Genomic DNA, 60,948 nt, shown 5'->3' with positions numbered 1-60,948 from the left:
GTCAGTCATAGTGCTTTAATGTAAACACAGCACATGTAACCTTGCATACTATCCTGGGTCTGTGGTAGTTTGTGGTAGTATTGGTTACATTCACTACATCTGTGCAAGTGTTCTTAAAGCTAAAGGTCACTTCATCATTAGTTGATTTGAATCTTTCATTTGTTTATGCAGTTTGGTTATACTTACCATTGTGTGTTCCTTTGTGCAGGTCCTATTTGTGAAACCGGTATTTGTGAAGGGCTGCCCCAGTACTTCCTGTTTTTATAGGATATGATGTCATTGATCATGTCAATTGGGTGTAACCAAATGAAGGAAGTTTCTTTTGTGTAAAATTGTTTATTTTCTTTAAAATAACCTCATGAGTCAGATTTTGTGAAGAGATTGACTTTTCAAACCATTCAGCTGGGTGAATGAGTTTGTTAAGTGGAAGATTGAGTTTACTTTTTCTTTGTCTATACTGTGTTATTTAGTCTACCCTGTTTTCTCAATGGAAGAGGTTAATGAGGTTCAGATGTGAGTGGAATTCTATATAAAGCAGGTGAGATATGAAACTGCCAGGTTCTGATGTTTTGTGAAATAATTGTTGAAAGGCGACGGCAGAAAACAAAGGACAATTAAAAGAAACTTGAACAGTCTGCAGATGCTTTTTTCCTATCACTTTCCATGCTGCTTATGTTATGCTACCTCACAGGCTTTATTTTGAAATCAGTTTTCAACATCTCTTCCCGTAGTACATGGAATACACAGGGAACACAAAACAAAGTTGAGGCTGGCTTGACACAAGTGTGAAGAACCCACTGGATTTTTGGTAGCCTGTCTTTGGGGCTTCTGGCATAGGTAGCATTGCTGTTTCCTTCACAAGTTTTTTTTTTTTTTTTTTTTTTTTAATTAAATTATTTATATATATATTTTTAAATACAAAACTAGGCAAGTTTAAAAATGTAATTATAGCTGACTGATACGAGAAATTGTCAAATACAATTTCTCTTTTGTTCCAGACAGACTATTTACTAACTCCAAATTTCAACATGGTCAAATGTCACCTGAAACTGACATAAATTGTTGGTTTTACTTGTCCAGATTATGTTTGTTTTCCTTGGTATCAGCTTTATGCAGCTAGTTAAAAGATGTGCCAGGCTAGGTTAATGCTGCAAAAACTACAGAGCAATTTTCCTGCTCACTTTAATTGCCAAAATTTTGATTTTGTAGCCAAATGCATATTTTAAAAAATGGAATGGGGTTTTAGTGTAGAGATTGAAACAAAACAATGTTACTGTCATGATGCACTATGTGGCAGGCAGGATTGGACTCTAAAGCAGGACTCTCAGAGACGGGAGGTTAACCTTAAAGCACAGCTTTTATTGCTGGATAAAAAGAAAAAATCCAAACACAAAACAAAATCATAGAACTACAAACTCAAATCCAAACACTACGACAATAGAAAGCTACGCAACAGAGGGCAAGGAAAACACAAGAAAATACACACTGGAGTAATCAGGGAATGGGAGACAAGAGGGAAACACAGCTGGGAGAAATCATCTTGTCCCTCCTTACAGATCACTAAAAGGAATGTCAGCTAAATCAAGGAGATTGTCCAACCCATTCACTTGCTAGGATTGGGCCACATTTATTAGATATTCTTCTAATGTTTTTGTTTTAGTGTGTGTTTTTGGAATAAGGTGACTTGAGTTAAATGTGTGTAAATTTCCAAAAAATTCTTTATAAAATTTTTTCTTGATTGTCTGAGCATGGTTGTGTTATAGTGTTATAGTGAAAATATTATGTTGTAATGGAAACACATCAAATTTTCAAAATATGGATGAAATAACTAAATGTCATGTAGCCACACGATAATTCTTGTTTATGGTTATGTAAGTAAATGTGAAATAACTTCACAAATTTGGTAAGCATCAGAATTTCTTGTTTGACAAAATTTGAATTTTTGCAGTCCCTGATTTGTTTGATAACGTGCACTTATAGTATGAATTTGCAAATCCCAAGTTAACTCATTTTCAGAAAGATTTTCAGAAAACTTGACCTCTAACCTCAAGGTCAAGGTCACCAGGATTTATTTGTCCAAGACTTAGTAGATGCAGCTATGGTATCATTTAGAAAATCCTTTGGGACATATTTCTCAATTCATTGCATTCACAAAATTTTCAGAAAACCTCATCTCTGACTCACCAAGATTTGAACTTGTTCAATATGATTAGTAGATGCATCTATGATATTAAACTTCATATTATAGATGTACTACTGAAACAGTTTTTGCCATTGCTGCTGATTGACAATGTGTGATTTACCAACAAATCAAGAGATCAAGATTATTGTTGCTGGCGACTTCAACCACAGCAACTTAAAGACAGTCCTCCCCAGATTCCACCAACATGTCTCCTGCCACACCAGAGGAGACAAGACTTTAGACCATGTTTGTTCCAACTGGCACTGCTCTGCCTCGGACCGGAAGGCGTTGCAGAGGATCGTGAAAACTGCCCAGCGCATTGCCGGAGCACCACTTCCTGCCACAAAGGACATCTACAGGAAGCGGTGTCTGAAAAGGGCTGGGAAAATCATCAAAGACCCCAGTCACCCATCACATGGACTCTTCACCCTCCTGCCCTCTGGGAGGCGCTACAGGAGCCTCCGGACAAAGACCACCAGGTACCGGAACAGCTTCTTCCCCACAGCTATCAGACTCCTGAACTCTGCCTCCTGACATCTGACCCACATTAACACATGGACTGGACATACACACACCCACAATGGACAACTGTACCCTCAAACACACAATAATAACATGGACTGAACCACCACTCACAACCACTAGCACTTTATATAGCCTCTTAACTGCACTACTGTATAGCTCTGTGTAAATAATCATTCTGTACAATACGATAATTTTTAACCCTTAACTTGCATAGTTCCCATTTCTGTATAGCTGTATATCTCATATTTCTGTAAAGTTATTTATTTCATATTCTGTATAGTTTTTCATATTTATATCCTGTTCATAGCCTGTACATAGCTTGTACTCACTACAGCCTGTACATACTTATAGTTATAGCATATTCATAACATACCGTGTACATATTACATACCACAATAGACCCATTTCTGTAATATACTTACATATCTATATTATTGCTAATATATATTGTAATATATCTATATCATGGCTTAAGCACTTCTGGATGGATGCAAACTGCATTTCGTTGCTCTGTACCTGTGACATGTGCAATGACAATAAAATTGAATTCTATTCTATTCTAAAAGTTAGAGCAGCAGAAAAATGAGAGAAAAACTATGAAAAAATCATGTAAGAATGATGAAGAAAGTGGAAGAAAAAAATGCAAAAGATTAGATGCAAAATACAAGAAAAAAAGAGCAGTGATTACAGACATCACTCAAAGCTGCAGAGAAATGTAACAGAGAAGTCAGACAAGAAATAAAGTAAGAAATAATACATAGTTTATGACTTTTACTTGTTGAAAGTCACATCCATCAGAGTAGAGGAGCCCCTCACTTATAACTATTCCTGCCACTACCACAGTGGTGGCTCATATTGAAATCTTTATAAATTAAAACCTGGAGCTGTTTTACTTTATAAGTTTCTCTTAATAATATTACATTATTAAAAGTATAAGAAAAGAGTCACACATGAAATGCATCATGGTTATATAATAAAATGCATATTACATCATCTAAAATTACTACTTAAATTTAATACATTTGCACTGAAATACATTAAATGAGTAAAAGAAAGAATTCCTGCAAAATTACCTTTTACAACCTATTTATCACTTGATGGAGGCCTGAGTGTGCTACTGATCAAAAACTTTTTATTAAAGTTCTGCTGTGTTGACAGTTAACTGGTTGTAGAATATTAATAACCAAGTCTGAAGGTACATGTAGACATTTAGAGACATGTATTGAGTTTTTACAGCATGTCTTCAAAGTTTTATTTAGTAGCTGCAGCATATCAAAAGCAAACCACACATGAAGACAACAAACAGAAGAAACACCCTACTAGACACAGAAATAAATGGTCATACGGTTTAAAAATGAAAGTTGTATCTTAGTTCATGAATATTAGCGTAAACACACAAACAACCAAAAAAAACAGCAAAGGAAGTGCAAGACCTCAAATACTTTGAGCTTTATTGTTGTCTCATTGTCACAGCCAAGACAACATCAAGACAGCATGATGGTCACAGCTTTCTGGAGCACAATCTGTGAGTAGTGTATTATTCTGTAGTCCTCATAAATTTTCTTTCACATAAGTAAGGCATGACAGGTTGCAAACTATGTTGCTGTTTTTCATTCACTGGCTAGTTTTAAGATTTTGAAATTATTCTACTTCCACCATTCTTCTTTCGGCATAATGCAAAGTTAATGTCTTTTTTATTTATTTATTGGACATTTCTGCAAGTTATTATATGATCAATGAGATGATGTCAAACATTTAAACGCAAGACTTGCAATGCAATATGTGCAATGTGTGTCCCAATAAGTTATCAATAAGTAATCAGCTGGTGTAATTTTTAACCTGTAAGTTACTATTGGTTCATCCTATCAAATTTATTTGGGCCTTCTTCTTGTTTGTCTTTGATTTGCATACAATTATATGGTCTATAATGAGGACACAGAGAATGATTGCTGTAAATTTTAACTTATATATTTGTTTAGACACTTTTTTGGGAAAAATCATCACTTTTTTGAAAAATGAGGCAAAAACTATTGAAGAAAGGAGCCTGAAATGTTCCTGTGATTTTTTTTTTATCATTGTAATTTACCAGGATTGGGATTTTAGAGCTAGCAAGTAAAAAATGTGGAAAGAAGGCCAGCACTCCTGCAGACGCCCAGATTTGACTAACTAAAATGTCACAAATGTCAAATGTTAGTGGCAATTTCTGATGGTTTATAGTTGAATTTCACAAAAAGGCAAACAAAACATTTCAAATGCTTTTTTTTTAAGATGAACACAAAATGACAAAAATGCTATTTTTTTTATTAACCATAAAAACAAAAACATACAGATTTTATTTTAAATGTTTTATCATTTTCAGATGATACTCTAATTATAACTGAGAAAATTGATTTGTTAGACATTTTTTAAAATCTTACTCTACCTGCTGTTTTAAGACCTACTCCCCTCGAGCAGTCATATAATTCAAGTAAAATTTATAATATTGTAAGAGGCATTAAAATCAACAATATATGTTTTTACTTTTTATTAGCCTATGCTCAAATATGGGACACCATAGTAGTAGCATCTAAATGCAAGACTTTTCTTTTAGTTTTAGTTTTACTTTAGGTTCTTAACATTTGTTCATGTAATCTCTACAACACGGAATTGTGAAGTGTAAAATAATAGACATCCAAAAGTCTCATAGTAAAAACTATCAGCTAAAATAATATTTCAAGAAAATAAAATAAGATATGCTAAACCGTTATTGTTTATATATTTTTTTACATTTATTTTTTGTGAATTCATGACCCAAAAGTACTAGACAACACCCCTCTTGTTCATTTATAAGAGCAAGAACCGTGTTAGCCTGAGATTAGGATTGAATAAAAAGGGAGCTCCTTCCACACAGCACAATACTAATAAGAAAATTACAAAATTGTTTCAGAACTTGAAGTAAAAACATACTGAGTATAGCCAGACTATGACAGCATCACCAGGTACCCATGGTTTAATGTGCAGTGCATGTACAGTATATGTATGGTGCTCTGTCACTCTCCAAAGTAGATTATAAAAATTAGTGTATATTTATATATATCGTTATACAATCAACATTATACAAAACTGTCCTTGCTGTTTTTTTAAGGGTCGATGCTGCTGGTTGCATATGTTGTATCTGGTAAGTAGTAGTCAACTTAACGTTAATCTTAACAAAAAAAATCACGCACACACATTTCTTTCACACTCTTTTGATGGGCTTTGCTTAACCTTGTTCTTTTTTCCCCTAATTTCTGCATTAAACTGAATTTTACATTTATGACATGCTTTCTTCTCAGATTCAGCATTTCAAATCCTTCCATCGAGGCTGCAGCTCTTTGAATATGAGTCAGTCTATTTCACTTGTAATGGGTTTAATATTTCAGCGGAATGGAAAGTAAGGAACATTGAGCAAATTGTTTCGAAATGTTCCACTAACACTACGATGAAGACCTGCACGATCGACTATGCTTTTGTATCAGACAGTGGAGAATACTGGTGTGAGAGTGGAGCGGAGCGAAGCGACACCATCAATATCACTGTGTCAAGTATGTTTTCTCAAAGTTAAAATCTGAAATGTGAAAATTATACAATCCAGCTTTTATAAAGTCAGAAGAAGAAAAAAAAACGTTCTACACATTTTTCAGCTGGTTCTGTGATACTGGAGAGTCCCGTCCATCCTGTGTTGGAGGGAGAAGTTGTGAATCTGTACTGTAGAAACAAGACGACTTCCTCCAATTTTACGGCTTATTTTTACAAAGACAACTTACTCATTGGCATCAGCTTTGAAGGAGAGGTGACAGTCCAAAATGTTTCCAAGTCTCACAAAGGATTTTACAAATGCAAAATACATGGAGTTGGAGAATCACCAGAGAGCTGGCTAGCGATCAAAAGTAAGCACAGCACAAAGGATATGTCGTCATTTTGTTTTATTGTATATTTTGTTTATGGTGTATGCATACCATTCGTAATGTAACACTGCTGGAAATATTCTTGGTTCCAAATTGGATACCAACCTATGCACATCAGGATTTGTGTGCTAATCAGGATGCATGATACATTTTTGATGTACTGTAGGGGTAAAAAAAAAAAAAAAAAGTGATTTTGAAAGGCTGAAAATTCTGTGATTAACTTTAATATGTGCAAACATATTTTCGGTCACATACAGGTAGTGCTTTGACTCTAGGAGCTTCTAATGTTGCCACTGAAGGTAAACCCTCAACTCTTGTTGATCTCGATTCTTATTAATATACGAATTATTGTCTTATATGTCAAAATATACAGTTAGGTTGATACATTTGACAAAGCTTCTGTAATCTTTCATCTGTTAAATGAAACCATCAAGATGTGATTATCATGCAGATTTTCAGTGGGGCAGAAGGTATTTTTGATAACATGTGGATGTCAATGATCTATTTCAGCTGTTCCTGTTATGCTAGAGAGTCCTACACATCCTGTGATGGAGGGAGAGACTGTAACTTTGTGCTGCAGAAAAAGAATGTCCGCCAGTCTCCCAGCTGTCTTCTATAAAGATGGCATCTTCATTGGGACCAGTTCTACAGGGAACATGACCATCAACAGAGTTTACAAGTCTCACGAAGGGCTCTACAAGTGCAGGATATCTGGAGTTGGAGAATCCCCTGAAAACTGGCTGTCAGTCAGAGGTGAGACATAAACATATTTCAAAATAAAAGCCTCAAGTTTGTTACATATAAAAGTGTATAAGAATAGATTAATTAGTTGTTCTAGGATTTAAAATGTATCTTAATAAATATGTGTCAAATTTTAACAAGATCAAACAAGAAATTTGCAGCACTTATACAGCAGTTTAAAAAAATGTTCAATGTTGTTTATTTTTATGTCACTTTAACAAAAGTAATCAAACTTTAGGATGCAAGGATTAAATTTAGGGTATTTTTGACTCTATCAAGGAGAATTTAAGGATTAAGGGGCACATTTTGGCAACCAGGAATGTTTTCAGTAACTATGTTGCCTCAACTTTGAGGAGCTGCCACAGGTTTACACTGTTTGATTTATTTACCGTATTTTCCACACTCTAAGGTGCATTTAAAATCCTTAAATCTTCACAAAAATTGCCAATAATCCGGTGTGCCTTATGTATGAATTCTGGTTGTGCTCACTGACCTCGAACGGATTTTATGTGGACACGGCACTCAAAAATCTCTCAAAAAATAGATTGTCGGAGCATTACGGCTACCATAGTCAGGACCCTTGCAGAGTAATCTGGGTGCAATACTCCGTCTCATTCAGGTCCCAAAGTCAAACAAACACTGTCGCAATGCTGAAAGTTAAAGACGGTCTAAATTCTTAATAATAAAATGATCAGAGTTGCTGCTTTACTTGGTGTAATAATTAAGTTTAACATCCAGGCATCCATGAAAACAGAATGTATTAAATTTAACAGAGTTAGAAGTTAGCTCGCTAGTATCCACCCAAACATGATATACCATGTTCTGACTGAGAGATTTTTGAAAAAATTTAAACGTACAGCTCTGCTATCACTTCCAACATAAATGAAGACAGAAAACTAAACAGCAGTGACGTTTGTAGGGTTACTGAAGTTGGGCTAGCTGGTATTTAATAATGTGCTACGCAGTGTTTGGAAGGTTACTTATAAAATGTATTCCACTACAGATTACAGAACACATGCCCCAAAATCCATTTTGTAACGTTTTCCGTTACATTACTCAAAGAGAGTAACGTAACGGAATACTTTGGATTACTTAATATATTATCATGCTTTTTACAACTACATGAATGTACTATTACTGTGTGATTTATTACTATTACTGAAGGCTATTCGCCATACCGATACCAACTAGAATTTTAAATCTTAATATAAAATGAGTAACAGTAGGTTGGACCTAACGCTGCAATTTTTGCAGCGGTCTCGTATAGAAAACTATTCCGCGCGTATATGAAACAGGTCCGCGGCTCTGAACCGTAGTAAAAGGACCTCTGGCTAATGCGTTGGGTTCCGTGTTGGGTTCGTAACCAAAAACTAGCTTTACTTTGTTGTCTGGGTCAACTTTGCTGCTCCAACGGAACTTATTGTTTTGGAGGAAAACACGAACATAGTATACAGTCGAGTCTTAATAGCTTACTTACAACTGGGCTACACTCCCCATGAGACTATATTCTTTAGGGCTATGCCTGTAAAACTCTGTCTATTGCCTTCATATTAAATAATTTTTTGAACAATAATAAATATTTCGTCACATCATTATGCAGGCCACAAGGAGAGATTGAGACACGGGCATTATTTCAACAAAGTAACTGTATTCTGAATACCACCTTTTTAAACGGTAACTGTAACGGAATACAGTTACTCATATTTTGTATTTTAAATACATGACGCCGGTACATGTATTCCGTTACTCCCCAACACTGGTGCTACGTGATCGCTAGAGGCACATCGAGTGGTTATGGTCAAACGCAATCGCATGGCAGGATGCTGTAAATAGATCAAACTTCAGACAGGAGAGCAACTGAGATAATCCATCCACAATACAAGGTTAGTCATTAATATACTGCAACAACATCGGAATAGGGCAGCTGCGAGAGAATTCATGAATCAATTGTATGGAAGTGGAGGAAGCAAGAAGAATGAGTTGAATAAAGTTTGACTTATTAGACTGTTTTGTTTCGCGTAATGTGCTTTACAATCTGGTGTGCCTTATGTATGAACACAGACAGTGCACCTTATAATTCAGTGCGCCTTATGGTCCGAAAAATACGGTACTAAATTATATGGTTACAGAATATTTTCTGTTATGTACAGGTGAAACTGTGTCACAGGAGCATCTTTCTCATCCTATGACTGAAGGTGAGAATTTAAGTCTGGTTGACCTTATAGCTTAATTACATGAAGATGATCACATAATACATATGCCATTATATCTAAAATATTCTCTTTTGGGAAGTCTGTCATTCAATATCTCTGATACAGTTAAATGTCTTATAAGTGCTTAAATACATTCATTATCCAAGAAATTCGAGTTAAGTATGACTCAGGTTCTGATACAAGTAATTTAAAACAATTACAGTAACAACTCTATCGTGGCCACAAAAACTAATTCTAACATCAAGGGTAATGCAGTTTTTCCTAACTAAACAGTTACAGATATAACTTTGTTTATTACACTATGTGGAGCTATAGTAGCTGTTAAATTTGCAAGTTTGTGTAGTTTTCATGTAGTATTGTGGCAAGAGCCTTGGAATGTATCTTTTGATTACAGTAGTATTATTAATATTTTTAGACCATTTGGAAGCCAACCCAGCATATTGTTGGATTGTACAGTTACAAAACTGTATAACCTGCACTGCAGGTATAATAACTGAACAAGTAGCCCCAGTATTAGATATTTGTGATGATGAATTATCTTTTGCCACTTTCTTGTCTAATATGGCCACAGTGATGTCTGGGAATGTTTTTCCTGTGCGTGTGTTTTTTTAAGTAGTTTGTCACATGCTTTTTGAATCTCCCCCTTGTTTCTCACCATATGTATGAAATATTTTTAATCCCCCACATGGCATATCATTATCTAATATTTTATGTATAATTCACATTAAATGCAATTTTGTATAATCTGAATTCAGGACTGAACTTTTATTCTACATTTATTAAATGTTTCAGTTGGTTCTGTGATCCTGGAGAGTCCACCTTTCCCTGTCATGGAGGGCGAAACTATCAGCCTGCGTTGTAAAAAGAAAGGAGCTCTTCTAAACCACATAGCTGATTTCTATAAAGATGACCTGAAAATTGTTACTGGCTATTCTGGGAAGATGGTCCTTCACAATGTTTCCAAGTCTGATGAAGGACTCTACAAGTGTATAATCTCTGGAGCTGGAGAATCACCAGAGACCTCCCTGGTGGTGATAAACAGCAGTTTGGAAAATCAAAATGGAGAAGGTATTTGCTTTCAAGTTCATGTATCCTTTAAATTATACATGAAACTCTGTTAGAGCTAACCATTTAGCAGTGGAACATTGTGGGGGGTTTTTTTTTTTAGGTTATTTAATTAATTTGTGGCATAGCCACAACACAAATAGAAATACCCTAAAGTTAAATACAAAAAAATAAATAAAAAATGCAACTCTGCCCATGTATTTTTGACCACTCATGAGGGTTTTGAGGCCTGCAGTATGAGCAGATATGCCCAGACTTCCCTCTCTCCCTACCTCCCAAGGCAGCCGAGATGTATAATGTCTTTAATGTGTCCTGGGTCCAGCCCAAGGCTTCCTTCCACTTGGACATAAAAGAAACTGTTGAGTATAAATGGCATTGCAAAATCATTTTTTCAGTGTTTATAATAATTACCCTCAAGTTTGATGGATCACCAACAAATTGATAAAGAGATTAAGTAAACATTTACACTTTAAAAATGTGGTAAAATGTTTTCTAGTTGTTTCAGTAATCCTGGAGGGCCCTGCTCATGTGCTGGAGGGTGAAGCTGTAACTCTGCATTGTAGAAACAAGACACTGTCTGCCAGCCTTCCAGCTCTCTTCTATAAGGATGGCATTTTCATTGGGACAAGCTCAACAGGAAACATGACCATCCACCAAGTCTACAAGTCCCATGAGGGACTTTACAAGTGCAGAATATCTGGAGGTGGAGAATCACCAGGAAGCTGGCTGGCTGTCAGAGGTGAGAAATAAACATGGAGTCGAAATAAAAGCTTGTTAACTGAAAAGCGTCACTTTAAAATTTAAAATGTCAAAATGTACAATGTTTTTGAAAAGCATTTTACTGATTTGAGTATAAATTTAAAATTAAAGCTTAAAAAGAGGGATGGGCTGCAAAACAGACTGGTAATATTGCCGAGGGCGACGCCAATAAGCTGAATTCAGTTGTGCTCGATATTAATTTTATGTCTTTATATGCTTATTGGTACAGTCCTCCACAGCATTACCAGGTGCTCATGTGGTCTCTTAAGAAAAGTAATTTACCCACCATTCCTTTAAAACTCTGCAACACCATAGAGTAATTCTTTTTCAAATCAAACCTTCTGCTTTGACGCCTCCAATTTACATTATAGTATTTTATGGTAGAAAATCTGAACATTTATAATTATTGCTGTGAAATTTTAACTTCATATATGAAATACTTTAAGATATTTATAAATATATATTTTAATGGTTCAACTACCCACTTTCAGGCCCTTTTTTGACATTGAATTCTACAGCAATGTTTGAACATGAGTATCTTCAAGAAATACCTGACTTTTTTTAGCATAAAAAAAAAATTAGAATTTGTAATTTGGGACAAATATTTTTAAAAATGTGTACTAATGGGCAAATTAAAATGTAAAAAAAATAAAAAATTTCCAAACAGTCCTGTCAAGTCCCATATTTGAGCACAGACTAATTGCAAATGATGATTTGTATAAAGATGAATTACACAACACTGTAAAAATACTTTTTAACATGAAATTCTTAGTCACAAAAATTAAGAAAATGCCATTTTCATTCAACTTCAATGCTGGGATGAGCAAATATTACAAGCTGTACCAAGAAAAACATATATTAAGCACAATATAAGATCTACAGTGGCTTGCAAAAGTATTCGGCCTTCTTGAACTTTCCACATTTTGTCACATTACAGCCACAAATATGAATAAATTTTATTGGAATTCCACATGAAAGACCAATACAAAAGTGGTGTACACGTGAGAAGTGGAACGAAAATCACACATGATTCCAAACATTTTTTTACAAATAAATAACTGCAAAGTGGGGTGTGTGTAATTATTCATCCCCCTAAGTCAATACTTTGTAGAACCACCTTTTGCTGCAATTGCAGCTGCCAGTCTTTTAGGGTCTGTCTCTACCAGCTTTGCACACCTAGAGACTGAAATCCTTGCCCATTCTTCTCTGCAAAACAGCTCCATCTCAGTCAGATTCGATGGACAGCGTTTGTGAACAGTAGTGTTTGCATGTTTGCTGTGTCCCCCACATGGGCTGCGGCAAACTGCAAACGGGACTTCTTATGGTTTTCTGTTAACAATGGCTTTCTTCTTGCCACTCTTCCATAAAGGCCAACTTTGCGCAGTGCACGACTAATAGTTGTCCTATGGACAGATTCCCACACCTGAGCTGTAGATCTCTGCAGCTCATCCAGAGTCACCATGGGCCTCTTGGCTGCATTTTTCTGATCAGCGCTCTCCTTGTTCGGCCTGTGAGTTTAGGTGGACGGCCTTGTCTTGGTAGGTTTACAGTTGTGCCATACTCCTTCCATTTCTGAATGATCGCTTGAACAGTGCTCCGTGGGATATTCAAGGCTTGGGAAATCTTTTTGTAGCCTAAGCCTGCTTTAAATTTCTCAATAACTTTATCCCTGACCTGTCTGGTGTGTTCTTTGGACTTCATGGTGTTGTTGTTCCCAATATTCTCTTAGACAACTTCTAAGGCCGTCACAGAGCAGCTGTATTTGTACTGACATTAGATTACACACAGGTGCACTCTATTTAGTCATTAGCACTCATCAGGCAATGTCTATGGGCAACTGGCTGTACTCAGACCAAAGGGGGCTGAATAATTACGCACACCCCACTTTGCAGTTATTTATTTGTAAAAAATGTTTGGAAAAAAAATTATATTCTATTACAAGTATATTCTAAAAACTAAAGTATTTAAAAAAAACAAAAAAAAAAACAAGCCACTGTAATATCATATATAGTTTTTAGAATATTTTCTGTATGGCCATCTCAAATTTCCATAAATATTGTGTCAATATGTGTCACAATATTTGTGTCAATATGCAATGTGAAGATATGCTCATTGCCTACTAGAATATTTACACGTTTACATTGCTGTGGCAGAATTTTGGCCCACTCAGACCTGAGCCAGTAAAATGTACTGTTGTGTACTTGAGAAACTTGAAATTCTAGAAAGGTTTGATCCAACCCATCCCAACTATCGTGCAAATGTGGGGGTTTTTTTGCTTACAAGTGCACCTCTATATTTAAAACTAAGAAAAAACAAGATAATGACATGTATAGATTTGGCAGCACAATGTTTTAGATGTTTTTTTTGTATCAATAGATATTATACTTTTCATGAATGTTTTGACAACCATAATTCTTTAGTTAAAACCAGGTGTCCTGAAAGCCTAAACACCCCATAGTTAAACAACAAAAATAATTTCTAATGAATGAATATTAGGCCTTAACATACTGTATAAATGTTTCAGTTAATTCTGTTAATTTCAGTTAATTCTGTGATACTGGAGAGTCCAACTTTCCCTGTCATGGAGGGTAAAACTGTCACCCTGTGCTGTAAAAAGAAAGGAGCTCTTCTAAACCACATAGCTGATTTCTATAAAGATGATCTGAAAATTGGAACTGGCTATTCTGGGAAGATGGTCCTTCACAATGTATCCAGGTCTGATGAAGGACTCTACAAGTGTATAATCTCTGGGGCTGGAGAATCACCAGAGAGTTTGTTGATTGTGAAAGAACAAAAAAGAGAAGGTAATAAGTCTTGAATTTAATATGTTCTGTATATTGTATTGTGAAGTGTAATTATAGGCTTCATCATTTAATAATTGAACAAAATTGTGTACTGTAATTTGTTTTTGGTTTATCTTTTGTCATTTTAATTATTTGATTCTGCCTGTAGTAAAAGATTAGCGCATCTTAAAACTGAATGAACTGAAAATTGCATTCAGTTTAGATGGGTTGCCAGTGACCTTATGAATGTTGGAAGGTTAAATTATATAAATATTGACAAGCCCTATCTTGTTTAGTTGTTGCTTTAATCCTGGAGACTTCTGCTCATCCTGTGATGGAGGGCGAATCTGTGACTCTGTTCTGCAAAACCAAAATGGCTTTTGCTAGCCTTGCTACTTCCTTCTATAAGGATGACATCTTCATTGGTACCAACTCTATGGGAAACATGACCATTAGCACAGTCTACAAGTCTCACGAAGGATTCTACAAGTGCAGAATATCACGAGTTGGAGAATCATCAGAAAGTTGGCTGTCTGTCCAAGGTGAGGTGTAAATGTTTCAAAATAAAACCCTTACATTTCATACTTATATCTGTTCACTTTGTAGTAAACTTATATAATAAACTTTATTGATCACATTTAAACTTGACAAACCTATATCATTTTAGTCATACTGGGAGCATTGTCAGTTTTGTCAACTGTGTCACTGTTCTGTCCAGCCATCCAAGCATTGCTCAAAATAACACGTAGGCTGGTTGTATTTTAAATTAAAGGATTAGCAAAACCTACATTCGGAGATAAATGCTCATGAATTCTGAAAAGCACGCTTTATCATTCAATATTATTATGTACCATTATTTAACCAACATAACTAGATTCTTTTAAAAAGTGCATTTTGCATGGCAAGGTTTTATTTATATATTTTTTAAGTAATCTTACAATGGGATAGAAATATTTTTTTAAATTTAGGGTATCATGATGTTAGAAGAGACACCATGGTGTGAAAGACGATGCAAAAAGAAAAATTGCAAATGTTTCTTCTTAATATGCAAATTTCTGGTCTCTTTGCAGGGCTTCACAGAGATACTAATCTCTTTTCTGACAACTTTCATGATCTCCTCCTCCTCTTAAGGGTTGTTTTCACTATTGTGATGGTGGCTCTGCTGCTGCTTTTGGTGGGACTCCTTCACTGTGGGAAACTCAGCTCTAGACCAGAAATTACACTCATAGATAAAAAATCAGCCATATAAATGTTTTTAAAGCCCTTGCAGCCGTATGCTGTATACATCCTGAAAAAAGACCAGTTGTTATGATTAAAAGCCTTAAACCCACATTACCAATACATTCATGCCCATGATCATGTATATAAGCTTTTAACTGTAACTATATCGATAAATAGATAGATAGTCAAACCCATACTTGAATCCTCAGCAAGTCATCTGTATCCAGTAGTGATGGTAAATTTGTTTTTTTACTGAATCAGGTTTTAATGAGTCACTCACCAAAGTGAATCGGACTTTTTGAGTCACTGAGTCAGTTGACCAGAGAATCCAAAAAATGTACATTTTCACTCAAACTTAATTTGTTTCTCTTTTCATGTATATCCTACTGCTAAGATGAGTGATTCTAAAAGAAAACAACTATTTTATAGAACAAAAAAGAGCAAAAAAAATTCTATAGGGAACATTTATTTTGTTTATTTTTATTTTATTAATATTTTCCTTAAATGTGTCAAATATATATTTTCTCATCTAAATGTCCACTGAGCTGTGAGCCAGGGGGCGGTAATGCGTCTTAACATTGGTGCCAACCAAGAAGAAGAAGAAGAAGCTGTGAGCCAGGAGGGAGGGGGTGAGTGAGTGAGTGATTCCTTCACACTATGATTCAGCACGGGAAAGGAAGGAGTTAGTGAGTCCTGAGTGATTCGCGTACCCTACAAATCAGCACAGGAAGGGAGGGGGTGAGTAGCTCAAATGTGTTGTTAGCATGTTAGCAGAGCGATGCTACTGTGAACCGAGGAGCTATTGTCTTGATGTGAGATTCTACTCAGGGTTTTTTCTTCCATTTCAGAGCAGAAATGTTTTTGTTAAGATACTGGATGTTGTGTTTTTCTCCACAATTTTAATTATAAGCTAGATATATTTCTAATAATGAAACTAACCGCAAGAGGGATGAGTCAGTGAGTCAGTTGGAGTTGAGTTACTGGCTCATGAATGATTCATGAGTCAGTAAAGTGATTCTCGAGTATTGAACGATTCGTTCATGATTCTTCGCATCATTAGTATCCACTAAGCGTCACTAGGCTAGGCCACCATGCTAACCAACCCTACGTTATATATAAGTGAGTGTGGCTCCGGCAGATCCCAGGAACATCATATCTATCTATCTATCTATCTATCTATCTATCTATCTATATATATATATATATATATATATATATATCGATATATAGATATATATATTAGGGGTGCAACAATACATGTATCGGTACTGAGCTGTTCAATACAGTGCTTTCGGTTCGGTACGCATATGTATCGAACAATACAAAATTTTTTAATTTATTTTATCAACTTTTATTCTGACGATGCTGTCTGTGTTGAGAGCTCAGTGGATCTGCGTTCGACTACTCCGCCTAGCCTGCACTGTCGAGCGCAGATCCACTGAGCGCAGCGCAAGCTAGCAAGACAGAAGTTAAGCTCGTTGCAACATGGCAACTGCCTCAACGCTACCTGAAATTGAACCTCCCCCACCCTCATTCAGATCTGGCATTTGGAACTATTTTGGTTTTCATGTGACGTATGACCCTGAAGGTAAGCGCGTCATGGAAAAAAGTAAAACAGTATATCAGATGTGCCACGCGATGCTCAATTACATTGGTGGGAACTAGTGCGTTAGCACAGTTTGCTCGTTAACGTGTTGACGCTGTCCAGCCCCACGCACGGGGCGATCTGCGGTAGCTCGTTAACGGAGATTTGCCGCGTTATGGAGTGCATGCGCGAGGTCAAAGAATGGCTCCTAGCAAACTCTCTTATCCTAAATGATAAGAAAACTAAAATCGTGGTATTTGGCAGCAACATTCCTCGTGGCTAACTTCGTGATGCCTTTGGTTCCCTTACCAGCTCCCTTTCTGACACTGTTAGCAATCTGGGCGTGTTGCTTGACAGCTCGTTCAAACTCGATAAACAAGTGTCTGCTGTAGTTAGATCTAGTTTCTACCAACTCCGTCTCATCTCTAAGGCTAGGCAGTATGTTCTGCATAAGGACCTGGAAAAGCTCATCCACGCCTTTGTGACCTCAAGGCTGGATTACTGCAACTCACTTTATTTTGGTCTTCATTCTGCCCTCCTTCATAGACTGCAGACAGTCCAAAATGCTGCGGCACCCATTCTGACCAGAACTGGGAAGTTTGCCTGTATCACTCCTGTTCTAGCTGACCTGCATTGGCTACCCATAAAATACCGCATCCAATTTAAAATACTGCTGCTTACGTTTAAAATTACCAACAACACAGCACCGAGCCACCTTAAGGAACTCCTTAAATCGTATGTTCCTGCCAGAGCATTAAGATCATCTACTCAGTTACTCTTGGTGCAGCTTAGATCTCAGCTGAAGTCTAGAGGTGACCGGGTGTTTGCCCTGGCTAACCAGAGTTGTGGAATAACCTTCCTATTGTGATCCGGATGTCCGATTCCATTCAATCTTTTAAATCACGGTTAAAAACCTATTTGTTTAATCTCGCCTGTCCTGCTTGTTAATGCTCGCACCTGACTCTTAGACTTACTCTATTTTTCCTTATACATATTTTTTATGGCTTGTGCTTTTATTATGTTTTTATTTTAATATGCATTTTATATTATCCCTGTGTATTAGTGGTATTGACCTGTGAGCATATTTGATACTTTGCTAAGGCCTTATAATACTCATGTTACTGCTCTGTCTCTAATGTTAAGCACTTTGGTATACCGCTGGTTTTTAAATGTGCTCTATAAATAAAGATTGCTGTTGTTGTTGTATGTCTTGTGTGAAGTAACAGTGGCTCTTCCTTCTGACAGTTAAAGAGATAGGTTGACAAAAAACAAAATCCCCCACACGTAGTTGTGGCTTCTATGCTGCACAGAAAAAGGGAAGTACTACCCTGTCACGTTTTACTTGTATTCAGTTAAATAGTGAGGCCCATGTGAGGTACAATATGGAGCTCTGCATCAAACTGAGTGAGTACTGATCCTCATTTGCATCTGAATCAACATTCAAATAAAATCCATGGATGTGTGTGTCTATTAAGCGGTTTGTTAATGCTTTTTTCAGAAGTCACATTTATTTATAAAGCACAGTGCATGTGAATTTAAACTGAGTGATTAATACGATTTTTATATGATGCAAGTGTTAATTCTGTTGCCTTAAAGAAACCAGATCATTTGGTAACTTTAAATTGCTTCTGCTGATCGCTGTCAGCTGGACACTGAACTAAAAGTATATAAAAGCCAGACTAGTATTATTACTATTATTATTAGCAGCAGTAGTATTAGTATTTTTTGCTGTTGAGATTCCATGTCTTACATATAAAGACATCTGTAATGTGTAATTTTTTTGTCTCTACAGTGGTGAAAATGCTGTTGCTGCTTATAGCTCAAGACCAGAAATACTGTATGTATGCTAAAGAATGTAAGACAAACTTTTGTTAACAGCGACAAATGTCTGTAAGACAGACTTTTGTTAACTGAATACACTTACTGGTCACTTTATTAGGTACACTTTGCTTGTGCCTGGTTGAATGTAATGACAAACCTGTTGTTGAATCAGTGATGCCTCGGTGTGAGTGCCATCATGACACTGCACATTAAACCCGATTTTCATTCCAACCTTTACTCCCTTCAAGCTGGGAAAATGTAACGGTCAGAAAAACAATACCAACATAAATTGCTATTATACGATTTGTATTGTTACTTTAAGGGTGTTATCATGAAATCAAGGGGTGCTTGAAAAAAATGTCTATCTATGATAAATCTGTGACTCACAACAACCCATTTGGCACCATGCCACATTCAAAGTCTCTCAGATCATTTTTGTTTTCTATTCTAATTGTTGATTTGACTGATTAGCCATTTTGCTAAAGAGCAGTTGAACATATGTCCCTAATAAAGTGACCGGTTAGTGTATATAACAATTACAAATACTAGACATGGCTTATCTTTCTATTTCCTAAGAAAATGATTTGGGGAAAAAAGTATATTGTACTTTTATTGTACTGTACTTGAAAGTGGGTGGTCCCTATTAAATTCACTTTTTTTTAAGAGTAGATATCAATCTCTTCATCTAGTCATTTTTTTATTTCATTTTATCCATTTACTTATTTTTGTGTGTGTGCAGCAGAAGGAGCTTATCTTCATGTTCATCCAAATAGACTGCAGTTCTTTGAATATGACTCCATCTCATTAAACTGCTCGGGGTTTCATGGCCCAGCAGAATGGAGAGTGATCAAAAAGCTTGGCTTAAATTCTACTCAGTGGGAAACATCAAAAAAATTCTTGTACATTAAACCTGCCTTTAAGTCACACAGTGGAGAATACTGGTGTGAAAATGAAGATGGAGAGAAAAGCATGACTGTCACCATCACCATCAAGGGTATGTTTACTAACCACTAACTTCACATTTTTCCAAAATTTCAATATGCTACTAAGACTCAAAAATCAAGATGGACTTGAGTTAAATGTGTTTTTACAGCCATCTTAACTTTAGTCAGGGGGGATGTCAATGTATTCATTTTTATTATAAATCTTCTTGTTTTTTGAGGAGGAGATGTGATCCTGGAGATTCCCGCTTTTCCTTTAATGGAGGGAGATAATGTCACTTTGGGCTGTAGAAAAAAAGGAATGCCTTCAAATCTTCCAGCTGATTTTTACAAGGATGGTCACTACTTGGAAACTGGATATGCAGGAAAAATAACCATTCCCCATGTTTCCAAGTCTAATGAAGGACTGTACGAGTGCAGCTTTTCTGAATCTCAAGGGAAATCACCAGAGAGCTGGATGGCTGTGACAGGTGAGCTATGACATTTTTTTTAGCACAATGGATGCATAATATTTTCAAATAAACTATACAGTTCTGCATTTGAGCAAATGCAATGCACAAATATACACGCAATAGTCTCTTTGCTATATTCTAAACTTTGTGTAGTGGTGCTAGAAGAAAATTAAAGTTTTAAAACAGGTCTCTGCAGTCTCTGCTTGCATGTAAGAATATAAAATATCAGGCATACTAAGGAAATGCTTGAACTGAATTTTATTCAAGAATAAAGCCACACTTTGGGGTTTGTAAAGCTCTAGTTTTGTAAGGCACAGTGTTGCTTTGCGCAATATCGGCATCAGCCTTCAAACATAATTATAATTTTCACTCTTTCATGTCCTACTATATAATGTTCAGATTTAGCATAGATTATGATTGAGTAAGTGGAGATAATATTTCATCATTATTATTATTTTTTTAACATAAGTTAGATAACTAATGTAACCAGGACAATGTTAACTCGAAGAAAGGTGTATTTAGCACATAGAGGGTGGAAAAGGTGAGTAAAGAAGAAATACTCAATGCATCATGGGAATCCCCCAGTAGTGTAGACCTATTGTAGTGTAAATAAAGGTGGATTCAGGAGCAACTGATCCAGCCCAAATCTTAAGTCTAATCTTAAAAGTAGAGAGGCTGTCTCCCGAATCCAAACTGGAAGATGGTTCCACAAAATAGGGGACTGAAAACTGAAGGCTCTCCCTCCCCTTCTACTTTTTAAATACTCTAGGAACAACAAGTAAGCCTTTAGTCCGAGAGGGAAACGCTCTAATGAGGATTTTTTAAGGACATCTTGATAATAATGAATTACTCCAGCATAGAAGTAATAAATGCATGAACAAGTTTTTCAGCGTCACAATCCTATCTCCAGAATTATTAGAATGAATCGTCTGCTGACCATGACTGTGCAAAAGGTCATTGCAGTTTCTTTTGAGTTATTGATTTAGTTGATCTAGTGAGAAACTAACACTGTCTTCACTCACGTGAAGGGAATATAGATTAGATTGTTATCCATTTCATCATCTTGAAATACTTAACAAAAATTAACAAAATACAATATTGTATATTTATTGTGTTAGCAGCACATGTTGCTCCCACACCTCAGGAGATAATACCTCAAGATGATCAAGAGACTGAACAGAAGAGCTCTCCATCCAGGTCCACTGGACTCTCCATCATATTGCCTGCTATGTTGATCATTTTGGCTGTGGATGTGATAATAGTGGCTGGACTACATTACTGCCAGAAACACACAGGTTTCTTTCTTTCTATATTTGTGCATTTACTTATTTATTGTGCCAATAATTTAAGGTGAACAGAAAATTAAATAATACAATTTAATTCATATGATGTTCATTGAGGTAGATATCAGAAGAAGTCTTTTGCTCAGTTTGGATGTGCAGTAAAGCACTTATAATAACAATAGATTAATGTGTTCAGTGGCAAAACAAGGCAGAAAGAGAAATAATTTTTGGAATTATTAAATGGATGTTTATTAATGTAAGATTATCTGTTTGTTCTTTAACTTTTTATTTATTGTTCTTCTTTTTATTTTATTTTGTTCCACCTAGTAGCAAGCTCTTACGCTGTCATGTCAGTAACAGGTGAGTAGTTTATAAATTCAAGATTCAAGGTCTTTATTGTCAATACAACAACATACACAGTATACAGCGTACCAAAATGCCGTTTCACCACAAACCCCCCATTTTGCATTTATGAGAATATAAAAAATAGACAGTGTTGGGGAATACATTACGTCACGTATTTAAAATACAAAATATGAGTAAATCTATTCAGTTTAAAAAGGTGGTATTCAGAATACAGTTACTTTGTTGAAATAAAGGGATTACATGGCGGTATTTCTTGTTTCATATATTAGGCTATGCCCTCTCTATTTTTGGTAATTCCACGCCAGTGGAAACCCAAACAATACAACGTGGTCATGTGCAATTGCAGTAAAGTGAGATGATTGCGCAGTAGGTATTGAATACCAGGTTCAGGTTATGGTCAGGTTTTAGTAGAGAAGACAAGCCAAAGACATGTGCAAGGTGTAAAATTTGCAAATATAGCATAATGTAGATGTGTTCAGTGACCATGTGACTGAGGTGTGCGAATAAGCATATTGTTCCAAGGTCCAGTTTGTAGTAGATTTGTGGAAGTTTGTGTTGTTTTTGAGTCTTTTTGGTGAGTATTGTAAAAGTGTTTGTAAGAGTGTTTATGTTTATTTTATTAATCTTACACTCATCTCTCCTGCGAAGTTTTGAGTCTCAGTGAACTAATTGTAAAATTAGGAAGCTGGAACACAGTATCACCAAGAGTGAGTGTTTTTATGTGAGAATGTCTTTCAAATAGACTAATGAGTAAGTTATCTTTCTGTCACCACATACTACTTATTTCAAAACTTTTTTTATCTGTTTCAGTGTATAAAAATGTTCAGGCAACTCATCTACAAATGGATACCTACAACAATGAGACAAAACAGAAAAAGAAATGAGGTACTCATTTTACATTTTATTATTATTATTATTATTATTGTTACTTTATTTAGGAAAACCATATAGGAAAACTATATATTTTTCTATAAATTATAGAAAAATATATATCTTAAAATATGATGATAATCATGATATCATAATTTATAGTGTTCTGTATTTGACATATATTTATATTTTTGATTTGCTTGATTGTTCACTGACAATGGGACACAAAGAGCATTATATTAGTGTTGAAATAGACACGAACCTATTCAGGGTGTGCCCCACTTGCTGGGGAAGTGGAATTAGTAAGAAAGCTCCTCCAGATGATGATTGTTATGAATTGACAATGAATAAAACAAATTACATTAAATTCAAATATCCAGTGCCAAGTCAAGTCAGTTCATTTATAAGCACAAAAAAAACAATACTGACCAAAATACTGTTCAACTATATCATGAAAGCAATAATAAAAACACAATACACATAACCACAAGAAAAAACTAAATAGAAATGTGAAGGCTCAGTCTAGATTGAATGCCAAGGCATGAAAATTAGTGTTGAAACAGGTTTTGAAAAGTGTTACTGAGTGTTGGTGAGGTCCTAATAGGAGGCCAGGCTGTTCCAAAGTTTACGGGAAGCTAGAACAAAGATACAAATTCCTCTCTTCTTTAACTTCTTGGTACAACCAGAAGCAATTTAATGACTGAAACAAATAAAATATTACAATCAAATCCAAACGCACAGGCATTTGGATTTGGATTTTATGTTTTATCCTAAGAGCCTCAGTGGGTAAAAACTAGCTCTGACATCAGCATTTTCTTTCTTAAATGTAAAGATATTGTCAAAAACCACGCTTAATACCAAATGTGTTTTTCAGAGGGTCAAGATCACCTTTGAAGTTGGAATCTACAATTAATAAAAGATCACTGAACATGATTAAAAGTGCTGATTCTGCACTATGATGCGCTTCTAAACCACTCTGAAATGATCCATCCAAGTGATGGTTGAATAGATTTCTGATTTTCATGCTTTTCATGTTGCTTTAGCATTTACTTTCATCTATTCAAGATTGGTTGCTCTTAAGCCACCAGCTTAGAAGTAAGAGCTACGTGTATCTTACAACACTTACAACTCAGCTCTCAATACAGATGAGTTTGAGTTGAACATGTTTACTGGCAGATGTCTGACATGGAGAAAAAAAAAGAAATAGGAAAGAAGTGATTAAAGATTAAGTTTATCTAAAATTCCACCGTATCAAAACATGTGTGTTTTAGTTAAAAGGTATTCGATAATTATTTAGCATTTGTTTTTAATTTTAAAATCTTTCTGACTCTTGCATACAAAAGGCAGGGCATGCACTTAACAGAGTCCAATAAATAATAAGTGAATATTATAGTAAACCCAATTTGCAAAGGTCAACTTTTAGTGCTATTTAACTACAGCAAAGAGCCATTTTTATTATGTTAATTGCTATAGGTGTTATTAGGTGTTATCTTCATATATTATACTGGCAGCTGCATTTATGTTTGACTCGTTGACTTCAGTTACAATACATGTGACTTCTGGAAGAGCAGTTGCATAACTTTTTGTAACTTCTATGGCCAGTTTTCTTATATTGGGCATGTAATACACTGTCCTGTATAAACTTATTTTTTAGCCCATGTGTCTCTTTATTTGTACCTGTATTATGTGGATCTATTAATTATACATTTAGAAGACATGTACATGTATTAATTAGAAACATAATAAAAATACATTTTCAGATTCAGTTTATACAATGGAATATAGAAAACAGCATATTTGTCAGATATATTCATGAATTTATGACATATCAAGACTAAAACAAACAAAAAAGAAACCTTGAAAAGCAACAAACATTTAGAATTACTATTCTTAAAATGTTTCAACATTTCAAACTTATATTTGCCTTCCTATTAGAGCTTCAATTTTTGTTTTTTAAGGTAGTGGTTTATTATAGTTTAGCAGTTATACCACAATACAGTTTTACTTTATATGCTGGTAGATACTGTGGTTATTGTGAATATAACCGTTGGATGTTCGCTTAACCTGAAGTAGACATGCAATGTGACAGATATAACTGTGGCTTAAGACATTAGAATATATATAGAATGCAATTTAGAGTTCCAATTTAGAGGACCTTTAGAGGTCACCTGCCCTCTAAATGCAATAAATAAAAATAAAACTTCTTTTTATAATAAAAGTAAAAGAGAAATATATCTATAAGATAACATCATGCAGCAGTGGATTTCTCAGTCTGTCTTGACTCTGGACACTTGCAGTTTTTACACATGGAAATCACATGTGTGCTAAGATGCAGGATTAGAACACAGGTTTAATCCGAATAAACTACTATTTTTCTGCTTGTTTCTCCTTATAAAAAACGTCCTTTTAGCACCACCGATATAACCAGATTAGGCAGCAAAATAACTGAACTAACATTATCATTAGTGTAAATGATCCTGATGTTTGTGGAGGACCGTAAAAGTGATATTCAGCTGAGCATCATGGCCCTCCTGTCCTCCACAGCTTTCTGCCAGTGTTTAGACAGCATGAACGGTGTGCATCCTAAAGTAGAGGCTTTTAAAGCAAGTAGAACGTGAGTTCTATTTGACGGACTGACTGACGATGAGAACACAGCTGAACATAATCTGACACATAGGAAGTAGAACATGTGGAAAATAAACAGTGAACATGAATGAACTGAAAACACTGGGTCACAACCCAGGAACCCTGACATTACTCTTCGTCATGCTGTTTGAGCATTCAGCCATTTTTGCAACAAAATTATCCACTACCACACTTCCGCATCAGCTTTGTCAAGTTAGTGACTGATTTGTTTATTCTTTTAGCTTTTGCTGCATTTTTCTATTTGTTTTCTTTCTTTGTAATCTTTTTTCGATTTCTGTTGTGTTTTGTGGTGTTTTTAATTTGATGGTGTTTTCTTAAGTTGCACTCCTTTTGGCCTCTCAGGACCACTGTAACTTTTGCTATTTTTTGTTAAGTGCCATGGTTGGTTTACTTTGCCTTAGGATTGTGTGTCCAGAGTCAAGAGAGACTGAGAAATCCATCAAGGCGAGAGGTGCCCAGACACAAGGTTTTTCTACTCTTGATGATACACCAGGACAAATTCAACAGTGTGAGGAAGAGGAGGAGGAAGAAGTGCCAGCTCAGAGATATATAGAAGAGCGGAGGTGAAGACACAGACTGCTCTTTCTTGATGAAGGCTGTTAGAAAAGTTTAAAATAATTAGCAATGGTTAAATAAATAAATTAGCACTGGGCAGTGAAAAGGTATACATTTAAAAAGTTAAAGTGTGTAAGCACTCGCACCAAAATATCCCTGAAAATAAACGTCAAGCATATTAACTTCAGTTTTATGTTTCTTCAGTTAAACATGAAATATTTTTGAGTAATATTACTGCTTTATCTATGTGTTTGTTTCATATTGCTGTTTATATGTTTTATATATTTTGTGATAAGTTCATCTGCTGCATTACATCGTATTTTATAAGCATGTTATACATCTGTATCATGCTCTGTTAGGCCCATTAAGCCATTTAAGGATCAGATATCTTTTCCATCTGACCTAAGAAAATTATATGTCATGATTTTCTCACCCAATAAAGGGATACAGGCTATTCTCATTTTATCAGCAGCTTACTCGTTTATTAAGAAGAAGGCCCAGAGGTAGCACTGACGGTTGCCAGAATACTTTATAGTATGTAACTTTATTTGTTTTGTTTATGAAATGTATGGTTTTATTTTTTGAAGAACCTTTTGATGTAATGTGATGTGCATTATGTGTCGAGTCATGTCTGAATGGCTGAACTGCAGCACAGAAATAAATGAGATCTAATCTGGACAAGATGATAACTTTGATTTCTTCTCTATTACAGCACAGTTTTTAAATAAATAAATAAATAACTGCCTTCAGAAAATGTCATCAGAAAAATGCAAAAACATATTAATTTTTTTATTCAGTTAAGCCTTTTCACCAAAAGAGCAAATGGCTCTTGCTAGAGATTTAAGCAAACAAGCTGAAAAAAAAGAAAGCTCAAACTTTACCTTCATGTATTTCAAAAACCCCACATCTAAAGTTGATCTTATTTAACTCTACTCAAATAAAAAATATTGTTAGGTTAATATACAGTACATCTAAAATATATGTGTGTGTGTTTGTTTTAGCACCTGAGTTGTTTTTTTAAGTAGTTGTTGTATTTAAATATTTAAGGTTTCCTGGTTTGACTCTAAATTTGATTTCTTATGAATAGTTTCTTTCTGTTTCTTTATCTCTGACAGTTGCAAAATTATGTTTTCCTTCTGTTTCTCTGCTATTGTTTTTATGTTTCTCATTTTATTGCATGCTTGCCGCGTGCTAATCAGATGTCTTTCAATGTTTGTTTCCATCTCTCCATATGCTGGTCTTTGCTGTGGTAATCTGTTTTTGCTTTTAATTATAATGCTTCTCAGATCCATGTATCCCTTTGCTCTGTCCTTTTCTGTGTTCTCATCCACTTCCAGAAACTGCGTGTCCAGGTTCTCCACCTCAGATGCAAATGTATTGCTTTGATCACCGAGTTTATCTTTCACTTCTTTCAGGTCAATCTGTTGTTTCATCAGTATATTAATCAGCTCCCCCAAGTCTTTCAGTTCTTCATCTTTCTTCTGTAATTCTTCAGACTTCTTGCTTTCTGCCACGAGCAGCTCTTCTACTTTCTGTCTCTTTCTTTCTGTGTAAACGCATAAATAGTTATTTTGTTGAAATTGGCAGAAAAAAATGTGTCACATAATTTAATTAAAACATTTCTAATACGGTTTGAAGGATGATAATGGACATTAAATAAAGAATATTAGAAATTACCCTTCAACAAAACAGATTTTTTTGACATTTCATTGCTATAGATTCTGGGCCATGCGTCTAGGATCAGGGGCTTTTTAAATGAATCTATCATGATACAGTAGGTACACTGGAAAGGTCACTAATGCTTATTCACATTAAATTGTTAAGAGTTACCAGAGTTAGATACCTTTAGATCTGTTTTGTTTCCATTTCCACACAGAAATAGCTGCTGCAGTTAATATGAAACAAATTGCTAAGATAATGCTGACACGGTCAGCAGGAAAATGTGGAACTGCAACACAATCACCTGAAATGAAAAAGACAAGGGAATTACATTTATACAAAGATCTTTTTCCCCAAAATTCTGGGACTCTATAAATAATGTCTAAAAAATCAAATAAGAGAAAAAAACATTTCTTTCATATCTGAGTTAATAAAAATGATGCCAGAAGCAATTGTATAAGTGTATGGAATCAGAGGAGGTTGTTTCCTGTAGATTTGAAATTAAAATATATATTTTTCATATTCTTAACGAACATACGAATTGGGGCAACTGAGACTTAGGAGGGTCGTCTACCAATCACAATGTTGGTTGCTCAATCCCTGGCTACTCCAGTCTACATGTCAAAGTGTCCTTTTTGCCTCCACCCATTAGGAGTGTGTGCGTGTGTGCAAGTGTGAAACAAAGTGCTTTGTTGCATTTTAAAAAATTGTTTGCATGAAAGTGTGTTTGGGTGAATGAGCCTAGTAGTAAAAGGAGCTCTGAGTGCTCAAATAGACTAGAAAAGTGTTTTTTTCTTGATCCTTTTCACTACAGATTAACAACAATTTTTAATGCAGTGATGGTTTTCCTAGTTTCCTACGTGTAATGCATGTCTTGTTTATTGCCTGATGCATTATATAATTATAATTTCTGTATGGTTTTGTTATTTCATGTTAAGTTAAATTTTGGAGAACCTTGGGCTTATTTAGTAAATTCTTTTTTGTGTTCCCATTCTGTCCAGTCTTGTCTTTGTATGTTTGTCTGCACATTTAGCTATATTTAGTTTTATTTTGGTAACTGCTGTATTCTGTGTGTTGTGTTCTTTTCACATCCCTCTACCTCCGTATGTCTGTAGTGTTCAGTCTGTCTCCATCTGTTCAATGTTGTGTCGTGCTAGCTGTGTGTTCCCAGGCTTTGTATTCCCAGTGCTTCCAGGCCTACCCAGAGCTCTCTTGTTCTGTATTCCTTAACCCACTCTCTGGTTTTGGACTTTATATATTCTTCAGATTTCCCTGCATCTGTTCGAGTTTGATTTCTGCCTTCAGCATTCTGGATTGGGGTCATCCTTGAACTGGTACACATAACATAGGGTCTTCAGATCACAGAGTGGAAAAAACAAAACAAAACAAAAAGACACCCCTTCCATAGAGAGGTATTTTGGTATTTAAAAAAAACAAACAATTATGTCCAAACATCCACTGTCAGATGTTCCACTGGGTTCTTTTTAAATTATAGAGATTTTTAAATATTGTTCCTTGTGTCCATTTGGAAAAATCTTTTTTCAGTTTTAAGATTTGATAATGATCTTTTTAGTGCAATCAATTAACTATAGCATTTTAAAAAAATCAAATTTTGCTTTTATTTATATTTCTAAAGATTAAAAGAAATACAATTTACCTGAAACATGTATGTGTGTCTCTCTGCTCTGTTTCATATCCCTTTGCTGAACTCTGCACGTGAAGCTGTTTTTGTGTCTCTTCTCCACAGTCACTCTGCTGCTGACAGTATAGAGGTCATCAGGACCTCTGAGGGTCTCTGTAGGTCCAGCAGAGAGGAGGTTTCCCTCACCGTCCAACCACAGCAGCTCAGGCTCTGGATACCAGCCTGCAGACTCACACTGTAACACCACCCTGCTGGTGTTTATGTTGATTCCTGATATTGTTGGTAATGAAAGAGAGCCTGAGGATGCCAAAGAGAAGAATGTGTTCTTACAGAGCACAGTGTTTCTGGTCAATTATATCAGCAATAAAAATGGTTTAATCAGTTTGGATAAAGGTTCCCTCCAAGCGTACTGTGCAGAGTTATATGTTCTAACAATAATTTACTTCTGCAAATTGTTTATTTCCAGCTGGAAAATAAAGGTTGAACTGTTGCTAGAAAATGTCACAGTTCAAGAAACTGCTATTGCCAGTTTCACACAAGGTCATAGTGTACAAAGCTCTATTAGGATGAAGATGGAAAACTAAGATAAATTATTTTCAAAAATATTCAAAACCTGCATAGGATCAACCTTCTTATTTCCTGCCATATAATGCAAAAATCAAACAATATATGCACCATTGTAGTTGGTAAAGGACAAAGTGACTGGTGTGTGATAAAATAATGGAAAAAACCAGCAAAGACTGGACTGGATAAAGTTGATTACTTAAAACAGCTTTATATTAACTGCAACAGTTTCATGTAACTATACAGCCAAATGCTCCGCATATAAAGAGACATCTTTGTAAGGATCACTTTACTGTGTGTTAAAGTTTTTCCTTTAATTTGTATCTCACAGTGTAATGAAAAATGTCCACTTACCAACAAGAAGTTCAATGATAGATTCTTTGTGCTCTGAGGGAAAAAAGCATCTATATCTGCCATTATCAGAGTGTTTGACTCTAGTGAGTTTCAGTGAAAGGTCTCCCTGCTTCAGTTTGTCAGTGGACAGTGATGTCCTTCCTTTGTAAGATGGGTTTTGATTAACCAGATGGTTTTGGCCCTCGTACCACACATGGACAAATCTGGGATCCAAGTCAGGTCTCCCCCACTCCACAATCTCAGAAACAGCGTCTGATGGAGGTTCTAGGTGGCATGGTAAGATGACATCCTCACCAACTAATGTGATTATTGTTTGTGATGGTGTTACTGTCTCAGACTGACCTGAAAAGCACAGGACAAAGTTTATATCTTACAGTCACATTAATGTTTGTGGATTCTTTGCAGCTGACTCTTGATTGTTTAATTTTATTTCTATTGTGCTGATGTATATGTGCAAAATCGTGAAATATCGTCAAACCTCGTTTAACTTTATATTGAGTTTAAAGTATTCAAATTAGTTGAGGTTTGTGTAGAAGTTACCTGTCTTAATATCTATCAGAAGGAGCAGGATCACAGCATGGTGAAAAAACAAACAACATAACTGAGGTTTCAAGATGAGCTGGCCATACTGGGGAAACATCCTGGTGCTCTGGAAATAGAAAGAAAAGAACCATGGAAGAAGAACATACTTCAAACCTGATTGCACAGAGTGAGTTGACCTTAAATATTAAATTACTGTGATATCAAGTTTGTATATTCAGTAGTAAGCATTCTGTCAAAGATCAGTTAAAAATTCAGTGAATTATCATAATTTAAATTGTGCATACACTTCCTAGATCCATATACCATATTATATCAGTAGAGACAGCTCCCCTAAAATACAATCAACAGTCAAATTAGTCAAATGTATTTGTGCTATTCTGGTTACTACTGTAAGTGCGTAAATATAAATAAGTACCGCATTGAAATGAGTAGTAAAACAATAAAACGTAAAATAAGGTCTGTGAGATCACTTGTTTAAAAAAATGTGAATTTGCTAATTACTTCTCTTAAGTCAGCAACAATTTACAACATAAAACAGATCATTCCACATAACTTAGTGATAGGATCGAACGGGAGCAGGTCTCGAAAAAAACCCCAAAACTGCTCAATGTGTGATATTCCGTGCAATATCCTCAGTTGGCAGCAAATGTTGTATCATAAGACCCTTAGTATCCAGTATCTAGCTAATATGTTATCATGGTATTGTAGCTATACAATGGCACATAGATGCACAGGTTTTTCTTGTCTTACGGCTCCACTTTTAATTGCTTTTTTGGGGTTACAGCTCTAGGCCTTTTATTCTGTTGTTAGTGCCAAATGCAATTTAAAATCAGCAGGGAAACACTAATTATCTTAATTGCAACATTTCCCAACAGTGTTTTTTCCTATTTGAGGTTTGTGGGAAAATATGTTGCAACCACAGATCTTCCCCTTGGTGCAATCTTTTTTCCCCCTTTTCATTTGGTCTTTTTTTCTTGCTGTGTGTGAGTGTGGTGTCTTGTGATAATTATACACTTGATCACAAAGTCCAGCACTGGTGATACATTAACAGCAAAAAGTAAAGGCAAATTAAGACAAGCAAGTAAAAAGAGATCCGAACTGCTGCCCAATTAAGAAAAAAACTGGTTGAGAGTGTTGTTTTTACAATGGCTAAAAGAAGAAACACAATTTAATGAAAGCTCAGTGAACAAATACTCGAACAACAGTATAAATCAAGAGAACTAGTTTTAAATTTACGTTTATCAAATTAGAACTACAACAAAAGAAGTACAGTTAAGATTAAAATATAATTATATTTATGTAACTTTATACACTTACCAGTTGTTTCTCTGAGTGAATTTGCACCTACGTTCAAAATGCTACACAGGATCTTCGGCTGTGCTGAGCTTGAAAAGTGGAAGTGTGAACTTTGACCGTCTGTGTGATCTTTGGTACAAGGAACTGCTCCAACTATCATAAAATCACAGCCTTTGATATACAATAGTATTTTACAGCTCTCTGATTACAGATGATACAGTCGGGGTTATTGCTGCACGTTGCTAGGTCAACCAGTCAGACAATGGGTGGGGGTAATGATGTTGCGTCTGACACTGAAGCCCTGAGGCATGTGTAAATGGGGCGTGTCCAAATGTAGCCTGTGTCGAGGTCTGTATCATTCTTTAGAATATCAAGTAACCAAAGATAAACAAGACCCGTTATCTGACTCAAGCAGTTCAGAAGATGTAACCAATATATTAGTTTAACAAAGAATAACTGCCCATGTCATGATGTTGTGTGTTGTTTGTGCTCCTCACACCTGAGGGTGGCGTTATTCATTCTCTTTGTTTGTACCTACGTAAGTTCCAGGTGGAGCCGTACCATTGGCTGAGGATGTAATGAGGCTTTGAACTGGCTGAAGGAGGTTTGGGCCTTGCTGCTGCAGTTTAGGCTTGTGTGTAAAGCTCAGGAGGTGTGTGCTAGCCTCTCGGTGGACCAAAGCTTGGATTATGACGTGGTTAGGGCTACAGTATTGCTTGCTTTTGAATTGGTGCCTGAAGCGTACCGACAGAAATTCTGACATTGTGGGAAAAGGGACAACCAGATATATATGAAGTTTGCACGTAAAAAAAGGTTGCTTTTTGATAAATGGTGTCAGGCTAGCAAGTCAAAGATTTCGCACAGCTGAGGTTTCTAGTGCTTTTGGGGGGTTTTAAGAAATGCTTGCTAGAGCATGTGGTATTTTATTTAAATGAAAAAAAAGTTGAGTCTCTTGCAAACGCTGCTGTCTTGGCAGATGAATTTGGCCTAACTCACAGGAGTGTTTTTTTTTTTAAATCTCCGATGCATCAGGACCGTATGGTTTCCCCTGGTGTGGGGAGGACACGGTCAGTTCTCAAGAACATACATGCTCCAATTCAGAAATTTGTATTAGATATTGGACACAGATGGTGAACTGCTGTCAGACCCTGAATAAATTGTGAAACGTGTATGTGATTACTTGGGTCCAAAAGTCGATGTTCCAGAAGAATATGTGGCCGCCTCTAATCTCTCAGCGGCACCATTAAGACGGCAGGACAGCAGGGCCTCTTCCCCATTAGAAAAGTCTCCTCCACCACTAGCAGGAGAATGAATAGTGAATATCTTAAGGCTACTGCTTGTACAGATATCATGGCTGGCTCACACAAGCTTACTCTGCCACTGCCACAGGCCATGTGAGTTTACCGCCCCTCCCACCAGAGTTTACTCCCCAGTTGACTGTGGTGAAACACGCGTAAATCAGTGACATTGTAAAACTTGCAATTATTGTAGGGCACGTTCTAACAAAACAACCAATAGATGTAACTGAATATCACATAATATCAAAAGACTAACTTAACACTGGGTTAAAACGACACAGATTTTTACTTTGCTCCGTTTTTGCATGAAATGGATCTGAGAAGATGTTGAGGGTGATAGTATTTTGAGATGCTGTCACCCAATAATAACATAAGTCTTGAATCAGTCTCAGAGAGGATGGCTAGTTGGGGATATGTGTGTGTGTTTGTATGTGTGTGTATGTATATATTTATATTACACAGGACTGCATATTACACACTGATTGATGATCATTTGTCCTATTATTATCAATCACACTGACTGAACAATGTTTATCACAGTTGGATCTTGGAGACGATGTAAGTATTTGACAGAACATGAGGTGGAAATTACTTTATAAATTTAAACTGGAGTTTAATTTGAAGAAAAGACGAAAAATCGGGTAAAAATTTGTACTTGTAAGTTGAAACTTACACGCAGCTGGGAAACATGAGTTTTACACATAGATTTTTTGCTCTGTATATGTAAGCAGACCTTACCAAAAAAAAAAACCCATCTAACTTGCGTAAATATGTTTTACAAACACAATTCTTTTTTACACACACACAAATTCTAATTTATAGATGCAAAAACATCATATTTTCATATATTTTCATTTGAAGGTTACAAAACTCACAACTACACATTCTGATTTACAAGTACAAAATATTTATGACCACAATTTGGGCCCATACACATGGGAACCTCAAAGAGGCTGTCAGGAAAGCTGTAACAGGGAAATACCTGCAGAGAGTCAGGTAAGACCTGAAGAGTCAGCTGAATATGAAGAACAAGATCCAGGCAATCAACACCTAAACACTGTATCTCACCTGTGATCAGGTACTCAGGTGGGATAATAAGCTGGCCAAAGGCAGAGATAAAAGCCACTGACATCAAGACAAGGAAGCTCTTTACCATGCATGGGGTTTCAGTTACACTTTACAGTTTAGAGTAAAACCATACATATTTAATCCTTGTAATATTCTGGATATTTATAATCTGTATATTTGTATATATTAGAGCTATTTCTTTGTTATATATTGTATTATTTAATTTCAGTCTGTTACTGTTCTTATTATCTTGGAGAAGGAGGACGCACATAGTTTAATTAAGGATTAATAAACTATTCTTATTCTAATTCCTATTCACCCCAAATCGATCACCCTGAGTCTGTACGCTAAACCAAAGAAAGGTGACTGTGCATTAATGAGTGGCAGAACCACTGTCCAGGATGAGACAACAAACATCCATGAGCACATCAGGAAGATGGCCACAACAGATGTGCTTAGTGAATACCTCAGGTAGCAGACACCTGAGAAACAAGGGGAGAAGGAGATGAGATGAGCCATCATGGAAGGACAGGCTGGCGGTACGTACCATCAGCACATACAAGAAGTACTTTTCAAACCTCTCTACATGAGGTTTGAGAATTTTTCTAAATGTTTAAAGTTTCCTGATTTTGCTCTAAATTAAGTGTCTTCTTAATCTCATCTTTCTGTTTCTGTAACTCTGCCAGTTGTTTCTCCACTTCCGGTTTTCTTTGGGTCATTTTATCATGTATGTGCTGCGTTCTAAGAAGACGGTTTTCAATGTTTGCTTGCAGCTTTGAATTTGCTGCTTTTTTCTCTAGTAATTTGTTTTTGCTTTCTGTTATTATTTCTTTCAGATCCATGTATCCCTTTGCTCTGTCACTTTCTGTGTTCTTATCCACTGACTGAAGCTTGTTTTCAATATCCTTCACCTCACCATCCACCATATCCCTTTGTTGTTTGAGTTCATTTTTTACTTTCTTCAGTTCGTTTTCCTGTTCAATCAGTATATTAACCAGCTCCTCCAGGTCTTTCAGCTCTTCCTCTTTCTGCTGTAGTTCTTCAGACTTCTTGTTTTCTGCCAACAGCTGCTCTTTCTCTTTCTCCTCAGCTTCATCCTTAGTTTGCCTCTTTTTCTCTGCATAAGTACAGAGTTAGTTATGTAAAAGTTGTCTGATGAACAATGGTACACACACCTTGATTAAGTTGTTAATCAAGGTGATTTTAGTTGTTAGAAACTTGAGTTAGTACAGATTTGGTGACACCTAGCAGATAGACCAATATGATTACCTTTGATTTTGTTTTGTCTCCATATCCACAGAACAACGATTGTTGTACAAGTACAAATGAGAAAAACTGCCAAAATAATACTGACACGGAGGGCAGAAGAAGGTGGAACTGCAACACAATCACCTAAAATTAAAAAGACAAGATAATTAAATTCATAATAACTTCCAATAATGCTCAGACATGCATTCAAATTGTAAATAAAACAGATAATCATTTTATGAGACACTTAGAGACTATACTTTAAAAGAAATACCACAAAGAGAACCTGTTGAAACATGAAGGACCTTCCCTGACAAAGACGGCAGCTGATGTTACTCCAAAACCAGTATGTATCATTATGTACCGACTGGCTGGCTTTCACAGATGTCCAAGCTACCACATACATCACTTTACATTACTTTGGACTGTGTGCTGAAAACAGCAGTACAGTTTCCCACTTCTCTTCAATCTATGTTTATTGAGCTCAGATGTTATTTTGATGCAGAAATGAACTGTGTTGACTGAAAATGGTTTTCAGAGTTGTTTCAGACCACAAAAATGATTTTCTCTTCAAAATCTAGACAATTTTTAAGGCACTGCTACCAGATGGTCTAGAAATCACAGCCAGTCAATGTTTCACAGACTGGAAAACTCGTCCCTCTTCAGTTCAGAAATACTCAGCCTCACTGGGTGGTTTTCTTTAATGCCAAATATCAATTGTGAAGTAACTTCATCAACTGTCAGATATTGGATTGGTTTGTGTTACATCCACTGACCTTTTTGGCCTCTTCCTGCAAGACAGTTGTTCTCTCCCTCGCTCTCTGTTCCAGGTTTCTACACCTGATTGACACAGCTGAGCATCATCAAGATCACTTGTGGAGCAGCATAATCCCCCCAGCAGCAAGTGTGTTACTCTCTTTGTCTTTTGGCTACTGAGTCCTGGAAAACATTAGTGCTGTTTTTGCTTTCTTTGATTTGTGCTTTGGAAGCCAATTTTACAATTTAGTCATGCTATTTAGAAGTTAGTGGACGTTTGGTAGGGGTTCTCTGCCATTTCTTTTTTATGTGAACCTTGGAGTTTTTGTTTGTTGTTTTGGCCTTGGAGACCCTGGAGATTATTTTGCTTCCTTTTCCACTCCTACATAATTTAATCATGTAAAACTGTAAGAATTTTTAAAAACCGCTAAATAAATTTTGACACACACTTTATTGTTTGTAGTCTGAGCTTATAAACAGCTTGTGCTATTGCCCTTGTATTACACCTCTCATGCCCCATACAGACAAAGTCAGTTTGTAACAGTTTGAATTCATCATCATATCAATTATCCAGTATTGTTCTTTCAGTTTAGGAAAATAGAAATGTTTCTTATATCAAATTTTAAATGAATTTAGATTTGCATTTAATTTCTTTGCAAATTTCAGAAGAAAACATTACCTGAAACATGCATCTGTGTCTCTCTGCTCTGGTTGATATCCCTTTGTTGGACTATACAGTTCACAGTATTTCTGTGTCTCTTCTCCACAGTCACTCTGCTGCTGACAGTATAGAGGTCATCAGGACCTCTGAGGGTCTCTGTAGGTCCAGCAGAGTGGCTGTTTCCATCACTGTCCATCCACAGCAGCTCAGGCTCCGGATACCAGCCTGCAGACTTACACTGTAAAGCGACTGCACTCCTGTTTATGTTGACCTCTGCTACTGTAGGTAAGGAAAGTGAACCTGAGGATGGCAAAGATGAGACGTGTTCATGCATTCACAGAACAGTGTATTTGATTAATGATATCAGCAGTAAAACACGTCTTAATCAGTGCGGAAAAAACTTTGACTGCTTTTTTCAAAGCTGACCAATACTTCACTTCCTCTAATTGTAACATACTTGGTAACTCAACCACAACGTGAGAACAGCCATGTGATGTTCCAATAATTTACTCCTGCCAATAGTTTACCTCCAGCAGGCTTTTTTACTTCAGCTGTTACTGGAGACGAAAACAAAACATGTTCCAGTGTAGTTGATAAAGGGTAGCGATACTGGGGTGTGATAAAAGAAAAATGAGCAAGGAGTTGGGCCACCAAGCACCATCTGAACTCCACTGACGTAAACTAGAGGAATAATCACCTTCAGTTATTACACCAAATAACACATACTGTCATTTGGTGTTTTGATGATGGTTGTGGAGATCCCTGTCTAACTCAATGGTAAAAAATCTTCCATAGGTGTTCATTTTTGTCTCAGCATAGAAATGTGTAATCACTTAATAAAGGTAATCCCATATAAAACAGCTTCATATGAACAGTGACCCTTCCCTGTAAATGCACAATTGGACTCAAACCCTTGCATCCAGACATTCCCAACAGCATAATAAAGGCATTGGGTGTCCTAACTACAGGGACAATTATTTGTCATTCATCTGTATCTCGCAGTGTAATGAAAAATGTCCACTTACCAACAAGAAGTTCAATGGTAGATTCTTTGGACTCTGAGGGAAAAAAGCATCTGTATCTGCCATTATCAGAGTGTTTTACTTTAGAGAGTTTCAGTGAAAGGTCTCCCTGCTTCAGTTTCTCAGTGGACAGTGATGTCCTTCCTTTGTAAGATGGGTTTTGATTAACCAGATGGTCTTGACCCTCAAACCACACATGGACAAATCTGGGATCCAGGTCAGGTCTCCCCCACTCCAGAATCTTAGACACAGCATCTGTCGCAGGGTCCAAGTAGCATGGTAAGATGACATCCTCACCAACTACTGTGATTATTTTTTGAGAAGATGTTACTGTCTCAGACTGACCTGAAAGGACAGGACAACGTTTTCGTAACTTACAGTCATGTTTATCTAATGTTCTTAGATTATCTGCAGCTTAAGCTTGACTGCTCAGTTTCATTTATATTTTTGTACACCTAACAAATTATAAAATATACACCATCCATCCATTCGCTTCCGCTTAACCACCACCACTAACCACCATGCCACCATGCTGCCCTAAAATATACACAGACCTCCAAAAATGACATATTTTGTGTAATGTATTTACTTTAGCTGATAACGTTTGTGTAGATGTTACCTGTCCTTATATCTGTCAGAAGGAGTAGGATCACAGTGTGGTGAAAAAACAAAGTGCATGGTTGACGTTTCAAAGTGGGTTGACCACACTGGGAATTCATCCTGGACTTCTGGATAAAGAATACAAAGCCCCAAAATTTGAATTACTAAAAAGTATATCATGACTTTAAGACAGCAAAAAGCATAAACAAGTAAAAATATCAGCTGAGATCACCAATAACAGGTGAACAGAAAAATACTGATCATCTTGTAAAATTTAGCCAATGGCATGAAACAAAATACCAATTTGAATACTGATGTAGACTATGCACTAAAAAAATGATTTTATTGCAAAGCTAATTATTTTGTTTTCCCTTTTTTTTCTGCCACAGACCTTCCTTTGGCAATCTGTGTTTTTGATCAGCAAAACAAATATACTTTAAACCAGATTATACTGGGTAAGTTAATGATAAAAAAAAACAAAAAACAAAAAAAAACTTACCAATACTGCCATTTTGAAAAAGACTGCCATTTTGTGTTAGTTATACGCTTGATCACAAAGTCCAGCACAGCCTGGTAATACATTAACACCAAAAATAAAGGTGGACTAAGACAAGGAAGAAGAAAAGTGTTTAGATTCTGACATTAAACTACTTCCTGTTTAAGAAAAGAAAGCTGTACTGGTTGGCCGTTATTTTTATGATGGCTAACAGAAGAAAAACTTAAAATATAGTATTTTATATATAATGAAAACTTAGCTAACAAAGTTAACACAGTTTATAAAACAAGAAAATGTGTTTGCAATTTATCTACACAATAAAGAACCACCATTAGAAATTAAATAAAACTGTATTTAAGTAACATCACACACTTACCGGTTGTTTCTCTGAGTGAGTTTGCACCTGCGTTCAACACGCTACACAGAATCTTCGGCTGTGCTGAACGTGAATAAGGCAAGTGTGTACTTTGACCGCCTGCGTGATCTTTGGTACAAGGAACTGCTCCAACTATCATAAAATCACAGGCTATGATGTATAATTGTATTTGACAGCGGTTGTTCAGCAACACATTTACACTGATTCAACATGAGAAAGATAATGAAACACCTGATGATACTTCACTAACACTAAAGTTTTGTTACAAATACAGATTTTCCACTGATGTTAAAAAACATAATAATGTAATAAAAACAATGTTGTTTTTTTTATTAAAGGCACAATAAAAATGTATGTGTGGCCATTTCATTTCAATGTCAAGCTCATGATGATGAATGTGCTTGTGTGTTACATGTTCACTGCATTCTTTTTTTGTGTGTTTTTGCTGTTGTTTCTATGTGTCATGGAAAATATTATTCAGTCATTACTGGTGTATGATCTGGTGTATGGTTTTGTCTGCTGTTAAACCCATGCAGTTCATCCACAATGACACAAAGTCACCATGCTGGAGGAATAATCAAAGACTCTTAGGTGCAGTGGCTGGATAGTGAAGCTGTAGGCCTGGTTTATCTGTTCTTTCATTTCTTTCATGGGCCAGTATGGATCAATTCCTCTAGCTCCCTGGACCCTTTTCACTCCTGGCTGCTACCTGTTGCTTGGATCAGGCAGTTTTGCCCCCGTGCCCCTGCCTTCTATACTTGTGCTGGCAAGTAGTGAATCTCCAGAACCTGTGGCCTCTGGTGCGTGCTCCTCTCATTACTGTTGTTTTGGACCTGGCTCCAATCAGGATGGGTCTGGTGAAGGCTGTTAGGGTGAGATTGTAGAATTGTCATTTGTACTTAGAAACATATAATCATTTATGCTTAGAGGTATATAATCATTTGTAAATTGATAGAATGTCTCATCCTAGGAGGTCTGCTAAAACCCTGTGTACCATGAAAAGGGGAGTACGTTCACTCCCTTTCCAGAGTGTTTTGGCATACCTCACATACCTCATAGGGTCATGAGAGAGGTTATATCTTCTCTTTCTGATATATGGTATGGCAAATACATCTGTATCTGTTTAAGTATAAGAGCCTTTTGTTTTAGGTGAAGTGCTGGACTCGCGGTCACATTCTCACACACACACACACACACACCTCTGACTCGCTCACCAATTGCTGTACGCATTTGGGCCTTTGGTCACCTGACTTCCCAGCTGTTACAGGTAGGAATCACATACATGTCGCTGCTGCCTCTGCCTGAATTGGCTACACTTTTGTTGATTGGTGTTACTAATGTTTTTGTAGAGATCACCTGCGCATTATTTCCCTGAAGCCTTCCATGTTGTGTGACGGCTGTGTGCGGACAGGGATAGGACCCAAGATGCAGACTCCAGAGACAAACTTAAACCAAAACAGCTTTAATGCTGAACGCAAACATAACATAACTGGGAAACCTCAAAACACACAGCAAAATAAACGGTAGATCACGACATGGACACAGAGAAACACAGGGCTTAAATACACAGAGGGAGCAATCAGGGAATGAGTAACAGGAGGGAAACACAGCTGGGGCAAATCAGGCCTAACGAGACCAGGGGAAGCAAAACCAGACACATTAACATCAGACATGGACTTCCAAAGTAAAACAGGAAACATAACACAGACTCACAGGCAAGCACTAAAACAAAGGGAACAGAGACTGACTGGACGTGGAAATACAGCAGACAGGGGAGATAGCAACAAAGGAACACAGACAGAAAACCAAAACACTAAAACTCTAACCAAACCCCACCCAGAGGACCTTAACTTAAGAAAAACCCGTAAAGCAAAGCTAGAATATAAAGAAATAACAAAATCAAATAACCAAAACACAAAACACTGGGTCACCGACCCAGGAACCCTAACATTCCATCGATTGCTGGTATGTTATGTTTTTTTTTTTTTGTGCCATTCATTTATTATTTTACTTGGTATTAAACAAGTGTGTTTATAGGTTGTAGCTGCAATTAGGTGACACCGTTTGATTGGTATGCAGCTTCGATTTGTTACGATCTCAGCCTTACTTCTATTGTCTTTTGCTGTAGATGCTAATCGTATGATGCATTGCAGGAAGCCTGGGCCTGATTGGGCGGAGGATAGCTTTATAGTGGGACTGCTACTACTACTCTGGGCAACATTTACAGAAGTGCTGCTGCTTTGCCTTTTTGGATTCCTTTTTTTTGCCTTGTGTCCATTTTTGCTTTTTTGTGTTCTTTTTGAAGGTTGCATTTATTTTGGTTTTGTACATTTGGTTTCCCAATATTTTCATTTGTCGATTATTTTTTAAATTTTTAAAAACATTTTTTTGTCTGTGTCACACCATTGTAAGACGGAGGCAGTTTTTCTAGTTGCAGATCACTATTGTGTTTGTGCAGTAAGGCTAACCACAGAGTGTGTTTTGGTTTTTGTTTGAATACATTAACACAGTTTGTTTCTTTTATTCAGAAGTAGGAGGCTTAAAGTGGAAGGGACTGGGTGCCTTGGTGGTGGGACCTTCTGTGTGCTGTGCTCATTTATGCACCCTTGGTTTTAGCTGCGTCATAATGTGAGTGTGTGTATAAAGGTGAGCTGCACGTATGAGTTGGTGATTTTTCTAGATCTGCCCTCATCTGGCATGCCAGTCACCCACTGGTAAGGCACAGCTCTGAATTTTACAGCACATGTACAACCGAGTCATTGGCTCTTTCCATCAGGCAGGCTCCTTCACTTTCTGATTCGAAATCTTGTTAGAAAGACATTTTTAATCTCTGGCCTTCAAAGTGTAATATGTTGACTAACTTCTTACATTTAATTCAATTTAAATAATTTCAATTTAATTCAATCTATTTAGTGCCAAATCACCTTGAGTTGCCTCAATGCATTTGCATTAAAAGGTAACGAGCCTACAATATTAGAGAGAAAATCCCAACAATCAGATAACTCCCAATGAGCAAGTACTTCATGGCTTTTAACCAGAGAAAACTACCAGCAGAACCAAGGGCAGCCATATACTGCAACCAGTCATGAATGAGAAAAGAGAGACAAGACAAAAGACACACTGTGGAGCTGTAAGCCAGAAATTAATATTAACTAATGATTAAATGACGAGTAATGTATAAACTAGGGCTGGGTATCGATTTAATTCTGATTCACGAGGTCCCGATTCGATTAGATTTGAATCGAGGAAATTTTGCCCCAGACAGTCAGAAATATTATAATTCTGATCATTTATCAGTACATATCCATATTTTTATATCTATAAAAAGAAAGCTGACACTTGTGAGACTTTATCAGAGGTGTAAGTATCACAGCAGATGTCTTTGTGTCAAAGTAACTGATGACAGAAACAGAACAACATGAAGGAGATTTTCCTGGCCTGGCTTTTTATAGCGGATAACTTTAAAAATATTCTGCAGTGGAACAAACACTGAAGGAAACCATGGTGCTGAAGTGAAACAGAGCAACGTTAGAGAGGTTTAATTAGAGACACAGCTAAGCGTTTTGCAATTTGCAAGTTTTGCAAGTTAAAATTTCTTCATTATTGAACAGCAGAAATGAGGCTTTTTTGTCAGAATTCAGTTAAATAAAAAAAAAAACTGCAGCTGACAGTGCTGTAAACAACGGTAGACTGGCGGGTAATAAGCAAGTGAATAATGCAGAAAACGGAGATTTTTAGACGGAAAATTGTTGTTGAAGTACACTGAGCGAGAGAGAGAGAGAGCTGTGCAGGAAGTGTGATTTTTATCGTGGTGGAAGCAAAACAGCAAAAGTAAGAGGGAATTCATGACGATGTTTATGTGAATAAGATGAATAAGACCAGGAGAGAAAGAAAGAAGTGAAACAATACAAAAATGATCTAATACAATAAATAACAGCAAAGCAGAAAATAAATCTTTTCTGATGTATTAATCATATATTTTAATGTATTAATCACATACTTTAATCATATCACTTTAGTAATAGTAATAGTACTTTCTCACTCCTGACACCAGTTGTATGCAATTGTATGTGGAATTTTATCACAAGTGGGCCCTAAGTTTTATTCCACCTTCACAGTGGACCCATTGTAGACTTGAAGATCTCCAGACATCCTGCTCTTTGGGAGGTGGCACCAAGCAGAAAACAAAGTCATAATTCTCTCTGTGAGGGAGGAGGTTTTAAGGATGGGGCTGATGGTATAGCCCCCTGTGAGATGAACTAACATGTAAGAGTTGTGGAATGTCTTTGTCTGTCTCTGTATATAAACAGGCGGCCACAATTCAGAGATTATCCTAGCGTTCTGGCTGGGATGCTTGTCTCCACATTGCAATGTGTTTACATATATAAACACACACACACACACACACACACACACACACACACACACACACATATATACATATATATATATATATATATACATATATATATATACATATATATATATATATATATATATATATATATATACATATATATATATATACATACATATATATATACACATATATATATATATATATATATATATACATATATATATATATATATATATATATATATATATATATATATATATATATATATATATACATATATATATATATATATATATATATACATATATATATATATATATATATACATATATATATATATATATACATATATATATATATATATATACATATGTATATATATATATATATATATATATATATATGTATATATATATATATATATATATATATATATATATATATATATACATATATATATATATATATATTAGGGGTGCAACGATATTCGTATCGATATTGAACCGTTCGATACAGTGCTTTCGGTTCAGTACGCATATGTATCGAACAATACAACATTTGTAATTTATTTGATCAACTTTCCTTCTGACGATGCCGTCTGTGTGGAGCGCTCAGTGAATCTGCGTTCGACTACTCCGCCTAGGCTGCACTGTCGAGCGCAGATCCACTGTGCGCTCCACACAGACAGCATAGTCAGAAGGAAGAGCGCAGGGCAAGCTAGCGAGACAGAAGTTAAGCTTTCCTTGCAACATGGCAAATTGAACCTCCCCCACCCTCATTCAGATCTGGCGTTTGGAATTATTTTGGTTTTCATGTGACGTATGACCCTGAAGGTAAGCGCATCATGGACTAAAGTAAAACAGTATGTTGGATGTGCCATGCAATGCTCAATTACATGGGTGGGAGCTAGTGTGTTAGCGCAGTTAGCTCGTTAACGGAGATTTGCCGTGTTGTGGCGTTAAGGTCATTTTAACAAGGTTAACCTGAAAGCACTAGTGGGAACACAACGAATATGACTGCACATTTACGCCAACATCATCCTAGTGCAAAGATAAAAACAGCAAGCAGCATGCTACAAACTTTACCCAAGTCATTTAGACAGCCGTTAGCACATGATCCTCCTATGCTGCTGAGAATATAGCCTAGAAGAAGCGAATAGTATAGCTTTTATTTTGGAAAGAGCCATTTCTCTGTAATAAACTCTCTTTTCCAAAGATGAGTGATTCCTAAATCAGATACATGTTTAACATGTGGGATAAAACCAAGCTCAGAGTCAAAAATAACACCCAGGTTTTTCACTTGTAGCGAAGGACATAGTGAAAATGCCTCTAATTTAGACAAGAGTTTCTCTCTCTGAGCCTCAGGACCGACAATTAAAACTTCAGCTTTGTCCTGGTTAAGCTGTAAAAAGTTTTCTGCCATCCAAGATCTTAAATCCAAGATACAGTTAAAAAGGGCATCCATTGGTCTGGTGTCATCAGGAGACACGGAGATGTACAGCTGCGTGTCATCAGCGTAACTGTGGAAGTTCACTCCATGCCTCCTGATGACACTGCCGAGAGGCAGCATATACAAATTAAAAAGTACAGAGCCTAGAACCAACCCTTGAGGCACACCACATGTCATTTTATGGATCTTAGAGGAGCATGTATCCATACTCACCATAAAAGATCTGTCAGAGAGATAGGAAGTGAACCAGTTATGTACAGCACCAGAGAGGCCCACCATGTGTTTCAGTCTGTTTAAAAGAATAGCGTGGTCTACTGTATCAAAGGCTGCGCTTAGATCCAGTAGCACCAGGACTGAGAGCTTTTGGGCGTCCCAGTTACATCTAAGATCATTTAAAACCTTTAGGAGAGCAGTCTCTGTGCTGTGGTTCACCCTAAATCCAGACTGGAATATCTCCAGGATCTGTCTATCATTTAGAAAATCATTAATCTGAGTAAAAACAAGTTTTTCTAAGATTTTACTTAAAAATGGTAAGTTGGATACAGGTCTGTAGTTATTAAAATCATTACAATCCAAATTGCTCTTCTTCAGAAGGGGCCTCACCACCGCCGTTTTAAAGGCAGCAGGGAAGACACCCAACTGAAGAGAGCAATTCATCATGCATAAAAGCTCAGCCTCAAAAAATCCATAAAGTGTTTTAAAGAGTGAAGAAGGGATTGGATCTAAAAGACATGTGGTGGGTCTCACTGTGGAGAAAACTTTCTGAAGGTTCTCAGCATTAACCAGGACAAAGCTGTCCAGTGTCTCCTCAGGTACAATCGAGCCCTCAGATGTGTTTAAAATCATATCGTGAGAAGATAAAATATCAGATCTGATGGCGCTGATCTTTCCCCTGAAGTGGTCTGCAAACTGCTCACAGAGCGAGTCTGTGGGGGTTCTTTTGGAGCTTTTAAAATCAGGGTTAAATAAATGATCTATGGTGGAAAAGAGGACCTTGGGATTATTTTTGTTAATACTGATTATTTTGGCGAAGTATGAATTTCTTGACTTCCTTAATGTATTATTGTACATTTTAAGTTGCTCGGAAAATGAAGGAAATTTCCGTCCCCGGTTTCCTCCAAGGCGTGAGCGATAAGCAGAGTTTTGTCCTTTCCTTATAAGATTCCTAATTATTCAAAGTAACACTCAGGTATGCCGCTCAGCTGGGTTAGTTACGACGTCGGGAGCAGCTTGGGAGAACAAGGAAACACAGACTGCTTCAGGTTGTCTTCCCAAATCGACTCAAAGGTTTATTAAGTATACAACAGCTTATATAGAGAAAAAAAAGGTTCGTGTGTCAGCAAGTTCCGGTACAGACCAAATAAGGAAACGTCTTCCTGCCTTGTGAGCAAAGAAGTATCCTGTGTGTAGTTTATCAGTTCAGCTACAATTTATGATCATCCCAGCAAAATACACTCCTAGACATAGAATACAGAGTTCTTTCATTAGTGAATTCTGAAACAAACCACCTGGCCTTTAACGAGCCTTTTCCAGGAGATAAAGAAAAAGGGAGGATGGGAGTAAGGAAGTGGTCTCGTCTCTGTGGTGTTTTCGACCTTGGGGTACCAGCCTGTGAGTCTTACACATTAATTCTTGGGTCACAGAGAAAGAGAAAAACAACTATTAAATGGGCCTTATTGAGTAACTCTTTTCTGTATAATATCACAATAAAACAATATCCTGTAAATGCTACCATGGTATCAAAATATCACAACAGAAAATATTTGATGGTTGATAGTATTTTTATTTTTCCTCCATCTCCTTTCTGCTGCCCTGCAATTTCTTTTGAGTTTTTTGACTTCTTCGTTTCTCCAGGGTGATGCATGTTTTACGTTAATCTTTTTGGTGGTGAGTGGAGCAACGGAGTCAAGGCTTTTCTTCAGTTTGCTGTTGAAATAACTAAAAATCAAATCGCAGGGTGCAGGTAAAATCACAGGGGGGCATTTGACTAAAACCCTGGTAAAATTTGCAGCCACTTCAGCGGTTAGATAGCGCCTCCTCACAGTTCGCACCGAGGTCTCCCGCTGAATAAAACCGGTGATGTTAAAAAACACACAGTAGTGGTCAGAGACAGCCAAGTCAACAACAGAGGACACGCTGGTGGACAGCCCATGGGTGAAGACCAGGTCCAGAGTGTGTCCTCTGTTGTGAGTCGGCTGCGTGACGTGCTGGATAAAATCCAAACAGTGAAGAATGTTTAAGAATTCTTTTGTTGCAGGGTCAGAAGGATTATCTATGTGCAGGTTAAAATCACCGGTTAAAATTATCATATTATATTGTGAATGTATGTTTGTTAAAAATTCTAAGAATTCCTTGATAAAAGCAGTGCTGTCTTTAGGTGGTCTATAAATTGTGACAGATAAAACTGGAGGGCTGCTGAAAACAATAGCATGGAATTCAAAAGTGGTAAAATGATCAAATAAACTTTGTTTGGTGGTGAGTGTGTTGTTGGCTAAAGATGCAGTCCCACCACCTCTCTTACCACTTCTAATAGAAAAAGAGAAATTAAAATTTGGTGGGGAGGCCTCAGTGAGAACAACTGGTGCATCCGAACCCAGCCATGTTTCAGTTAAAAATAAACAGTCAAGTTTATTATCTAAAATTAAATCATTAATAATAAAAGACTTGTTCGACAGAGAGCGTACATTTAAAAGTGCCATACTGATTGAGACTGGTGGATTTTTGACAATAGAGTTGAATGGATGTTGATATTTTTGAAGAGGCCGGAGGTTATTAATGTTTTTGGAGTTACTGGATTTATGATAATTCTGTTGCTCTCTGTTTGTGATTATGACGGGTATTGTGTTGACTGTGGGAGAGAAAGGTCCTAGTCCAGAGTTTTGTGTATTACTGTTAAAAGTGGAACAAATATAGGAGCTGGGACCAGGGGAACATCAGTCAGTGGCAGACAGATCATCAGGTAATGTCAGTTTGGGGTAGTGACAGGGCGATGTGCGGGAGTGCTGTACGCCAAATGCCAAATTGGCGGACAGCAAACGGCGTCCCCAGGCGTTGAGGTGGAGCCCGTCTGCCCCAAAAAGATGCCTCCTCTCCCAGAAGGCCTCAAAGTTGTTAATAAAACCCAAGCAGTGGGAGACACAGGCGGAGGAAAGCCAGGTGTTAAGGCTGAGCAGCCGGCTGAAACGGCCTATCCCTCTGTTTAGGAGGCGCCTGATATCAACGTGAAACACACTGCAGTACTTCGTGCCCTTCCTGTATACCTGCGGGGATGAGGACCCAGAATTCTTTTAGACATGTAATGTAAGTGTATTTTTGCATTACTTAAATTCTGCCAGTAAGATAAAATGCTATTTAATACCCTAGCAGCTACCAAATTGTACAAACAAAATACCCTCTCTTTAGAAAACCCTCACACACAAACACACACAGGTCAGGAGCAGGGCACAGGCGTATCACAGCACTATGGCTATGCTGCAGGTGGCCCAAAAACCAGGCTGAAGTGAAGATTTAGTTTCTTTTTGAGATAAAGTCATGAAATAAAAAATTGCTTTTTTTTTTTAGAAAAATAACAAAAATACAAATTATGTAATGCAAGAAGCTAACGCGTTAATGTACATTTTTCAAAAAAAAGTAGAGTACCCTAACTCGTTACAAAGTAACCCACTACACTGCTGAATGTTTTGCTAGATTACAGGTCATGCTTGTCACATTTTCTCAAACCAACCTTACTTATTTAATTGGGGCAATCGTGGCTCAAGAGTTGGCAGTTTGTCTTGTAATCAGAAGGTTGCCGGTTTGAGCCCTGGCTCCGACAGTCTCGGTCGTTGTGTCCTTGGGCAAGACACTTCACCCGTTGCCTACTGGTGGTGGTCAGAGGGCCCGCTGGTGCCAGTGTCCGGCAGCCTCGCCTCCGTCAGTGCGCCCCAGGGTGGCTGTGGCTACAATGTAGCTGCCATCACCAGTGTGTGAATGTGTGTGTGAATGTGTGGATGACTGGATATGTAAAGCGCTATACAAATACAGGCCATTTACCATTGATACTGTGTCTATTCCAGGCGGACGCATTGGATGAGTCGACCCTCATTGACACTTCAGTTGCCCTTCTCACTGTGGTTACCGACAGCGCTTCCCAGTCCAGTCCATTTTACTTCCTCAAGCATGGCTGTTGTGGTGAAAGGCGACTAGGTGATGCGTGATATTCCCAGATTTGCAGATGCATTTGCTTTATTGTTTGGCTTGATCTATGCTCTGCATTTAGACTACCCCAGGAAGCTGGTTCACACATTTGCCTTTGTCCAAAATATCTTCATGGGGCTTGATGACGGCAAACCCCTGAAACCCCTGCCTACATGCTCTTAAGGAATATAAGGCAACTTCCCCTGCCGGTGGCGGACTCCCTCAGGTGTCGGTGCGTTGGTGGTTCTTTGTATCTGGGGGTGGGTGTCCGGGTACACACCGGCTCACTCCTTGGCGGCCACTTATTGGGGCTCGCTCGGGCCATTTCGGAGGTGGGGTGCCCCCGGCCTCTCGGCCTGGGGCTCAGTCACTCAGGCACAGCTGGCTGCTGGCAGAGCTCACGGGCGCGTCACTGCAACTCCCCCTGGCTTCTGCTCCGCGGCTGCTGAATGAGCCCTCATCTGGGACTCTCCTCAGCTCTTACTGGGACAGTGGCGCAGCTGCCCCTCTGTTGGTCTTCCTTGGTCTCTTGTGTTCTGGGGGCCTCTGGATGTCTGGAGTTTTGATCTCCTCCATACCTGCTTGATACCATAAAGGACAGGGCTGTGGCTCCCCACACACCCTAGCAGATCTTTACATGGAGAAACCTCTGGAATGCAAGCATGCTGATCCACACAGGTATGCACACAGGTGTACACATGGGTATTCACAGACGCGGACTACAGCTTTCTTGGCTGCTGCCTCAAAGCACACTGTGCGCTGTCTATCTTGAGTGTTGCACAATATCGTTTATTATTTAGTAACTATTGATATCTATGGCTAGCTAGTTTATTGTGATGGTGCTTTTTTTTCTCTATTATTATGTTGCTCTTTGTTGTTTGCTGTCTCCTGTTTTTTTTTCTCCATACAGGTGACCCAGGAGTTTTTTTTTGTTTTTTGTTTTTTTGTTTTTTTTTTGTTTGTTTCTTTTCTCTCTTCCCCCCCTTCTCACCGTCTCTTCTCCCCTTTGGTTTTCTTTCTTTCTCTCCCCCTCTTTCTTTCATTCTTTCCCCCTGTCCTATCCCACAGTTATGTCTGTCCCGTTTGCAACTGAAAATAAAATAAATTCATAATTATAATAAAGGTCAATCAAATGGACCAATATGGCAAGGCCATGATGATCCACTTGGTAAAATAAATCCGCTTGGCATCTTTCTTGGCCTCAAGACAACAATTCTGATGGCTATAGATCCAAACGGGACACACAAAAAAAAAAAAAAAAAGGAATATAAGGCAATGTTTGTGAGGACACGCACTCTGTTACTGAGCACTTTGTTTGAAGCACTTTAAGCACTTTAAGTTTACTACAGGCTTTGGGTGGATTTAACGCCATCAGTTTACCTAATTTTCCTATACTTGACTGCCTTATCTGGTTATTTGTAAGCTGATCGTCTTTGTACCCATTTTAAAAAATTGTTTTTCATTTCTATTTAAAAAAAAGTGATTAGTATTTGACTTTTTGTTTTGCATTTTTGTGTATTTTGAGAAAGATGCAATTAGGACTGATGTCGTCCTTTGTGATTTAATAAAAAGATAAATGTTCTACACAGAATTTATAATGCTCACTTTATGGTGCCGATGTCCATGTTAGTTGTTTTATAAAAACATTTGTGATGTTTTTAAATTTTCATGAAAAAATGTTAAATAAACAAAATGTAAAGTAACTGAATTTCCGTACTTTTTTTTTTAGTAGTCTACACTCAAACATTGAAACATAAATATCTTTTAATTAATAATCAGATAATTTGAGTTTAGGTTGTAATATAATTGCATTGTGTTGCATCAAAATAATAAACTACAAGAAACACAAAAATATTGAAATTAAAGTATACAGTCTTTGAGTAAAGCTCAATTAATAAAATATAAAATATAATTTTAAATTTTTAGGTTAACAATAAATACATACTTAGAAGATATGAGTTTGTGTACTTAAATCTTTTGAGGTAATCAGTTTCCACAAAAGTTTTAAGTTCAGTCAACTTGTTCGGGTTTACAGTGTGGAGAGAAACTAGTGAGGGAGACCATCAGGACCAAGCTGGGTTTCTGGGTCCAGAGGTTTGGAGAAACTTCTTCCCTTTCTTTCATCACAGCTGACCTGTGCCAGAAGTTCTGTTGACCCGCTGTAAGAGGCATCATTTAAGAAACACCAGGAACACTGAAGCTCATCGCATTGATCAAGCAGGACTCATGATCTTCACCAGCAGCTCCCTCACAGGGAAATCTTCAGAGCTCCTCTGTAGGCCCGCCCCAGAAGATGGATAAACCCAGCATTTTATGAACACTGTGATGGAGACCTTTGGTTTGTGTAATGTTAAAAATACTTGGATACTCCCCAGAGGCTCCGGACTTTTACATAAAGATATTATATTCAGTCCTGTAGAAAGTTATATATTTAAAAATATATGATCCTCTCTGGTTACTCTGGTATGAATAACTCTGCATCACTTTATGGTAAATGTGCAAAAAACTGTGAAAGAATTCCAGATGACAAGTTTGTAGTTTGATTGATTGATTGATTGATTGATTGGTAATTTATTTCAACATGTGAACAATATACAAGTACATTTAGAAAAGAAATAAGAGAGAAAAAAAATACTATATGTTACGTTCCCCCCGAAAGGGTCTAGGCATGTGAGTGAGGGGACCAGTAACAAATGAGTCCAGAACAGAATGAAAGGAAAACAGACCAGTGTTTTCAGTAAATAAAATAGTCTTTATTATAGATCATCTTAACATAAAGAGCCGGCAACGCCGTTTTACCAATAACACTTGGAAAAAGAGAAAAAGGGTTGCAACAACAAAGAACACAATAACCAAACAAAAACTCCACACCACGAGGAGGTACTTCCAGGGGCCCACAAGCTCACCCTGTCACTAACAGCAGCTGGCTTTACTGCTGCCAAGGCCCACAAGCCCACACTACTCACGCAAAGCAGCTATGCTGTTTCCACAACTCCACACTTTGAGCAGGCTAATCACACACAACGCCGAGACACCAGAGAACACCCCACCCTGTTCACAGCTCATCCCCAGCTTATATGACCTCCGAGAGGTGATTGCTGACTGGGCCCAGGTGGTAAATGAGTCCAATGAGCAGCAGCTGTGTCCTGGGGAGAGAGAAGAGCAAGAGAGAGACGGGGGGTGGAGCAAAAGAGGAGGAGGTGGAGAAAAACACCGCGCCCACACAAGGGCAGTATCAGGAGGCCCAGCTAGGGCCGTAACACTATACAAATTACATACAAAAAAACATTCTGATTAATTTACATGTTGAAAGGGAGTGGGAAGAAGTATACACTTATTTAATCCCACCCCTTTGCCATAAATTATCAGTGAATATTTAGTCAGCTTCCTTACTGATATAATTTGTAATAAAAATAGTGAACAGATTTCTGATATACTATATACTATAATATCACATCATGAATTTTTTGTTTGTTTGTTTTTAAATAGAGACATTCACTTGAGAGTAAATTGAGAGCTTCGCTTGTAGTTCAACATACAAGTAACGACCTTTGACTTTCATCAGGTTTTATTTAATTGTGTTAGAGAAACTCAAACGTGCTCTTCATGCAGAGTACATCAAGTGTTTAAAACGGAAGCTGTGCAGGTCTGAGATACAAACTGAGGTCCTGTTAATGCTGATATATAGTGGCACTGTTACAGGGGTGATTAATCCTTTTGTTTTTTTGTGTTTAACTTTATCAATAAAGCTGTAGCTTTCACTGCAGCACATGTGGTACGTTAACCTTTGTACTGTTTTCATCAGTTCATTTTGCAGTTAACATGTAAGTAAGTAAGTAAAAGTAAGTAAAACTTTATTTATATAGCACCTTTCAAGATAAAAATCACAAAGTGCTTCACAGAAGCTAAAACCTAAAAATAAAAATCAACTAAAAGCAAGTTTAAAAAGATGAGTTTTTAGCTGTTTTTTAAAAGCGACCACTGAGTCCACAGATCTCAGGCTCAAAGGGAGAGAGTTCCACAATCTGGGGGCCACAGTTCCAAAAGCTTTGTCGCCTTTTGTTTTTAGCCTCGTGTGCTGGACAGCAAGCAAGCCCTGGTCACATGACCTCAGGGACCTGCTGGGAATGTATGGATGCAAAAGTTCACTTATATATGTTGGTGCTTGTCCATGCAGGGCCCTGAAAGTCAAGGTCAAAACCTTAAACTGGATCCTGAATTTAACGGGGAGCCAGTGCAGCTGAATCAGCAGGGGTGTGACATGGGAAAACAGAACATGTTGGATGATCTATCTGCTGTCACTGGGTGGTGCTGAGGTCTGAATCTGAGGGTAGCTCCTGTAATCACAAAGAGAACAGAACCATCAAACTCAAATACATTTTATCCCTCAAAATTGAAATAAAGCTGATTCTTCTGTCCTCACACACTCAGGATCTGAAGTTGTTCTCTTACATTTTTTTTCAGTATTACAGTACACTACAGTACTTTAATCCATAGTTCCTGAGTAATGAGGAGCTACAAGGTACAAGCTTTTTTTTAAAAAAAGTTACTGTCTTTATAGATGTGGCAAGAGACTGAAAACATGCTGTTGTTTGCACATATTTAATCAGCTCTGCACAGGAGCTGAAGCAGAGTGGAGCCTGTTGCTTTTACGGTGTGTTCACACCGAACGCGATGGATGCGAACAAAACGCCCCAAACGCTCCTACTTTGACGCGTACACATTCGCGTCTCAACGCGTGTCCAAGAAAAATCCATAGCGCGTCAAAATATCGTGAACTGGAAATGTAGGAGGAAAGTGGGAGGAAGTTGTGCCAGACAGAGCTAGCGCTTGAAGAGAGAGTCTCCCTTCTCTATGTACTGTGGAGAGCAGAGCAGCGGCGTAAAAGACGTCCTCGCCGTACCTGGGTCCATCAGGTCCTCCAGAGGCGTGAGCAGTTTGGTGAGTTTCACCATTTGCTCCAGGAGCTGCGCCCTGATGACGGCCGATTACAGCGATATCACCGTCGGCCAGTTTGAGGACCTGCTTTCCCGCGTCGGTCCCAGCATCGCCCACCTAGACACCAACTACAGGCGCTCAATCCCACCTGCAGAGCGCCTGTCCGTCTGCCGGAGGTTAGTAAAAGTATTTAATACGGTAGTCCTTTATTGATACCTGTGCTAATATATGCTAAACCATCCATTTATACACTGCTAACATGGATGTGCTATGCTAACAGTGAATGCTGTCGGTGTTTACTGATAGCAAACTGTGGTACAGAGACGACTGTTTATAATATTTCTAGTGATACTCAGAAGGTCTCATCAAGTCCCGATTTAATTCAATTTATGCTGTTATCAGTGTTTGCAATGATAGCATGGCTGTGGTGTCCTATCAATGTATGCGCTCGGTGTTTGCTGATATCAAACTGTAGCATTAAGACCACTGAGTTAACCTTTGTAGTGATACTCACTCCTTTTTATTTAGACCTGGTTTAATTCTGGGATAGTTGAATATTTGTATATAATCCCTGCAGCTGTCAGACTCTATAACAGGGGTCACCAGCCTTTATTAAAACAGAGTTAGATAAAACTGTGAACAGTTTGGTTCATCTTTAGTTACATGGTTCTATCTTGATAAGCTGTCTTATCACAGATTGATTTTTCAAAAATATTAATGATTTAAGCAAGGAAAGGGCTACATGTCAACATACAACTCTTTATTTATATTAATGTCTTACTTCATTCCTACCTGATTGACATGTTTAGGAATTATGAGTGATTGGCTCACTGTAGTGGCAAAAGTTGCTACCAATCAAATTATGATATGTTAAAGTTAAAACAAAACACATTTTGTAATTATCCTTATAATTACAAAATGTTTTATGTAAGATTTAAGTTTTGTGATTTAAATCTGACATCACAAAAGTATTTTGGAATTTGAATAATGTATTTTGTAACTGCAGCACACATAATACTGATTTTGAACAATTTTGTCCAGGTTCCTTGTCACCGCGGACTCCTTCAGCACCAAGCATTTAGTTTAACTGCGCCTTCACCTGGACACTGGCGGTCCATCACAGAGGGATTCCAGGAGCGCTGGAACTTTCCTCTGTGCTGTGCAGCTCTGGATGGGAAGCACGTCTAGACAAAGGCACCCCATATATCATATAGGAGACACACACATTGATATACACTAAATATTTATTCCATTTCTTTTTTTTGTGGTGCCCAAATTTATGCACTGTTAGGTTTTGTATTGTTGATTGTCATTTATGCTTAGAAATATTTAACCAGGGTAACACCACCTGGGTCTGGGTGCAGTTCCTCCCTCCAGGGGCAAGGGTACCTAGACCCGGTTGGTAGAGTACGCTTGGGGAGTGTGATCGTGTGTACAGCGTCTCTTTATGTCTGTCTCCACGTCGGTTGAGTGTGAAGTGCATATGAGAGCATGAGGGTGGGAATGGATGTTTGTGTCTGTGTGTGCCTGTATGTCTGTGTCTATATGTCAGGTTGGGTATCAGACGCCACCTCTCTGGGGACATCTCGGGCCCTCCAAGGTTTGGAGGCCTATCTCCACCCACCACCACTTCCCCTGCCGGTGGCGGACTCCCTCAGGTGTCGGTGCGTTGGTGGTTCTTTGTATCTGGGGGTGGGCGTCCGGGTACACACCGGCTCACTCCTTGGCGGCCGCTTATTGGGGCTCGCTCAGGCCACTTCGGAGGTGGGGTGCCCCCGGCCTCTCGGCCTGGGGCTCAGTCACTCAGGCACAGCTGGCTGCTGGCGGAGCTCACGGGCGGGGCACTGCAACTCCCCCTGGCTTCTGCTCCGCGGCTGCTGAGTGAGCCCTCATCTGGGACTCTCCTCAGCTCTTTCTGGGACAGTGGCGCAGCTGCCCCTCTGTGGGTCTTCCTTGGTGTCTTGTGTTCTGGGGGCCTCTGGATGTCTGGAGTTTTGATCTCCTCCATACCTGCTTGATACCATAGAGGACAGGGCTGTGGCTCCCCACACTCCCTAGCAGATCATTACATGGAGAAACCTTTGGAATGCAAGCATGCTGATCCACACAGGTATGCACACAGGTGTACACACGGGTATTCACAGACGCGGACTACAGCTTTCTTGGCTGCTGCCTCAAAGCACACTGTGCGCTGTCTATCTTGCGTCCATCCATCCATCCATTTTCAACCGCTTATCCGAGGCCGGGTCGCGGGGGCAGCAGCCTAAGCAAAGAGGCCCAGACCTCCCTCTCCCCAGCCACCTCCTCCAGCTTATCCGGGGGAATACCAAGGCGTTCCCAGGCCAGCCGAGAGATATAATCTCTCCAGCGTGTCCTGGGTCTTCCCCGGGGCCTCCTCCCGGTGGGACATGCCTGGAACACCTCACCCAGGAGGCGCCCAGGGGGCATCCTTGTCAGATGCCCGAACCACCTCAGCTGACTCCTTTCGATGTGGAGCAGCAGCGGCTCTACTCTGAGCCCCTCCCGGATGGCTGAACTTCTCACCCTATCTCTAAGGGAGAGGCCAGCCACCCTTCGGAGGAAGCTCATTTCCGCCGCTTGTATCCGCGATCTCGTTCTTTCGGTCACTACCCACAGCTCGTGGCCATAGGTGAGGGTAGGGACGTAGATCGACCGGTAAATTGAGAGCTTCGCTTTTACACTCAGCTCCCTCTTCACCACGACGGACCGGTGCAGCGTCCGCATTACAGCAGCTGCAGCCCCAATCCGTCTGTCAATCTCCGGCTCCCTTCTCCCATCACTCGCGAACAAGACCCCGAGATACTTGAACTCCTCCACTTGGGGCAGGAACTCATCCCCGACCCGGAGAGGGCACTCCACCCTTTTCCGGCTGAGAACCATGGCCTCAGATTTGGAGGTGCTGATCCTCATTCCCGCTGCTTCACACTCGGCTGCGAACCGTTCCAGTGCAAGCTGGAGGCCCTCACCCGATGAAGCCAACAGAACCACATCATCCGCAAAAATCAGAGATGAGATTCTGAGGCCACCAAAGCGAAAGCCCTCCGCCACTTGGCTGCGCCTAGAAATCCTGTCCATAAAAATTATGAACAGAACCGGAGACAAAGGGCAGCCCTGGCGGAGCCCATCACCCACCGGGAACGAGTCCGACTTATTGCCGGCAATGCGAACCAAGCTCCTGCAACGGTTGTATAGGGATCGAATGGCCCGTAGCAATGGGCCAGACACCCCATACTCCCGCAGCACCTCCCACAGGACACCCCGAGGGACACGGTCGAATGCCTTCTCCAAGTCCACAAAACACATGTAGACTGGTTGGGCAAACTCCCATGCGCCCTCAAGTATCCTGGAGAGGATAAAGAGCTGGTCCAGTGTTCCGCGACCAGGACGAAAACCGCATCTTGCGTGCTGCACAATATTGTTTATTATTTAGTAACTATTGATATCTATGGCTAGCTAGTTTATTGTGATGGTGTTTTTTTTTTCTTATTATGTTGCTCTTTGTTGTTTGCTGTCTCCTCTGTTTTTTTTTTTCTCCATACAGGTGACCCAGGAGTTTTGTTTTTTTGTTTGTTTGTTTTTTTTCTCTCTTCCCCCCCTTCTCACCGTCTCTTCTCCCCTTTGGTTTTCTTTCTTTCTCTCCCTCTCTTTCTTTCATTCTTTCCCCCTGTCCTATCCCACAGTCATGTCTGTCCCGTTTGTAGCAACTGAAAATAAAATAAATTCATAATTATAATAAAGGTCAATCAAATGGACCAATATGGCAAGGCCATGATGATCCACTTGGTAAAATAAATCCGCTTGGCATCTTTCTTGGCCTCAAGACAACAATTCTGATGGCTAAAGATCCAAACGGGACAAAATAATAATAATAATAAAAAAAAAAAAAAAAAATTAACCACATATGCTTAGAGGTGTAATCAATTGTGTAGTGATAGGATGTGTGATCTTTCGCAGGCTGCAAAGGCTTGGTGTGTATTCCACACTGGAATGCACACCTACATCCTGGGAGCATGGGAAGAGGTCGTACCTTCTCTTATTGTTTTATGGTAGGATAAACGTGTCTCTATCTGTTTTAGGCTAAGTGCCTTTTGTTTAGATGAACCGCTGGACTTCCAGACCAGCAGGTTTAGGGAAGTCATTTATGGGGTCACACTCTGACCCCACACACACACACACACACACACACCTACACACACATCCAGGTCTCTGATATGGCTATCATCTTGAATAGCTGTTTAAATTGTGTAATGTATTCTTTGATGGATTGAAAGTTTGCATATAGGCTCCCACTATTAAAGTGAACCATTGTTATACCCTTTTCTACCTTTATTTTCTTTTTAATTGTTCATTTGTATGATAATTGTGTTCATTTATCTTATTGTTAAAGAAATTACAATCAGGATCTATATTGCTTCCATACACCGATGTCCTATTGTCAATATATATATGAGTTGTTACATGAAAACTGTCAGACATCTGAGTTGGTTGTGCAACTTAGACAAGTACCATCATATTTAGCACTGCTTTGCGTTCTGATTTATCAGTTTTATGTTTCTAGTTCCGTCATCTCTTTGATGACCTTTTCCCTGCTCTGGTGTTCTATTTAGTTTAATGAATATCTTACAATCTGACATCCAAGTTGACTGTATTTTCTTCTGTTTTCTTAATATTCTTGCTTGTTTTGCGGTGTCTGCATTTTTCTTGATTATGTGTTCATTTAAATAAACATTTGTTCATTTCAGCTTTCTTCCTTGCTTGAGCAGTTCTTTTTTCTGTTTTCTATTAACAAAATATTCTTAATCAAGTTTAACTGTTTTTAATTTCCACAGCTCTGCACATCATCCAGTACAATTCTCCATTCCTCATGGTTCCTGTCACTCTCCAAGACTGTTAACAAAAACTAGTGAAAAAATCAACAGGCCTCTTTACCAGACTTCTCCTCCACAGGTATGCAGTCCCGACCAACTGTCTTTCCATAGCTGCCCTAACTTCCTCCTTACTAATCCTCTGCACTGCCTGATTCATTTCCCTTCACTTCCCTCCACCCATCATCCCCTCTCATTTTCTTCATTCATCATCTCCTCAGAGTACTCTTTCCTTTTTCTCAGCATACCCTCTTCACGCATTATTACTTCTTACTCGACCTGCTCCTTTCCAGCACCATCTCTCTGTTTAGTCAATTGAGATAATTTCTTTCTTTTCAAACTTTCTTACTTAAACAACATGAATATAATTTATCATAAATTGAACAAAATATTGCAATCTTTCTTAGATTATTCTTTTTTGCAGCTCACGATTGTTTTATTTAAGATACCACGTCAGATAGTAAGGTTAATCAATCAGTGTACATCATGTATTTATTCGTTCTCACCACTCATCTCACTACTAATCACTGACTAATCTACCTCCTCCAGCTGCAAGTTGATCACCTCATAATTGTTTTCTAATTTTGTCCTTCTTTCTGTCATCGTGCTCATTATATCCTCTGTTTGAAGCAGCTGTTTCTCCATGTTCAGTTGTAGATTCTCCAGTTCTTCCTTTTTCTTCTCCAGTTTACGCTGAACACTCAATAGACTTTGTTTTTCCTCCAAGTATCTTTCTGTTTTGTCCGTCTGTTTTTCTTTCTCACTCTTTGCTATTTCATTCTCTACCAGACAAAGTTTCTTCTTGTTTTCTACCAGCTCTTTGTTTATCTCCTCTAACAGTTTGAATTCTTCTTTCTGCTGGCGATATCCCCTCTTCAGTTCCAGCATCAGCGTGATAAGCTCTGATAATACAGTCAGCTCTTCTTGTGTCCTCTCTGCTTGTTTCTGCAGCTTGGTCTTCTTTTCTTTTACTTTTCTTTCTTTTTCACAGACAACAAGAGATTGTAGAAAGAAATATTTTACAATTAATTAAAGCCAAATACAAAATTTAAATTACTCATTACAACCTCACTCCACCTTGCATGTCTTTTGGCCTGTTTGTATTGCATGTCTCATTTGCAGGGATATGGATGGGTGGAGTGGCTCAGTCACAATTAGTAAGAAAACCATCCTTGCTCAGTTACTGTATGGTGCTTTTCCCAGAGACAACCCTTTGAAATTTGGTTGCCTTTAGTTTGTTTCTGCACTAAACGACATTGCAAACACCATTCTTCCACCTATGCACTAATCTACAAAAACGATTGACTACACATGCCATGGGTTGTGTAAGGTTTCTTTTTTGTTGCTTTTATTTGAATTTTTTTTTTCAAAAATACTATAATATTGCATTGAAAAATGCATCTCTGGGTTCTTGTCATGGCCGTGCAGCCTGGTTTGGGACAAAATGTTGTTTTAATTATAATATATTTGATATAGATAAGCAAATGAATACACAGAAATCTCTCTAAACATTTCTGTTCTTCAGTGCAAGCTTTTAAGCACTATTCTTAGAAAATCATATTAATTATCTAATGGCAGCAGAGAAATGAAAATCCTATTTCATACTTACTGTTTGTTGACTT

At 37.8% G+C, this 60,948-nt stretch overlaps 4 protein-coding genes across 9 annotated transcripts; 2 read left to right on the top strand and 2 right to left on the bottom strand.

Moving 5' to 3' along the window:
* Positions 1-5,836: 5,836 nt before the first annotated feature.
* Positions 5,837-15,443, top strand: LOC146579104 (Fc receptor-like protein 5). The gene is made up of 10 exons (XM_085267915.1): positions 5,837-5,864; positions 6,022-6,270; positions 6,370-6,615; positions 7,144-7,386; positions 9,525-9,569; positions 10,380-10,655; positions 11,149-11,391; positions 13,955-14,215; positions 14,491-14,736; positions 15,265-15,443. The coding sequence occupies exons 1-10, from the start codon at positions 5,837-5,839 to the stop codon at positions 15,441-15,443; spliced, it is 2,016 nt and encodes a 671-aa protein (XP_085124041.1).
* A 1,237-nt stretch (positions 15,444-16,680) lies between these two features.
* Positions 16,681-26,617, top strand: LOC146579103 (low affinity immunoglobulin gamma Fc region receptor III-like). 4 transcript variants are annotated; one of them, XM_085261115.1, is made up of 8 exons: positions 16,681-18,404; positions 18,793-18,837; positions 19,561-19,815; positions 19,984-20,232; positions 21,333-21,509; positions 21,825-21,857; positions 22,674-22,748; positions 25,781-26,617. In XM_085261115.1, the coding sequence occupies exons 1-7, from the start codon at positions 18,383-18,385 to the stop codon at positions 22,745-22,747; spliced, it is 855 nt and encodes a 284-aa protein (XP_085117241.1). In that variant the 5' UTR covers positions 16,681-18,382; the 3' UTR covers position 22,748; positions 25,781-26,617. The 4 variants fall into 4 exon arrangements, with proteins under 4 accessions (XP_085117241.1, XP_085117261.1, XP_085117251.1 ...); XM_085261135.1 differs by lacking the exon at positions 16,681-18,404 and having other exon boundaries at positions 18,452-18,837; positions 21,336-21,509; XM_085261125.1 differs by lacking the exon at positions 16,681-18,404 and having other exon boundaries at positions 18,452-18,837; positions 21,828-21,857.
* Positions 22,883-32,377, bottom strand: LOC146579102 (butyrophilin subfamily 1 member A1-like). Its single transcript, XM_085261095.1, has 6 exons — positions 32,014-32,377; positions 30,694-30,802; positions 30,154-30,495; positions 29,251-29,532; positions 27,778-27,897; positions 22,883-27,480 (listed from the first exon to the last, which is right to left on the bottom strand). Exons 2-6 carry the CDS (start codon positions 30,791-30,793, stop codon positions 26,969-26,971), a joined length of 1,356 nt encoding a protein of 451 aa, XP_085117221.1. The 5' UTR covers positions 30,794-30,802; positions 32,014-32,377; the 3' UTR covers positions 22,883-26,968.
* Positions 32,378-33,666: 1,289 nt separating this feature from the next.
* Positions 33,667-39,593, bottom strand: LOC146579101 (butyrophilin subfamily 1 member A1-like). Of its 3 annotated transcripts, none has more exons than XM_085260965.1 (7): positions 39,518-39,593; positions 39,145-39,249; positions 38,665-38,773; positions 38,049-38,300; positions 37,042-37,323; positions 35,628-35,750; positions 33,667-35,475 (listed from the first exon to the last, which is right to left on the bottom strand). In XM_085260965.1, the coding sequence occupies exons 2-7, from the start codon at positions 39,172-39,174 to the stop codon at positions 34,964-34,966; spliced, it is 1,308 nt and encodes a 435-aa protein (XP_085117091.1). In that variant the 5' UTR covers positions 39,175-39,249; positions 39,518-39,593; the 3' UTR covers positions 33,667-34,963. The 3 variants fall into 3 exon arrangements, with proteins under 3 accessions (XP_085117091.1, XP_085117082.1, XP_085117075.1); XM_085260956.1 differs by having other exon boundaries at positions 38,049-38,390; positions 39,145-39,215; XM_085260949.1 differs by having other exon boundaries at positions 33,668-35,475; positions 38,049-38,390.
* Positions 39,594-60,948: the final 21,355 nt, after the last annotated feature.

Source organism: Mchenga conophoros, linkage group LG3 (genome assembly GCF_057382185.1).
Source record: "Mchenga conophoros isolate Kocher_MC1m ecotype Shallow Benthic linkage group LG3, M_conophoros_male_GT1.1, whole genome shotgun sequence".
Classification (NCBI taxonomy): domain Eukaryota; kingdom Metazoa; phylum Chordata; class Actinopteri; order Cichliformes; family Cichlidae; genus Mchenga; species Mchenga conophoros.
Note: the sequence above shows the minus strand (reverse complement) of the source record. Positions and strands in the feature narration are given on the sequence as shown.

Bases quoted from the DNA above. Each gene is read 5' to 3' on its own strand.
- LOC146579104 (XM_085267915.1), top strand. From the start codon at position 5,837: ATGCTGCTGGTTGCATATGTTGTATCTG. The intron at 5,865-6,021 runs GTAAGTAGTAGT...CTTTCTTCTCAG, and splicing joins GGTTGCATATGTTGTATCTG to ATTCAGCATTTCAAATCCTT. The intron at 14,216-14,490 runs GTAATAAGTCTT...TATCTTGTTTAG, and splicing joins GAAAGAACAAAAAAGAGAAG to TTGTTGCTTTAATCCTGGAG.
- LOC146579103 (XM_085261107.1), top strand. From the start codon at position 18,768: ATGTGTAATTTTTTTGTCTCTACAGTGGTGAAAATGCTGTTGCTGCTT. The intron at 18,838-19,560 runs GTATGTATGCTA...GTGTGTGTGCAG, and splicing joins AGCTCAAGACCAGAAATACT to CAGAAGGAGCTTATCTTCAT. The intron at 19,816-19,983 runs GTATGTTTACTA...TTGTTTTTTGAG, and splicing joins TGTCACCATCACCATCAAGG to GAGGAGATGTGATCCTGGAG.
- LOC146579102 (XM_085261095.1), bottom strand. From the start codon at position 30,793: ATGTTTCCCCAGTATGGCCAGCTCATCTTGAAACCTCAGTTATGTTGT. The intron at 30,496-30,693 runs GTAACTTCTACA...TGTGCTTTTCAG, and splicing joins TCTGATAGATATTAAGACAG to GTCAGTCTGAGACAGTAACA. The intron at 27,481-27,777 runs GTATCTAACTCT...GCGTTTACACAG, and splicing joins GAAACAAAACAGATCTAAAG to AAAGAAAGAGACAGAAAGTA.
- LOC146579101 (XM_085260956.1), bottom strand. From the start codon at position 39,174: ATGGCAGTCTTTTTCAAAATGGCAGTATTG. The intron at 38,774-39,144 runs GTAAGTTTTTTT...TTCTTTATCCAG, and splicing joins TTTTCAAAATGGCAGTATTG to AAGTCCAGGATGAATTCCCA. The intron at 35,751-37,041 runs GTAATGTTTTCT...TTTTAATTTTAG, and splicing joins GACACAGATGCATGTTTCAG to GTGATTGTGTTGCAGTTCCA.